The sequence below is a fragment of the Diadema antillarum genome, unplaced genomic scaffold (assembly GCF_040938485.1).
Source record: "Diadema antillarum isolate AM-2024a unplaced genomic scaffold, OU_Dant_1.0 seq00000950_RagTag, whole genome shotgun sequence".
NCBI classification, from domain to species: domain Eukaryota; kingdom Metazoa; phylum Echinodermata; class Echinoidea; order Diadematoida; family Diadematidae; genus Diadema; species Diadema antillarum.
Window position 1 is genome coordinate 330,600 of NW_027271798.1, and position 57,086 is coordinate 387,685.

The 57,086-nt window shown below is 40.6% G+C and overlaps 1 protein-coding gene across 1 annotated transcript; it reads right to left on the minus strand.

Annotated features, from left to right (window-relative positions):
* Positions 1 to 965: 965 nt before the first annotated feature.
* LOC139741747 (mutS protein homolog 4-like) lies at positions 966 to 52,795 on the minus strand. Its single transcript, XM_071652331.1, has 27 exons — positions 52,690 to 52,795; positions 52,282 to 52,392; positions 35,379 to 35,604; positions 34,469 to 34,560; positions 33,722 to 33,807; positions 21,012 to 21,074; positions 20,330 to 20,453; positions 19,932 to 19,998; positions 19,188 to 19,309; positions 18,803 to 18,907; positions 18,342 to 18,380; positions 17,906 to 17,986; positions 15,285 to 15,475; positions 13,071 to 13,203; positions 12,507 to 12,560; positions 11,275 to 11,459; positions 10,583 to 10,595; positions 9,137 to 9,182; positions 7,937 to 8,061; positions 6,076 to 6,170; positions 5,695 to 5,742; positions 4,978 to 5,145; positions 3,915 to 3,987; positions 3,392 to 3,527; positions 2,774 to 2,874; positions 1,916 to 2,004; positions 966 to 1,139 (listed from the first exon to the last, which is right to left on the minus strand). Exons 1-27 carry the CDS (start codon positions 52,793 to 52,795, stop codon positions 966 to 968), a joined length of 2,853 nt encoding a protein of 950 aa, XP_071508432.1.
* Between the last annotated feature and the right edge of the window lie 4,291 nt (positions 52,796 to 57,086).

Consider the following 57,086-nt stretch of genomic DNA (forward strand, 5'->3'; position numbering starts at 1 on the left):
GAAGAAGAAAATCTGTGAAAATTTATTTACTTCTAGGCCTTTTTGACCACACCCACCTTGTCTTTGGAAAAGGGGAAAGGAAAGCTAACCCATTATTCCACAGATTGATGAATCACCTTCAACTTTGAGCTATTAAAGGAGAGCTCTTATTTATGTCATTGCAACTGACAGGATATGCCAAAAAGTATATCTGTGGGAATCTATTACATTTAGGACTAGTGTATTGTACAGCAAATCTTGAATTCATAAATGTATGAGATATGTCATTTTTAAAAATCTTCCTAGTTTTTTGATGAATAGTCAATCAGCAATGCTACTTGGAAAAAAAGTTTAGTGAGATTTAGATTCACTTGTAGTTAGCATGACACAAACACACTTGAACATTTCAAAAACTGGAATCATACATCATGCCTTGGTTTCTATTCAGAAGTGGTCAGTCTTTCTTTTCCCGTGTGCACATAATGCACGAAATACAGGAAGCAATGCCCACTTTGGTGAGGTAGATTGTTGTGAAAGCCTTACAGTATTCTTTCATGTGTTTCCGTTTAATATTCCTGTAGCCTGGTGTGCATTACATCACTGAAATCTGAAGCTAGTAGACTTGTCCTGTCCGAAATAGTTTCATACTGTGAATGACAATTTCATGTTAGAGTACTGTCTCTTGCTCAAAGTACCGGTAGTTACCCTCCTTGTTTGGCTCAAGTGTCATACATTACAACATTTGAGATATATGACTACAGTATACATACAACCTTGCCTGAGAGAACCTCACAAAAGTCTACAAATGTTCTCTAAAGTCGAAGAAAAATTTTACCCTGAACAGAGGTAAAACATGTTCATTCTAATGTGTAAGTTGACATTAACATGAGTAGAAGGATCCCTTTGGATATGACTAAGGCAAGGATGACCGTATTTAGCGTTTCTGTGCAAACACCTCACATCTCTGTGTATGACATCTACCACCATTACTCTTCTGCTCCTGAGCCGATCTCCTTGAAGTAGTTGGCACGAAGATTCTGCAGATAGTCCCTGAGCCCAGCCTGGTCCAGCTTGGAACTCCTGGCAGCCTGTATCAATCTATTAGCCAATCTGTAGACAGGTCTCAGTTTGGTGTCTTCCTGTCGAGCTGATTCCTTGGTCTAATAAAAGAAATAAAAGTACACAGACACAGATTGATATCATACCTGGTACATATCCTCATTCACTCGCACCATGCACTTTATAATTCCGATGTGAGCCTGCACACATAAGCACATGCATACATCACACGCACTTACACACACAAATACAACACACCATCCGACATGTACTGTTTGCATATTGCTACACTACGATGAAAGTACTTGAGCATTGTCTTAACGAGTTTGGTGTCGTGCACAAAGTTTTTAAATATTCTAAGTGTCTTCAGTTTCATAACATGTTTATGGGTAAGAAATTGGCTGAAACATTTGCTTACAATTCTCGAGAATAAACTCTTACTCTATTTATGAAATATTTGTAAATGCTAATGTGGTGAAGGCAAAAATAGTTGTTGCTCTGAAGACAAAAGTCGAAATAAGTATAACCCCTAAAACTCCTATCCCAGGATACTAGAAAAAGGCTGGAGAAAATAATATTTATTACCACCCAACTTTGTGATCAAGCTTGTTTGCATCAAGATTTGAGTTTTACGTGTAAATTCTTACTTTGAATGAATGTTAAAGGGAGAAAGTCATCAGATGATTATGTTATCATACATGGACTCATTTAATCTTCACCGGTAACTGTCTTTTAGATTTGATGCACATCTGAAATAGACTGAATTTAACCCGTTGAGGAGGGACTGATTTTGCTATAACACGCATTTCCCAAAGACACCTGCCCAAGTATTCTTGGGACTTGTTTTCAACAGTTTAAGAGAATTTTGGGGGTTTACCTTCCTTTGTTGAGCCAACTTCTCAGATAAGTGCTTAGCCTCCTTCACAATGGACTGTGGTAGAGTGGATATTTCTGCCAGCCTGATGCCTGAAATTTATTATAGACATTACATGTTAGTGGAATATCTAAGGAAATCTGAAGAAATAAATGACAAGGCACACACCCATGTTCACGTCATATTTTGTATAAACACTTCATGAATTTCCCATTTAGGGTGTTGGCATTTTTAAGCTGAACTTGTTTATTCATTTGTCATGAAATTTATACTCAATGGAGGTCAGACACTTACCACCTGCATAGATGCTGTAGAAACCAGGTAAATGAGAAGAGGGAATATTTGGAGTAAATCCAAATACAATCAAAATAGACAAATACTGTCATGTCAAACTACAGTCCAATATCAACTCTCCTGAATGAGTTTTCTGCATGGCCAGAAATACTTGCGATACACAGGAGTCGTATTTCTCATATTTCTGATCATAAAGTATGTGATTCCCCTCTGATGCTGCTGTCTCGGGTAGAAATTGTCATACTTTGGTGTGGTTTTGGTATGAAAGCTGAATTTGACTCAAGTATATGATTTAATTACTGGATATTTGCACTGCCAAATATCATTTTATATCATCAATTATAATGTCAGTCATGCAGCTATGAATGATAATACAGTTCACACAAGTACAATTTTTATCAAAGAAACACATGGTGGAGTACTGCACATACCATCTCAGTTGATACGCACTGAAGACATACATTGTACAGTGAATGTACTGATACAAGACACCAAATACACAAGACAAATACACAAGACACCCAAAATTTATGTCTCGCATCATGTTTCAGTAAAGCTACTACATACCATAGTGCTGATCCTTGGTTCTTCCTCTGGACAGGACGTGTGTATAGACCAGGTTGTCATGCTGACCATCGTTAGCTGACTGTTCAACTTGGAAGTGGTAGCTTTTCACCACACATAGGAAAGGGAAAGGTGATAGAGGTAAAGACAAATTATCCACTCACAAATGTTGGATCCTGCTTTCAATCATGGCTTGCAGATTGGTGTATGTCTCCTTTTTTTTCTTTGCTCAACTATGTAATCCAGCGAGATCAGCCAGATAGGACAGAGAAAAGTGTAAATCTTTAAAAACAGTGCTTGTCATATGTTGCTGAATGTCACTTTTGACTTTCAATATGAAAGAAACATATTCACTCCTTTATTGCATGATCAATCTGACTTCTATGACTTACACATTAATTTGATAAATTTGAAGGTAATTTCATGTGCTCGCAACAATGAAATGATAAATCTATGGTTCAGAAAACGCAAGGAAAATGGTATCTGCAATGTAATGATATAAATGTTTTTCCGTGGGGGGGGGGGGGGGGCAGAAATATGCACACACATGACGGTTTCTCTCTTTTCTAATATTCCCATAATGTGCTTAATATTGTGTATAGAACGCATGATGTAGCTTACTTTTCCACATTCGGGTAGAGAGCATCAAGGTTGGTGATTTCCCCAAAATGTGTTGCGAAGAAAGTAAATGCTCTCAAACTGAGAAGATATTCACACACAGAATGACAGATTCCCACACCCTCATCACTGCTGGTACCTGTATTAAAAATGACAAATTAACAAAAATCAAAATAAGAACCCCTCTCCACGCATATTCAATCCAGTACATCTACAGGAACACATATCACATAATGTGCAATAATCTAGGTGTACAAACATACCAAAATCAATGTATCAACCGATAGAGCATAGGGCCCTCATCACATTTTAGCTCGCTTTAAATAGTAACTAATGTACTTACAGTCATTTAAAGTATTTAAAGTATATTACACACATCTTAACATACAAGACAAAGATATAAACACATTTGTATCTTATTCCATTTTTAAATAAATATGTGACGGTCTTTTGATACAAAATAAATTCAGATTCCCAGGGAACATAATTCATGAACATGACAGAAAGTTTCAGACTTTCAACTGACCTCGACCTAGTTCATCTATGATGACCATTGAGTTGTGAGCGCAGTTCTGAACGATGTAATTGGCTTCCCGCATCTGCCATCCTCACGTGAGATACAAATTACATATTGTAGGTAGGTAGGTAGGTAGGTAGGTAGGTAGGTATGTAGATAGGTAGGTAGATAGGTAGATAGGCCGCAGAGGGGGGGGGGGGAGGGGGGCGGTGAGCAAGCATAATTGACTTCTTGGTATAGGCAAATATAGAGCAAACGTATGTGAATCTCACGTTAGACACATTTTTAGGATGACAACGATATATTTTCAAAGTGCACTTTTTTCCCCATTAGATACAAATTGCTTTCAGAAGTAATCCCTGGTTTAGCACTAGAGTCAAAGTATGATGTACAAACTACCAGGCAGTGACAGTGCAGGTTAAATGAGGACATTTGGTTCACAAAAGATATAATGTCTTCAAACAGTTGTAATTTTTTTTCCCCAACTCTTGGTGAAGATTTCAGATGAAGCGGAAGTTTATTTTGTTGTTAGTTTTCTAAAAATGAAAGTGTGAAATGATGTGAGTGAAATGACATACTGTGATATTGTTATGGAACAAAAGATGTTAGTCACATATATATAATTTTTTTTATTAGTTTGGTTATACTCGATTTTATTTCAGTTCATTAATTTCCATTTAAATGCAAAACACAACACAATTTCCAACAGAAAATTTACTTTTACAATAACTATGATGGATGTACTGTGAGTCTATTAGAAGTGATCCCTTACTAAACAATAACATCACTTTACAGTAACAAGAACATTTTTAACATACAGAAATATTAAAATTAACATATTTTACATAAAAGATATTCTGTCAACACAGATCAGTAAACAGATCATACAAATATGAGTTCAGTTAAATCAAATATGTAACTATGATAGCAATCAATGTAAGAGTACAGATTGATAATATAAACAAAGACATAAACAAACTTCAGTGAGCATGTGAGATGTGATGTGTAAAGCTACAAAGTCTGGCATGCATTAGATTAATGTTGACTACTGAACAGGCTGCAAGACACACACCTCAAGCATGAAGGTAGAGGCATTAGTCTCTATGTCGTCATCACAGCCAATTCTTGAGAAGATCTGATCACAGATTCTAAAAGAGGCATACTCAGCTGGAACATAGCACCCAGCTTGGGCCATTATCTGCAGGAGGGCTATCTGCTTCAAGTAGGTAGACTTTCCACTCTAGATATGCAGCAGTGACCAAGAAATAGAACAGAAAACTTTAAAGAGATCCGGAAGCTTCTTTTGCAGAAAAGGACAACAAAAACAAGCCTACATTCTCTCTATGTTGGTGACATCAAGAATGACACATGTCCCATTTAGGTTTTAAAGGTCAAGGAAAGAATAAGAGAAAAAGTAGCGACACTATGCATGGGATCTCGAAAAATTACACATCTTTTCACAGTATTTGTAAGCTATGCAAAAAGCAAGGAACTGTTAACTGGTAGGTAATTATGTCCAATGAAACTGCTTGCAAGTTTGACAATATTGTTAAAAAACAGAACAAAACAACTATGGATGCATGCAATGATTGGAATTAATTGAGCAGCATTTTGATACAAATGAGTTGTAACTAATCACTTTTAAAATGTCCAATACACATTCCAGGACCATACATCAGTCAATTATGAATCCATATTAAAACTGCAGTTACATATTTCTCAATACCTTATGCCTTTGTATGCATCAGTAATTTGTGTTTTCACTACTTTTATACATCTTTTTGTTTACCATATTTGGACCAGTGATGACAAGGAAGTTGCTGTCCTCTGAGGCATACTGCAGATGCAAAACAAGCAAAGTAAATATTTTTTTTTTAAAGTGCACTCTTCTGATGTTCATCTGATCACATATGACCAGCCAAGAATCAAATGTTAGCGGCTTCAATTTACAACTTTCCTTGGGGGACATTGTGCATCGATCTCAACTCATTAGCTTCGATCCCATTTTGAGACATTTTCAACAATGAGGTCTTAAGCTATAGACATGTCATTTAGTCAAAGTACCAAGTAGTATGCTTCATGTATGAGTACAAACAGCACTGTTTAGTAGAAAGTATGAGCATCTTAATATATTACTTGTCAATTAAATCTTACAACTATGAAATCTTACTATGTTGTTGGGCACAGGCGGGTCATAGGAAATCTTGTCCAAGATTGGATGCTTGCCCTGCTTGATCGCCAGTGTGTCTGTGAAATCTGGTCTCACTGGGGATAGGAATGAGTGTTTATCATACAACATTGCAACCCAAGAAGCTGAAAATATGTGAAACAGGTCCCCGTGACAAAGTATTTGTTTTAAAGAAAGCCATGAAACTTCAATGATTCTAACTACTCTTTTGACAGCTTCACATCCACACTGGGAATCCAATGAGCAATTTTACACTCCTCTATACACCCAAGACTTGCTTCTCACTTATAAGGAAATATTGCTGTTCAGTTGGTAGGACTGACAGATTCCTGCAAAATCTTACAGGCCACTGTCATTCATACGGAGCAATCATTCCTTTCCTGTCAATACCTATAATCTATGGGAAATTCTTGCACATAATGATGAGAGTACATATAAACCCAACTCATGTAAAGATCAATGACAAGACAGCACCATTCCATAGCCATAATCATCTTTAAAGGGGGTGTACAGTTCTGGTTGAGGTGAGGATTTAGCTTTTAACGTTTCGCGAGATATTCAGAAATCACTCTATGAGATGTCAAAGAGCATGCAGTTCTAAGGGGTATCAAAAGTTTATTTGATGAAAATCGGTTTTGAAATGGCTGAGATATCCAAAAACAATGTGAAACAAAGAGATCCTAATAAAAGGCGTGGCCTGTCGCCTTTTATTATTATCACTTTTTTGGATATCTCGGCCATTTGAAAACCAATTTTCATCAAATAAACATTGCACCATTCCATAGCCATAATCATCTTTAAAACCCAACATCAAGTACAGTGGAAATCTGCAGCAGAAATAATCATCATGCCATCATCATACTGGCAACTCTTAACTGCATATCCTGTATCATAGAATGACATCATGGAACATGCTGAATCAATGAAATCTGCACAAAATCAGGAATAATACATATATCCACCAATTTTACAAAAAAGTGTAACTTCAATCTTCTGAAATGTGTTGCCAATTTAAGAATCAGTTATAACTTCAGCAAATTTAGAGGCTTCCAGAATAAACAATGTTACACAACCATGATAAAGCGCTTTTTAAAAGCAATGCTTTGGTCTGCTTTATGCAATACTAATGTTGAATTGTAATATTAAAGTAGAAACAATACCATCACATTGGAAATGTGTTTTATGAGACCTGATGAGCTAAAGAGTGTAACATAATGGCACACTGTAGACATCTAACTACTGTATACGCTATAATTTTCGCATACATAAGTTTTCGCGAATTGCCGCTGTCACACATTTTCGCGAGTGGTTAAATTCACGATTGGGGGACAAGAGAAAATATGAAGTGGCAAAGAAAGTGTGAATTTTCAACTTACTAGCAAATAAGAATGATACTAGTTATACACTGCATGAAAAAAACTTACCAAACTCTGTGAACTAGTAAGCTAGAATTCAACATTTTTGAAGTGGTTAAGTCCATCGCGCTAGATTTCTGACGAGTGGTCCCCTTGCGATAATGGATCGGCTCTCTACAGTATTCGTAAGTAGACGTGAACGTGCGTAAACAAGCTTAGCCAGTATGGTCCGTTCGGTAAGCCGTGACATGGTATACTAGTACTGAAATGTTCATATCATCAAGGCATGGGATTCATTTTGGAAGGTAATATTTTCGCGTGTTGTTAATTTCGCGAATAGCTCCCGACTTGCGAAATTCGCGAAAATAAAACCCCCGCGAAATATATAGCGTATACAGTATTTCAGTGTTTCAATGTTATGTATGATAACTTTCATCTGAAAAGCTTTCTTCAGATCCTTTCACAAAAAAGGGGGAAAAATTACTCACCATAATCAGACAGTGTGCAGACATGTGCAAATGAGACTAACATGTCAATGACAGAGACACATTCTGCAAGTTTGTAGAGACAGCCCACATGTTCCCTGATGTCATTCAGTAACTTGCTCACCACGCTGTTGCAAAAACAGGTAAAAGAATCTTATGTAATTGATAAAGGCAAAACTGCACGGACCAATGTTGACAGTGTCTCACGTAAGGATGAAGCACGCAGCCATTACCTTTGAGAACACAGCCAAAACTGTGGTAGGGTACTGTTGAATCCTTACTGGAATTGTACGTAATATGTATAAATGTGTGTGTTATATGACCTGAAAGCCAATGAGACTGAAAATGCCAAGGTTTAATACATTTGTTGCAATGTCCAGTTTGTGCAAGTGCCAGAAAACGAGTATTATCGGAAATGTCCAAGTGTTTGTAAAATGGACCAAGTAAAAGAGTTCTTTTCATATTCATAATGTTTCTGTAAAGAGATTGTATATCTGATTTTGAATAATTACCTTTTATTTGATTTTTTTTTTTTTTTGTTCTTTTGATGTAACTCTTATTTCACTGCAGACATCGCCTGTCATCAATCATTCTTTGTTTGTTTGGTTTTTTTTTTCTCAGAGTATGATACATGTTTGTATCTAGTCTGGCACCTTGCTATTACAAGTGTATTCTCTCACCACTTATGTACATATGTCTCTGTTATACCCTGTGTTTTTGAACTTGCATACCCACAGAGGTGACTGGGTTGATAAACTAAAACTGAATTAAACCATAGAGAAATGTATAAGTGAAAGTAACACACTACATACAGATACTTCAGATTTAAGGCCACATATATGGAGTAAACATTAGAAGTCTACAGCATGAGGCACATGCTATGAACTGCCGCACAAGGATCAGTCTGTGTCATAAAATGTTGACACTGATATTCAGATTATCAAGAAATGTTTGAAGAACAAACTTTCAAATGATAGTATCAAAATATGAAGAACTGAATCACCTACTAACGTAAAACAAAAAAACTTTCATATGAAACTTTCGCTTAATTCGTTAGGGGCCAAAATCTGCAAAACTGAAATGCTCACAAAAGTTTTCTTTACATTAATAATGCATTGAATGCCAGTGGCAATTTGCCAATGTTTCATGCCGTGAATGTTTCTGGTTTTACAGTACTTAGAAGGTACAGCAAATTTAACTTACATGTTGGTCATCAGGTAGATCTCATTGAGGGATTCTGTCACTCTGTCTATAAAAGGAGTACAGAGTTTATGATTATTGCAGCTTGCTAATTAGTATGTATTTGGAAATACAAGACACCATCACAGCAAATATCAAATCTGGGTTAACTTGCACAGCATTTTGATACTGCTCTGTGGAACAGTCATCAGTGCTATAAAACGATTTCTTCAATTTCTATCATAAAGAAAAGGATTTTAAAAAGTTTATTCATATTCTCCATAAATATATTCTGATATTAAATGTTCAAACACTGCAAATAGCACCTTGAGCACTGATTCTGCAGAGCAGGAAGGATTTTGTAAGTTACTGGTATAGGGATATATAGCTGTCTGTTAAGAGTTACATGTAATTATTTCCAACAAGATTTTAACATCACAACTTGTTGATGAAGTAGTTATTTTCTGGCGACTGCAAATCCATATGAAAATTATTAAAGTAGACAGTCAAAAAGATGATATAAGCCAGAGAATTACATCAGACAGATAGGAGGTCCTACACCCATTTACACACAAAAGTTATTGATTTTTGCATTGCACTGCAAAAAATAAATTTAGGAAAACTCTTAATTTTGGGCGTGTGTAAATGGGACTTGAAATAACCCACAATACCCTTGAAGACCTCACAGTACCTTTCATCGTTAATGAGGAATTAGGGAGAAAGCATCATGGACTCACATTTGAATATTTTCATATTTTGAACATTTTGAAATTCATAATAATCTCTAAAATGACTTCATTATGATTTGATTGGAGTTCTTTCAGAGAATTAGAATACAGATGTGAGCACATAAATGTTAAAGGACAAGTTCACCTTCATAAACATAAGGATTGAGAGAATGTAGCAATATTAGTAGAACACATCATTGAAAGTTTGAGGAAAATCAGACAATCCGTTCAAAAGTTATGAATTTTTGAAGTTTTTGTGCAGTAACCGCTGGATGAGAAGACTACTGCAGTGTATGAATAACTTAGATGTCACATGCGTACAACAATATAAGGAAAATATAAAGAGAATTTCACAAAATTCCATCTTTTGAAAAAAGTACACATTCCCCTGACTCGTTACCGACAAATGTTATTGGTAATATTATTCCCCCTGCCTTTAGAAAGAGGCAAGTCAAGGGCTCTTTTATTATGCGAAAAAAAGTGAAAATATGTTGAATTTTCTTTTACATTTTCTTTATACTGTTGTACGCATATGACTCACAAGCTGTAGTAGTCTCCTCATCCAGCGGTTCCAACACAAAAATTTTAAAAATTCATAACTTTTGCATCGATTGTCCAATTTTCCTCATTTAATTACGATTACTTCACAGGTCCTGGATCATTATGTATGAAAGAGGCAGACTATTAACATATGTTGGCCATGTTTAATTCAGTATGCCGTTTTGAGAGAAATTCCACTTACCATTCATCTTGATCTAAAAAAAGACAAAAGAAAAGAAAGAGAGACATAGATCAACGATTTAGCTGGCGAATCTACGGACACATACTTCTCTTTATAGAAGAGTTCTGTTTTCAGTTTCATTCACAGATCTTGCACATGTTATATACAAGAAGGTCATATATACATGGTAGCTAAGAAAAAAGTTTGTACATAATATTAACTCAAACTCCTATTTCTTTCCATTTCTTTTATTTTTTTGTTCATACACCAGGTATTCCAAGCCTATGCATTCAAAGTGAAAGACTGTCAGTGCATATTCCGAAAGTATATATTAAAATAAAAACTTTAACAGATATACACACACACAAAACTAGGTTTACACTCAATGAAACAAGCCTACAGCTTGTATCTGAATTACTGACATCCATTCACTTTGATTGTTCAATCTTTTTTAAGCATTACTTGGCCAATATACCAAGTATTTTGGAGCAAAATTTGATGACTGCTTTGAAAATGAACTGGTGAGTATATTTAATACATTTCATGATAAAATTTAAAGTCAGTCAACTCTATGTACACAATCACAATTTGAAATAATAAAGCCATAATTCATTTGTCTGTGTGCAGCTTTAATAAGAAAGAGCGAGGACATAAGTTGCGACCCTTTCAGAGTGATGAAACAATCAGTTGTCCTACAAAAAACCAACTCCTACCAGATCGACAGTGGTGAAGCTTAGCATATTCTTAGCTCTGACAACTTTCATGAAGACTGACGGCAGTGACTCTATGTCCAAGCTGTGTGTGCCTCCACAGTACAGCTGCATGAAGAAGCCTCTGGCGCTGCTGTAACTGGTCTTCAGGGGAAGGCTATACTCTTCTGAAAGCTGTTTGACCATTTCTAGCACACACACAAAAAAAATGCACAGTACATAGCAAAGTAGTAGAAAATGCTTCTGCCTGCTGAACTATGGCTTATATAAAGTCGCTGCAGCTTCTTTGCTTATCCACACTGTATGCAAGCTTTGATAATCAGCCTATACAATATCAGAGGTGGGGCCAGATGTTTTCTCAATAGTTTGCCTATCTAGGAGCTAGGGTTGGTTATACAGAGTTTATTCTTACATTCATTGTTTTGTAGTAAACTAATGGCAAAATGGGCATCATCATTCAGTACCTGACGTCTAAAGACAGTCAACATTGCTATATATCTTGATGGAAGAGAAGGGCATTCTCTCCTTACTACCAGTCCCTGTCTTTCTCCCTCCCTAGTGAAGATGATAACATGTACTGCCAGTGCACTGCAGCATTCTTTCACTTTCACAACTCCACATCCTAACCCCTTCAATCCTCATCCATTTTTATAACAGACCAAAAATGCTCACTTTCTTTGCAAATCTAAATAAGCTTCTGACATACAGTATCCCACCTGTTATACACACCCATTTATTCATGACAGTCATATTTCCACAGAGTTTTGACCAATCAGAGTTGAATATGTACCAAAGAGAAGTGAGATTCAAATATAATGATGCAATGAATTTGGACCAAAACTGCTGGAAGAAGAGAATCATCCAAGCCAACAGCAAATGCAGTCTTGCTTCTTGATTCTTCTCTGTGCACATTTCAACTACTGCATGTACTTCAATATGTGAACTAGGTGAACTGCTGCAGTAAAAATAACTTTTTTTTTTTGCAGAAACTACGACTACCGCGGTATAGTTTTCTTCTTTGGAGTATTTAAAGCAAAAATCCTGGGTGGCTGCAACATCCACCAATACAGGATTAACATTTTCAGAAAATTATACATTGCTCCCTTTTGCTTTGAAAGGTCAAGTTTGACATCTCAATTTTCACCATAGTGGCTCACAGTGACTCTGGTATTTCATATTTTAGGATAAATTCCACAAATTGAAATAAAAAAACTTTAGCAGGTGTGTCTCCTCACCTGAGATGTCATCCACGAGTTCTGTGTATGTCTTCCTAGCCACGTCAAGAAGTCCTTTAAAAAAAAACAGATACACACATTTTCTAGCCTTCAACAAGATACTAATTGTCGTTTGAAAATTTTCTGTCATCTGCAGTTATCTAATGACAACCGACTATAAAAGGGGTTGTATAATACCTAATTTTTATAGTATTACGGGTGACTCGTGTTATAACAAAGTCCTCCTGACTGGTAGTTTCCTTTATTCCTATCAAAATTTTGTAATAACCCAATGGTAAAGTATATAAAGATATAATATTAGATGTTAATTTTAGGACCTGGATTTTTATTTTGCTGTAACAAGCATTTCATTATAACCGTGTTTGTTATAACGGGAGTGTGCTGTACGTGGGATGCTTTTATCCCCAAGGGGTTCATTGTTCAATGCTATCACCACTCATATCTTAGACACAGTAATCTCAAGTATAGACAAGAAATAGGACATGTCACTGATGTCATGAATGCAAACAAATCACATCAGCAAGAAATTTATGAATGACGCATACTGCCGCCTGGTCTTCTTACCATTTATCTCTGGCTTGACGGCAAAACACTTTTGAGTACGCATGTTTAATGTTCCCTTCTGGTATCTTGTCTCATCATTGATGACAGTGCCAATCTTTCCCAAGATTTCAGGAAATCTGTCATCTTGCAAAGACTAATGAGTGAATAAAGATACACATGGTTAATAGGTGCTTGCCCCAAGGATCTTCATACATGTAGTCATCTCACAATCCTTTCATTTCCATGGTCTTTCTCCTGGTTTATGACATATATCTATCAATTTTTCTGGGGATATATATCTCCATATCTTTGTCTCATTTGAGAGACCATGGTTCTTCTTTTGGTGTATTTAAGTTAAAACAAGAGACCTATGGGTCTAACGCTCACTTGAGCTGCACATTTTCCCTTCATGACAAGTGCTCCACTATAGGGAAACAGTTTCCAAAGTATTGGGATTTAACTCTTAACGTGCCATGGTCGCCGAACGGCGACCTTAGTCCTGACGTGCCATGGTCGCCGATCGGCGACTAAGAACAGCGAGAAAAGCATTGATCATTTAAGTTCTTGTGGTACCGTAATGTGTTACACCAAGAAACTGCCAATGATATGTACTGGTGGCTGATTAGGATAGCCATCGTTTCCACTAAAAATATGAGCATGCTTACATTGGAAAATTTTGAGTAAATACACGATTTTTCAGCTAGATGTATTTTTTTCACATCGGGAAAATCCGCAGTGGGCGCACCCTCTGCGAGATGTGTATGGGTCAAAAGTCTCATAAGTAAACCACACGTATGTATGCTATTGACTCTGCGTGTATTGTCTATGCGGTTCCACTCGCATTGTTTCGCTTGGACGCTGTCCTGCGGGAAGCTGCTTTGATTTTGTCCCTCAAAGAGGATCAGCTTTCGTTCGTCGGTCAAGTCTTTCATCCTTTTGTTTTGGTGAACGTCACTAATCGTCCCACGCTAGCATAGGAATTGCGCGTGGACAAAGGTCTGCCGATTTCAATAGAGTACGCCCGCCCGCGGTCCGCGTAGACAATAGGAGGATTAGCAGGTTCTTCCTTCTCAGGTGGACAAAAGACACTATTCCAGGGCCCGGGACAATTACTTTAGTTTCAAATACAGGATCTGGGACTAAAGGACTCAGATTTGGGAATGAATTACTGAGGCAGAAAGAGAAATTGCTACGACAAAATAAACTGCTAGTATCTTTGGAATCATACAATTCTAGAAGGCAATTTTGTTATCATTTGAAAGAGGAAATGTTGCTCTAAACCTTTCTCACAGAGTCAAGGGAGCGTTCCATTGAAGAAAAAACAAGACTGACTCTTTTTTTCCATACTACACAAAAATTTCTAATAATTTTTTTGATGTATCAAATATTTCTACAACATTTCAGATTCAGATAGATATTGTGGCAAACTGACTGCATGACACGAAAGAGCAAACATTTCTTCATATATGTTGTGTAGAACTCAATTCAAAACAATCAATAGTTTCAGAGATATGGCAGTTTCAAATTTCATTGTCAGTCCAGTTTCGAAACGTTCTGGCGTTAGGTAAAAACCTCTGGCACGTTAGGGGTTTTGGGCCTGGCACATTAAGAGTTAAGGATTGCTGTGGGCCCCTTTGGAAACACACACCTAACTTTGGATAATTTGGACCTGCCCTAGGGCCCCCTGGGGGCATCACGACCATGTTATAGAAACTACAAGCTCCATCCCCATGGAGGGGGGGGGGGGGGGACATCCATCATTTGTTCAAGCTATAATTCCTCCCCCCCCAAAAAAAAAAAAAAAAAAAAAAAAAAAATATATATATATATATATATATATATATATATAATAATAATAATAATAATAATAATAATAATTAATCAATTAATTGAAAAAAAAAAGTTTATGCATAATACATGATGAACCAACTGCCTCAGGTGAGCTATTAAATGTTTATTTATTGAGGTGTATTTTGTTTTGTTTTGGTTTTCAACATACAGTGGACTCCCGGTATAACGAAATCCTCTGGACCGGCAGTTTTCTTTTGTTATATCGAAATTTCGTTATAACCCAACAAATAAACAATAGAGTGGATAATGGTGCGGCCTGAATTTTTACTTCGTTGCAACCGAAATTTAGTTATAACCATGTTCGTTATAACGGGAGTGCACTGTATACATGATTAAGTGATGGTCAAGTTAGTCCCCATGAAAATCAAAACAGAAAAATCACACCTTGTGGTATGCCTGCAGAAGCTTGGTCTGCGCTGAATCTAGTGCAGTCTGCAGAGGCTCTACAAGCTCTAGGGTGTGCTTCAGGTAGATGATGTTGGTAATCTTCTGTTCGGCTGACTTGACCGATTCTTGCTTTGGTATTTGAATGCACAGTGAGAGCAGGTGGTCCACATCAAGAAATCTAGACAAGACTGGGATCAAGGTAGGGAGATCAAAGAGGGTGTAAAGCATTATAGCAAACATACATATGAAATATATCCTTTATATCTTACCATAGCAATGACTTACTGAGGTAATCATGGCGACAAAACTTCAAAACCCAGAACTACTTTACTAAATAAATATGTCAAATGTATAGAGAAGGAAATAAGAATGTCCCATTGAAATGAAGATAAATGGCTCTGACATGTAAGCTGCCAACTGAAGGAGGTATGTCTTGTACACAGATGTCCACTGAGAGAAAAAGATGGAGGCAATATTAACTAGAAATGTCGCTACAGCGACTAGTTATACCCCCGCCAAACAACATTTCATAAGCTTTGGTCAAAACAACATTTGATAAGCTTTGGTCAAAAAAACTGAGGAAGTAGTTAAATCCGCAAGATCTTTCCTTGATCTTCTGCCATTAATATGCCGTTACCATGGCAACGTACTTTCGGGTACTGTCGAAAAATGCGTCTTGCACATCTACAACCAAAGGCACACATCTGTACCAAGTTTCATGGAAATTGGGCAAAAACTGAGGAAGTAGTTTGCAACACAAAATTTTCCATCATTTTGGCTCATAATATGTGAGCTGTTACCATGGCAACATACTTTTTGTCACTGTCAAGAAATGTGTCATGCTGACCTATATCCTAAGACAAACATTCAATATGAATTCCATGAGAATTGGAAGAACACTGATGAAGCAGTTTTGCCATGAAGCATTTTGCCCTATATTTTACCAATAACATGCCGTTACCATGGCAACGCACTTTTTGCCACTGCGGAAATATGTGTCTTGCACATTAACATATTCAGATGAACATCTGTACCTAATTTCATAAAAATTGATCAAAAACTGTGGGAGGAGTTCGCGACGCAAGATTTGTACCCATTTTTGCCCATAATATGCCGTTACCATGGCAACATACTTTTGGGTACTGTCAAAAAATACGTCTTGCACATCTACAACCCAAGGCACACATCTGTGCCAAGTTTTATGGGAATCGGTTGAAAACTGAGGAAGTAGTTCGCGACGCAAGATTTGTACCCTTTTTTGCCCATAATATGCCGTTACCATGGCAACGTACTTCTGGGTACTGTCAAAAAATACGTCTTGCACATCTACAACCCAAGGCACACATCTGTGCCAAGTTTTATGGGAATCGGTTGAAAACTGAGGAAGTAGTTCGCGACGCAAGATTTGTACCCATTTTTGCCCATAATATGCCGTTACCATGGCAACGTACTTTTGGGTACTGTCAAAAAATACGTCTTGCACATCTACAACCCAAGGCACACATCTGTGCCAAGTTTTATGGGAATCGGTTGAAAACTGAGGAAGTAGTTCGCGACGCAAGATTTGCAACGGACCGACCGCCCGACCGACCGCCCGACCGCCCGACCGCCCGACCGCCCGACCGCCCGCCCGACCGCCCGACCGACCGCCCGACCGACCGTCCGCTGATTCCTATATACCCCCTTCAAACTTCGTTTGGCGGGGTTATAAATATTTGGTGCAGGATCCCCATCTGGAATTAGTAACCATAATTATCACAATTCATGCATTACATGCACACATGCACCTGTAAACAGCTTTCTCTTTCATTGACAAATATTTGGCACAGTATCCCCATCTGGAATTCATGACCAATAACTATGACAATTCATGCACTACATGCACAGAGGCATTTGTGAACAGCTGTCTTTCTTATTGACAAAAGAAGGATATATAGTCCGACCTTTCCTATCTGGCCTCCCTTTATCCAGATCTCTCTATTATCTGGATGTGATCTCCGTGTTTTTTGTTTGTTTGTTTGTTTGTTTGTTTGTTTGTTGTTGGTTTTTTTTTTCAAGCTAATAACTACAGGGAAAAGGGGGATGTCAAACATAAATAAAATTCCTACACAAACTCACATGAAGTACATATTATTCCCAACATAATTAGCATACATTCACATCTAATTTTCATCTAAATAGCATGCATTCAGACATTCACTACCCCCAAATAACTGCACAAACATGGACAGAAAACATTTCATTAACTCACTGCATGATACAGGTGAGCATTCTTCGGCAGCTACATGTATCAAACAGTGAGTCTCCCATATCTGGCCAAATCCATTATTCGGATGAGCGCTGGTCGCGGCATGTCTGGAAAGAAGAGGTTGGACTGTATTTTGATTTTAATTTTGATTTTCGGGTTTGTTTGTTATTATTTTTGCTTAGATTTTCTCACTAGACCATGACTTGCAGTTTTGGGTGGATTTTGCCCATCAGAATCTGCTCAACCTCATGATCACAGTGACTGTCATCAATACCATCATTATGGGAAAATTTCTCTGAACTCCATTATTCAGTGATATTTTAATTATCCAGCTGAACCAAGACAACCCTGCCCACACGTCAATAATTACCTGACTGCAGATTATAGAACAGCTCTTCATTTTCTGTCAGCTCTGCGACCACGTCAAGACGTAGCTTGATAGTTTCCTCATCTACAAAGAATAAATATCATATCATTTGCAGAATTCTTTTAGCTGCGGAAATATAAAGGTCAGCAGGTACTTTACAAGAAAGAAATATACGCCACACAACTATTATGATTGCAGTGTAACACATGCAGAAATTCTTCATAATGAAAGTCATAGGAGTGTGATGGCTCTACAGGCATGAAGAAAAGAAAAAGTGAAAATAGTTCTCTCTATTTGGTGGTATCTGGAGATGATCAACGTTCGGTTGTGGGTATACTGATCCATCCAAACATGCATTATCTATTATCTCACTCTGTCAAGGATTCTGCACATGACATATTTCACAATTACAAACAATTCAAAGAATGTGCACACTTACCCAAAGGAGGCTGCAATATGTTGGCCCTCATAAGACGAGCTGTTTCATAAAAGTACAATAAAAAAACAATAAAAATAAAATAAAAAAACAGAGACAAAAGCCAGAGGAAGAGTAATAGTAAGCATTACACTCTTTCTCAATAACTATTTGTACCAAGACATTATGTAGAACACATTTACGGACTTGATTCAGAGTGATCAATTTAAAATGTAGCAAACCTATGACAAGCATATAAAGAGAGTTGTTGCTTCAGTGCATCTCAACCTGACTACTAGCATATTAACAAGTGACAGCTGCTGATTAACAACACTGTCCCTCACTGGTGAGAGGAGATAGAATTTTGCTAGTATATATGCAGTCACTCATTTTATAAATATTTATTTTGATTTTGCTATACTATGACAAATTCTGGTTTCTGGAGACAGTTATCTATAGTAGATTTCTGAAATCATCTGCCTCACCACCTCCCATGGTCTTTGTGTAGTTGAGAACACCAAACAATGTGTGGTCACTCTTTGGATCCTTCCTGTTCTGCACCAATTCAAGATTCCTTGCAGTCACAGCATCTTGGGTGAAAATATCATTTGAATAAAGACAGAAATGCCATCCAAAGGGAAAATTAAAAAAATTGATTCTAGAATATAAGGCATAAGTGTGACATAGCCAATATGTCAGTCCTGAGAAACACAGAATTTTTTACATGATAGCATGATCTAAATGGTGTGTACAAATCACAAGTCAATGAATGTTATATTATGTCAATACTGAGAGTTGTGTATGACATTTTGTACTCCAAAATAAAGTTTGTCAAAAATATAAAGTACTGATGTTTGTTTGAAATCTTACCAATAACTGTTGACTGCTCACTACCCCTGAAGACAACCTTTAGGGAGTTGGGGGCATACACAGTGTTCTGTATGAACTCTACATACTTCAGCAGAGCAGCACCTGCTGCTAGGCAGTAGTATCTGAAATAAACATCAATCACAATAAACCAGCCAGACGCCTTTAGAGACACATTTTAAAACTTTGTACATTAATGTCACACCAACGATCTATTAAATGTCTCTAAGATTAGCGAACACTTGTCCACCATGTTGATGAACTTTAATAGAATCCGTACGCTGCAACATTTCAACATTTATAGATCCCTGAGGGGCACACAGAAACAAGTCATCTTGTCACAAAGTCATTTGTGTTGTGTGCGTGTGTGTGGGTTTGCGTGTCAGTGTGTGTATTTAGCCAGAAAATCACTGCTCTTGAAGCTAGTTTCTTATAAAAGGCTTAGGAACCTGTTATATTTCTTTTCTTCTTTTTCTTTCACCCCAAATCTGAATCCATTGACAAAGAATCAAAAGAAATGACACCTATTAGGTTCTTTCTTCCCCTACGAATCATCTCCTTTGGCACACACAATATCTCGAAAGCTGTGCCCAGAGACTCCCAGGAACGTTGGTATCTATCTAATATCCTGGTATCGTTATGAATCAATGAATCATCTGCCTTAATTAGCATGCTATAAGATTGTAATATGAAATGACTGCAACTCCAAAAATGGAAGGTTAATTTTATCTAAAAATCTGGACTTACTTTGATGTTATCTCCATTTCAACTGCCCCAAACTCAGCAACACATAACTGTTTGACCATTGCAAGTCCTAGAAGCAAAAACAGATAAATGTAAAACTCAATGTTAAAACACTTAACTCACTAGTTTTGCAAGTAGATGGCAGCAGGCTCACACTCTGCAAGCAGTGTTAGCTGATATCATATTGCAAATAATTAGTAAGGGCACATACATATCTTTGTGATTTTTTAACATATGTGGATTATGGGCTAAATATATTTGCTTAATGGGTCACCAAGGAACATTGTGATCAGTCAGATGCCTGAAATGCTTGTGCCTCTTTTTCTTTGCTACTGAAAAGCAACAACAATACAAATAAATAGAAAATTGCTGTTCTACCCAGCTAAAGCAATGTCCTGTACCTTTTGTTTCATTGAAGTACTTCCTCTGAACAGTTGTGACTTCCAGATTTTGGAAGTTATCAGTCACAAGTTTGAACAGTTTTGTCATGGCTCCTCCCTCACATGCTGTATGGGGCATGATGATCTGGACATAGGGAGAAAAGGTTACAAAAACAAAAACAAAGAACCCTTGGATGGAAAATAAGTGAGAAAGAAAATATACAGCAGTTAGCTACTGACTAGATGTTTTAGATTGTATGAATCTTAGTACTTTACGTAAGTTGGGAAATTATTCTCTATCATAATGCACTGAATTGTCTCACATTATCTCTCACTTCAACATTTGCATACAATACATACTTGCTGGCTTGCAAGGACCAAAAACAAATAAATCACTGGTAACATGTCACTGATAGGTAAATATGACTGTGTATAATGAATACATATTCAACTTAGTCACATCTTGTATCAGGTGCATCATCAACACATGGTTTCTTTCAGTTATATGTGATATTTGGTTTGAATGATAAAGGATGTGGACTAAAGTTACAAGTATCATATCAATGCCATTGTGTTAAGGTGTTCACTATAATGGACTTGATTAACAGTTGCTACTATGCATAGGTGCCCCACACAGCAATACATCAAGCAATTGCATAATGGAAATTTAATTGATGGACAGAAACAGACAGTAAGTCCTTACCTCAACAGGTTGTAGGACTTGCAGCTTTGTTGTTACTTTCACATAGGTTTGGCTGTCGGAAAACTAGGGATATTGAAATCAAATATATTCTTGAGATCACTGAGCAGGATGTCAGTTTCCTACCTATAGGCCTACTTCATAATAATTATGTCAAACTGTATCAGTAATAAAGTTAGGATTACAACTAATGAGCAAACTCATCTGTCCTAACTACATTTTATTCAAATCAATTCAAAATTTATGTCATTGTTCAAGAAAACATACCCTAACAAGTTATATGAATGAGGTGATGATACAGTACACCCAACTGGCAATGATTTTTCTTTTGAAACAGGCTTGCCATAATGATGAAAGGTAGTTTGAAATGTGTTCAGCAAAAAAGTAGGGACCCTCTATAAAGCAGTGCTTGCAATGTTTGGGTCCTTTGAAGAAAATCCAAATAAATGGGATGAGGAATATTTTTACATTGTTATATATAATAACCCACAATTCGAAGAGACAAACTTGGGACATGACATAGGACAATATAATAACATTTGACATAAACAGTGACAGGACCTTACAAAGACAAGACAAAGAAATAGAGGACAGCATTTAAGCCAATGCCTACAGAGAGGATAATGAGAAGTAAGGATAGGCAGGGATCAGACAGAGATCTGAAACATAGGCCTATAACTTCTTGGAGTGGCTTAACTTATATTTGTGAGATGTGTATGCATGAGACATATAAATAATGTCTCATATAAATAATGTCTCATTAAAAAAGCCATATAATGTCAGGAAAACATATATGGGTCTGAATTTTGAACGATGTACAACTGAGCCAAAACAAGGCAAAATTTAAAAAGTAGGAAATTCTCAAAATCATTCATCTTACCTGAAAGAGTATAACTCAAGCTTTAATATGAACCCAATTATACTAGGATTTTCCCAGAGGAACAAGTTTTTATTCACCGCTGAAGTTTACCATGTCCAGAGCAGCGAACGTCCGTGAGGAATAGTACTGCACATACATTTGAATACCATTTAACATAGTTTCCAAAGATCTGATTCAGTTCAAAATCCTAACGAAATATCTTAAGGGACATGTGTACGTGATTGCAGAATATTAAGCTTGTACTCCTAACCTGTTCGTAATGGTAGACAACTGATGATTTAACTAAATTCGTCATTTCTGTGGAAATATTGCTCTTCCGCTAAACACTTTAACTTTACGCGCATTTTACAGAAACTCAATATTTTCACCTCTTATTTCACTATCCCATACTTTAATCCTCACTCCCAAATAATAATATACCCTTTTAAGATGTATCTCATCTGGGCAGTCTCTATAACCCAACAAACATAGCATAGTTTTCATCATGGAGGTTCGCATGTAGCTCACGGACGTTCGGAACAAACAAGATATTGAACAATGCAGCTCTCTTGAGTTGGAAACGCATTCTACTCTCAACAAACAGCATTTTCATGTCGAGAACAAACTCCTCTGCAAAATCCTGAATAGATATTACCAATTCTCAATTATATAAGCTTGTTTATCTTCTCATACTGGGGAATCAAAGAAAACAATTTTTTCCATCTCTCGTAAATGAACGTACAAACGTACGTGTAATCTCAGTGACGTAGTCCATCCTTGAGAACAAATATATTTATCAAAATTTCGTTTTCATGAAGGAGAATATTCAGGTCCTAAAGTTGTTATGATTATAAAGTCTACAATGCAAAATTTGCTTTTTATGGTCACGAACATGGTCACAGCTAAAATTGTGACAAAGAATATAGAAAAACAACAGAAATGTGCTCCGTTATAGAAATACGAAGTTTAGCTGGGGAGGGCAAACGAATACGTTAGGAAGAAATCCCTCTGTGTTTGCTCCTTGTGTTACACACTGTTATCGAGGAGAATTTGTGTTATTATATTAGTCAGAAGTGATAATTGGTTCGATACTGCGAAGTTTCGTCATAACAAGTCCATAATAAGTCCATATAACTTGGATGGATGTTTGTGACTTCGATATTATACAATATGGTTTGTTATAACAAACCTTTTGTAGCGCGTCATTTCGGAGGCTCGTTATTCATACAGTTTGTCAATACAAAAATTGATAGAGTTCGTATAATTATGAAGCTTTTTTTTTTTGGTAAATGATAGGATCTCCGAAGGTTAACCGAAAGGCTTATTAATTGGAACATGAAAAATTATATTCGCTTATCCAAATGTGGAGAAACAAGTTAACAACTAAAATCCTCCAATTTCAAAACCTCATAATAACCGTTTTCACCTAAACGAATATTAGGCCCATTCCACTTTTAGAAGAACGGACCTAAAAACAATGATCCTTAATATCTATTTTTCGAAGAACATTTCTAATGACAAACCTCCTGAATTAACTACAATTTTTGTTTTTCATTTTGGAATAACAAACCTTTGGACATCGGAGTAACGAATCTTTGGAAGAGCGAACGTATCAAAGTGCAACCTTAAACCTATTCTTAATCATTACTTTTTTTAACATGTGTTTTCAAAGTAAGCACAAATGCACAAACAAATTGACGATCTCTCTGTCTCTTAAATGTAAAATGAAAAAAAAAAATCTTGGAAAAAATTACAAATGAATATTGCTTTTCAATGATGAGTATAAAACAACATCATGCAATGATAAGCGGAGGATTTGTGTTTTCATCAATCAATAATTGTATACTGCATGATTTTTGTTCGCTTGTGACGGCATTTCGATGAATAAAAAACATAAACAAACAAACAAAAACTTCTCCAGAAGAATTTGGTATAACGGGAGTGCACTGGCAATTCTTTTCTCTGTGTGTTGGAGCTCGATTCCCTTCTCTGTTTCTCAGTCATTTTCATTCAACTGCTTCCACGTCCTTTTGAAACTTTTCCGTTTCTTATTCAACACATGCTCATTACAGACTTCTTTCGTCATTATCCTGAATGTGATTGCGTAGCACTTTTCGGATTTGTTTTGGTTTGTTTTGTTTTGTTTTTTGTTTTCTATTTGGTCGCAGCATGTTCAGGCTATTGAGGGAATGAGAGAAAAATTGTCATGAAGAGAAAAATAAGAATAAATTAAGGCATTTAATATCATGACAATTACAGCGAACGTCCGTTATGGAGACTGTCAAAATGAATCTGACATTGGTGATAGAGTATAGGTTGTTTTGGTGTCAATAGAGGGAGCTGGTGATCTGGAGACAAATATTTTGGAATAACAATTTAAATACGATTTGAATAGTATGTGACAGGAATGTATGGTTAGGGTGTGAGTGTGAAGTGAGTGAGCAGTGAGAGGGAACAGTGGCATTTGAGGCTTGCTGGCGAGAAGGTGCGCAGACGGGTTGACAAGCCAAGAACAGGGCCTGAGCATCATTGCATTTAATTCGGCTGCGTCGCTTGGTGCATTCCCCGTAGACACCGCTGGCCGTCACTCAAAAAGGAAAAGGAACCGAGAAGCTCCGTCCGTATCCAGGCACTGAGTATCCGGACTTGTCCGAGGACGTATCCGGAGTCGGATACCGCCCAGTCTTTGAGTCTTCGAGTAATCCCACGCCCCGCTGTGGACAGAACCAGGCAGACACACGCGAACCGGACAATACCCACGCCCATCGACCGTGTGTATCCGGCCACGCCGTGCTGCCACACCCGTATACGCTTCACGCCGCGACGGACTGCAGGAACAGGCGTCAGCCCTCGCGTGAACCGCGTATCCGACGCCAGGATCCGGCTTCGCATGAGCAACCCTGTACAGGCATCGCGCGGTTATCGACAACGGGAAAGTGCCATGGATAATGTAGGGACTTTATTCATAGGGGGGTTTTCATACGTAGAAATGCATGCGCTTATATAGGGACTTAGCAGAAAGGAGGATAATATAACAATTTGTTTATATACAAAAAAAAAATTGTTTTGTATTTTTCTTCCTTTTTCTTCCTTTTCGTACTTTGGTTGAATAAAAGAGTCGGATGACCCACTTGAGTTGAAACGATAATTCACTGTATTCGGTTTATTATTGCGGTCGTCTTCTGAGAAACCCTTTGACCACGAAGGGACCTATCGAAATAATTCTAAATTGTTAGAGGGGGTATCGGATAGGTGATACTATTGTCTCGATAGTTGTAATTAATCGCTCCTAGTTGATAGTAATTTAATTACTGTTGTGAGGATATATTTGTAATTGTAGCCTGATAATCCAGTGTATAATTTTGTGGATATTTTGATTGTGTTTCAGCTTCCACTTAGTTCTTCTTCCGGCCTGTGCCCACGGGGAAAGCACCGTCATTCACGCGCTCGTCTGCTTTGGAAGTGCCGGGTATATGTTCTGCCGGTGAGGCTCTGTTGGTAAGTCAACCCTGTGCGAGAGTAAAAGAGTGATTGTGATGGATCTAGAAAAGTTAGCCAAGGTAGGGCAGACCTTAGGGTTAGAGGGGACAGAGTTGCAAGAGTTTATTAAGGCGGAACAGGACAAGGCGAGAGAGGCACGAACGGAAGAGCGACAGAGGATGAAGGAAGAGAAGGAACTGACTGAACTGAAACTTAAGTTAGAACAGGCTAGGTTAGAAGAGGGAGGTAGTAACCGAGTTCAAATAAATACAGTTAGGGCTCCAAAACTTCCAGCATTTCAGTGTGGGAAAGATAATCTAGATGTGTATTTACACAGGTTTGAACGGTACGCTAATGCTCAGCACTGGCCACGTGATGTGTGGGCCGTTCATTTGAGTGCTCTTTTGACAGGTAAAGCATTAGACACATACTCGAGACTGGATGACGACGAGGCACAAGACTACGACCGAGTAAAGGCCGCAGTACTCAAGCGCTACTCTCTCACTAGCGACGGCTTCAGACGGAAATTCCGTGGGGCAAAGCCGGAAACGGGAGAGACAGCAGCGCAGTTCGTGATACGGATACGGAGCTATCTCGAGAAATGGTTGGAGCTATCCGGCCACAAGCCAACCTTCGAGGAGATGGCGCAACTGGTGCTCATCGAGCAGTTCTACAACGTCTGCTCCCAGGATATGGAGACGTTCATTAAAGAGAGACAGCCGACTGACATTGACGACTTCGTGGATATCGCCGACAGGTTCATTGAGGCCCGCTCGGGATGGCATCTCGGAGGGCAGACGGGTGGTAAGTCCCGAGGTCACATTAAACCTGAATCTCGTACTAACACTTCCACAGGTGATGCTCGACCCCAACCGGGAGGAGCAACGACTCCCCGCCCGGACGGATGCTTCATCTGCGGAAAGAAGGGGCATATCGCCAGGTATTGCAGAAGCCGAGAGACCAGGAAAGAAAAGGCTGCAGTCGGAATCCAGGGTGGACAGAAACCGGATCCGAACCGGAAAGCTGACAAGAAGCCCAACAACCGCACTCCGGAAATGCGAACCGGAGCAAAAGCTGGTCGACCGGATGAGACAGATGTTAGCCCGGTATCGACTCGTAGCAGCGGTTCAGAGGGTAAGCGTCAAATGTCAGAGCACGGTAACGCATGCCTCGTAATCGATTCATGTTTTTCTTGTGCAGAGCCAAGTCCCGATATCCGGATAGCGGATTCGGATCTGCCTCTGATGAGTGTTGCGTGTGGAGAGCAGCCAGTTAGAGCTATGCCTGTGAGGAAAGGCATAGTAAACGGAACGCACGTGGACGTACTACGTGACAGCGGTTGTTCGACCGCGGTGGTGCGCACGGAATTGGTGAGAGCGGATCAGATGACCGGATCGCAACGGACATGCATCCTGATCGACGGCTCCGAGAAGCAGTTCCCAGTCGCCACAGTCATGATCGATTCTCCCTTCTTCGTTGGTGAGTTAGAAGTACTGTGCATGAATAACCCTGTGTACGATGTTATTCTGGGCAATGTTGCAGGTGTTCGTGAGCCTAACGACCCGGATAGCAGCTGGCAGGCGGATAGTGGGCTAGCCGTGGAGACTAGGGCACAGCGCAGGGAGGCAGCCAAACCTCAACGAGCGATGAAAGTGCCACGGCAGGCAGACATCGCAACAGCCGACGAGTTTCGTCGTGAGCAGAGCAACGATGAATCGTTGGAGAAAATTCGACAACAAGCGGAGAGTAGTGAGGTGAAGACGAGCCGAAATGGGAATCAGTCACGCTTCATTGCGAAAAAGGGCTTGCTGTATCGCGAGTTCAGAGCAGGATGCGGCGAGCGGCAGGAAGTCTCGAACCAACTGGTGGTTCCTCGCAAATATCGACGTCAGATTCTGAGTCTAGCACACGAGTCGATACTCGGAGGCCATCTCGGCGCACACAAGACAACGGAGCGGATTTTGCAAAACTTCTTCTGGCCCGGCATTGGAGCAGACACAGTCAGGTACTGCAGATCCTGCGATGTGTGTCAGCGTTCTCTGCAGAAAGGGAAGGTGAGCAAAGTCCCCCTCGGAACCACGCCTTTGATAGACGAACCATTTCATCGCGTGGCGGTAGACCTTGTGGGTCCGATAGTGCCGGTGACGTCACGCGGGAACAGATACATACTGACACTCATGGACTACGCCACTCGTTATCCTGAAGCAGTACCCCTTAGAAACATCGACACCACGTCAGTCGCGGAAGCATTGTTCACGATTTTCTCACGAGTAGGCTTCCCACATGAGATGTTAACGGATCGCGGAACGCAGTTCATGTCCGACGTAATGAAGGAGGTGAGCAGACTGATGTCCATCCGCCACATCACCACTACTCCGTACCACCCGGCCTGTAATGGTCTGGTGGAAAAGTTCAACGGGACCATGAAACAGATGTTGAAGAAAATGTGCGAAGAGCGTCCCCAGGATTGGGATCGGTACATTGACGCGTTGTTGTTTGCCTACAGAGAGGCTCCACAGGCGAGTACGGGATTTGCGCCATTTGAACTCCTGTACGGACGAGCCGTACGCGGACCTCTGATGATTGTGAAGGAGCTATGGACCGACGACAACGCAGAGCCGGAAACAAAATCGACATATCAGTATGTCATGGATCTCAGGGAGAAACTGGAGGACACATGCAAAATGGTGCATGAACATCTGAAACAGTCCCATGACAGGTACAGAGAGCAGTACAACAGGAAGGCGAGACCCAGGTCATTCAAAGTCGGAGATGAGGTACTATTGCTGCTACCAACCGACCACAACAAGCTCTTAATGCACTGGAAGGGCCCCTTTAAGGTAGTAGGCAAGATTGGAAAGCTCGACTACCGGATCGACCTCGGGACGAGGACGACGACGTTTCATGCCAACCTGCTCAAGCAGTATCATCGCCGCCACGACGAAGATGCAGCAGGACTGGTAAGCCACGACGTCGCTGGCGTATCCGTCATCGAGGAAGACGAGAAAGACGAAGACGTCGACGACCTCGGCCCCGAGCCCACGTCGAATGAGCACCTCATCCAGACGCCAACACTCAAGCAGACGCAAACGGTAGCCGACGTAAAGTTAGGCAGCACTCTGTCTGACGAACAGAGCCGACAGTTGAGGAGACTGATCGGAAACTTTCCCGATGTCCTGACTGATCTGCCTGGCGTGACGAATCTAGGCTGCCACGACATCGAGTTAACTGATCCACGACCGATCAAGTCCCGGCCGTACCCGCTTCCGCATGCTCTCCGTAGAGTAGTCGACGACGAGGTAAAGGAAATGCTCGATCTCGGAGTGATCGAAGCATCATCGTCGCCTTACGCTTCACCGATAGTATTGGTGAAAAAATCGGACGGTACAAACCGATTTTGTTGCGATTTTCGCAAACTCAACTTGGTCACGGTACCAGATGCCGAGCCTATTCCCGACCAAGATGAGATCTTCGCCCAACTGGCGAACGACAATTATTTCAGTAAGCTAGACCTGACCAAAGGCTACTGGCAGGTTCCGCTTACAGAGAGGGCTAAGCCCCTCACGGCGTTCGTGACGCCAAACGGCTTATACCAATTCCGAACCATGCCGTTCGGGTTGATAAACGCCCCTGCTAGTTTTAGCCGAATCATGCGACAGCTTCTTCGAGGGATGGAGTGCGTGCACAATTTCATTGACGACATCTTAGTGCACACCATCACATGGGAAAAACACCTAAAGGTTCTGCGAGAGCTCTTCAAGCGTCTTCGCCAGGCAGGTCTGAAGGCAAAACCGTCGAAGTGTTTGCTTGGGCAAGAGAGCCTGGAGTTTCTTGGGCATCAACTCGGCAGAGGCAAGATCCAGCCGCGGACCGAGAAGGTAGAGGCCATCAAGCAGGCAGAACGACCGCGAACCAAGAGGCAACTCCGCTCATTCCTTGGCCTAGCGAACTATTACAGAAAGTTTGTGCCGAACTTCGCGGCCCTCGCGGTACCCCTCACCGATCTGACTCGGAAGGGGGAACCAAACCAGGTGAGATGGGGGGAAGCGCAAGAAAATGCGTTCAAGTGTCTAAAGGGGAAGATTGCAAATGCGCCCATTTTGCATCTCCCAGACGTCGATGGCACCTTCTTCCTCCGAACTGACGCTTCGGAGAACGGAATCGGTGCTGTGCTACTTCAGGAATTTGACGACGAAAAGTTCCCAGTAGCGTTTGCCAGCAAGAAGTTGCTCGATCGAGAGCGAAGATACTCGACGATTGAGAGAGAGTGTCTTGCTGTCATATGGGCAGTGCAAAAGTTCGAGCCGTATCTCTACGGGAAGGAGTTCGTCCTCGAAGTCGACCACGAGCCCCTCCTTGCTATGCGGCGAGGCAAGCTCGCCAACGGACGAGTGATGCGGTGGGCTCTCGCTCTGCAGCCGTTCCGTTATCGGATCGAAGCTATCAAGGGGAAGGAGAACGTTGGAGCCGACTACATGAGTCGCATCCAGCAGTAGCACTGATCAGTAAGGAGTCAGGTAAACAGTGACAAGGATGAAAAGGTGTAACAGAGAAATGTCCAAACCAGCGTTTTTCTGTTTATACACAGAGTACGTAGAATGATAATGTCACACGGGCAATCTAATTTCACCAAAATATTTTCTGAAAAAGGGGGTAAATTGTCAAAATGAATCTGACATTGGTGATAGAGTATAGGTTGTTTTGGTGTCAATAGAGGGAGCTGGTGATCTGGAGACAAATATTTTGGAATAACAATTTAAATACGATTTGAATAGTATGTGACAGGAATGTATGGTTAGGGTGTGAGTGTGAAGTGAGTGAGCAGTGAGAGGGAACAGTGGCATTTGAGGCTTGCTGGCGAGAAGGTGCGCAGACGGGTTGACAAGCCAAGAACAGGGCCTGAGCATCATTGCATTTAATTCGGCTGCGTCGCTTGGTGCATTCCCCGTAGACACCGCTGGCCGTCACCCAAAAAGGAAAAGGAACCGAGAAGCTCCGTCCGTATCCAGGCACTGAGTATCCGGACTTGTCCGAGGACGTATCCGGAGTCGGATACCGCCCAGTCTTTGAGTCTTCGAGTAATCCCACGCCCCGCTGTGGACAGAACCAGGCAGACACACGCGAACCGGACAATACCCACGCCCATCGACCGTGTGTATCCGGCCACGCCGTGCTGCCACACCCGTATACGCTTCACGCCGCGACGGACTGCAGGAACAGGCGTCAGCCCTCGCGTGAACCGCGTATCCGACGCCAGGATCCGGCTTCGCATGAGCAACCCTGTACAGGCATCGCGCGGTTATCGACAACGGGAAAGTGCCATGGATAATGTAGGGACTTTATTCATAGGGGGGTTTTCATACGTAGAAATGCATGCGCTTATATAGGGACTTAGCAGAAAGGAGGATAATATAACAATCTGTTTATATACAAAAAAAAAATTGTTTTGTATTTTTCTTCCTTTTTCTTCCTTTTCGTACTTTGGTTGAATAAAAGAGTCGGATGACCCACTTGAGTTGAAACGATAATTCACTGTATTCGGTTTATTATTGCGGTCGTCTTCTGAGAAACCCTTTGACAGAGACCAAAACTGGATGTGTTCTGTTTGAGACGGCAACTACCATACTCAAAAGATAAACACTCAGAGCACCTGTCACTAAAAAGTGGCACTGATCCTCTTTCTCCTACTATGTAATCCACTGACTTATCCAACCAACGGACATCCGTGAAAACAACGTTTTCCGTTTGTTATTACAGGTAAATTGAGTACTGAACGCTATTCTCTTTCGGGTATGAGCGGCTCGGTGATTTGGTAATATTTTCAACTAACATTAATCTTATGTGCAGTGATATGTTTGTAATTGTCAGGAATTTCCTTTCTCGGACAGAACGTCCGTGAGCGAAACTTTCAGAACCTGTAACAGTACAAATTGTCGCCAGAACCTCATTAGAAAGAAATTTAAATGCACAGAAATTATAGATTACGCAAAATTCCATTTTCCTATCACTTTGTTTTAAGTGTTTAGCTGTTTTTTGTATAATTAGAGGGAAAACAAGCATAAAATTGTGAGTAAATTTTCAATTGTTTGTTCATCATGATCACATAACGCCTTAAAAAATCTGAAACTACTGCTCTAAACTCATTTTCTACTTTGTAAAACTTTATTTGTCGCTATTCGAGCCAAAAGTTTTAAATACAGGACACTTTATCCCCAAGTTATCCCTATCGGAGGGATTGCATACGTCACGGACGTTCTCTGGAATTATCACGGACGTTCGTTCTACTACTAGGGTCATGTTCCAGGACGGATAACTAATCGGCAGAGAGTACCTAGCCTTCCTAACTCTTTCAAAAATTTGAAAAGGTATTGTCAATGCAAATTATAAGAAATTTGACATCCTTACAACATATGTATTGCTCAGAGGGGGTTCAGGAGGTGAATTTTCAGAAAAAATATTAATCATATGCTTGGTTTTTGGTGAATTGCATGGTCCAAAAACTGCGGACGAACCTCAGTCCGCTCCAAAAATGGCATGCAGCTCCTCGGCTAGAGAGCCAAAGGTAAAATGCACCTTCGCCATCGAAGCAAGATGGTGTCCCACTCGAAAATGTTTTAATCATCACGGACGTTCTTTTTTTCTTGGAGGTTCGTCTAAAAATATAATTTCGGTTCCTATTTGACAAAGGATGGACAGAAACTCAAAACAAACATATTATCGTGTTGCTAGATCTTAGTTGATTACGACTCAGAACAATATCGCCAATAACGTTTCATGGGCTACGATCTTTATTAGAAAATAGCGGAAGCACGTCCGTGACGAAAACTGAGTATAATTTTGCATAAAAGAATATTACGTCCCATGTACAGCCAGCAGACGTACAATTTTTGCAGGATATGTTCATTAGGTGGAACACCAAATTTTCGTATACGTTACAGTTGGGACAACAAAGTAGAATTTGCAGCAGCGATAGAAATAAAAGCACCACGGACGTTCGTCTGTTTAGGACTTTGATATTTTAATTGTTCTCTGTAATTTTATACGTGCTCATAAAGTTCTTATAATTTTGTGGTACATACTCATGATATGTCAGATCCAGAACATGGTCAGATATTAGATGCCACGTACCATTAAAAATGCACATCATTAGTTTTTACCGTATTTTTACGCTTTAAGTCCTTGTGAAATGAAAAATATCAGGCAAAAGTCAACCAAACCATATATTTCCTGAAAGGAAATTTCCCAATCTTTGAGATGACATGAAAAAATCTGGTTTCTTAGATCATCCTGGCGTGTTCTAAGGGAAAGAATGTCATAACATACGAAAATTGGCAATTGTACATCGTTCAAAATTCTCACCCATATATGTATATATATATTTTTTTTTCTTTTTTTTTTGGGGGGGGGGGAGGTTGTCAGATCTGAAATCCTTACATGCTAAGCTTTAAATTGATACACAATTTGCCCTACTTCATCATATGGAAAATATCTTTAAATAAAATATTAGTTAGAAAACTGTAGAGGTTATATTGGCAAAGTTGGCTATATATGCGCATTTTTCTTCCTTTTTTTGATATCCAACTTCACACAAATAACATGACGCACCTGGGGGTGTTTCATCAATGTTTGTCAGTGCTGACAACTTGAATCACCACAGTCACAGTCAGTGACCAGAGCATCTCAGCCAATCAAAACCAAGGATTTTGCTGAAATTGTCAGCGCTGACAAACGTTGATGAAACACCCCCCCCCATATGCATTATGAGACTACAAATATACTTTATCCGCCATATATTTCGCGAGTCTAAATTTTCGCAAATTGAGACTTCCCAACGATTTCGCGAGTGGTTAAATTATGGAGTCCTGTACTGAACAGAAAATGTGTACGCGTACGTCACATTCATATTAGGATCAGAGTCAATATATTTGCATGTTTTAAATTTCGCAAATAGCAGCTGACTCGCGAAATTCGCGAAAATAAAAACCTCGCGAAATATTCGGCGTATACAGTATGCAATTTGCAATGCACCAACAAAAATTTTCAGAAAAGATAACATCGTCCTCATTCAGCTTTACCAACACCATACCTCTGGTTGTTCATGCATGTGTCCATATCTACTTAAGATAGCAATTGAAACAAGAATGAACAGTGTGATGGGGGGGGGGGGGGGAGGGGGAATATTACATTTCTTGAGGTAGCCCTATCAGATTTAATCCTTTTAATACAAATAGCTGTTGGTAAATATTAGTTAATAGACAAAACACATTTGCAGAATTTTGCTATTTTTGCAGCAATTACAATCATGTACAATGTAAGTGCTGATGCATGTGAGAGTCTTCTCTAAAATCATAATAAAGTAGTATTGATAACGTACCTGAGACAAGATCAGCATAGGTTGTTTCAGATCAATGCTGGCCATACCAATTTCACCCTGTGCTATACCCCTCCCTTCAACAATAGCTGGAGGATTAATTAAAACACAGAGCAACACATTAATCGTATTTAGGGTTAAAGTTCAAATTACCTTTTGTTTTGCAATGTTTACATTGCAAGTCACAAAGTGACAAGCACCAAAGCCTTTTTTACAATATCAGATTAAGATATTCAATGAATATCTACATTCCAACTGTGTTTCCAATCATTACTATCATTACTTTATCTGATAATGTAGAAATATTTTTTTGCATAGTGGATGCACCAGAATAGGGTCCTTGGGTAAAAAGAAAGAAAGAAAGAAAAGTGAGCTAAATAATGTGATTTATGATTCCTCAAATGTCGAAGACAACTTTTTTGTTCTCCCAGTGGTATTTCAAAGGATACTGACATCCATTAAAATTATCGTTCAACACTCTGTAAACAGGTAATATGCATTGAAGTACATACTCTTCACATTTTAACTTTTTCTTTTACTCTCTGATGGGCACACATCCTTCTAAAGATTACTGTAGGCCATGAATTTTGTACTTTTAAAAACTCAAGTGTGCATTTGGTAGTCAAATTCACTTTTGTCAGACTCTCAAAACACTGACGTTATTCTTGATTGAAGGTAAAACAAACATGATCCTGCTGCATGTTGAGATTTTAAAGCACTTGCATACAAAATATGTGAAGCAGTAGTTACCAACAAGGACGGAGGACTGTGGTACCACTCCCATGCTGGTGCTAGTGCTGCCTAGAGTGGTCACTCTGGACCCAGGCGTCCTTTGACGAGTACTACCAGACATCATGGGGGTGTAGCTCAAGGTCCTTTTTTAAAAGCACATTACTCTTCCAAGTATCACATCAAACTTGTTTCATGGATTACATAGATATGTTGAGAACAAATACTTGGCCCCAAAACACTACAAGGTTGATAGACAAACTGTCATACCACATCACAGTATAACGGAAAGATTAATAGCAATACTAAGCTATCAAAACGATGCCAGATAACTAAAAATGGATGCTTGATCCATCATGGATGTTTTTTATTCTCGTCACTTATATTCACGGTATGATAAAGTTGCATATATTTTCCTCATAGTTATACTAGCCTAAAATAAAGTTACAAATCCTCAGGTACACAATTCAATACAATGAATTGATTATACTTTCCTCTAGCCAATTGGAAGATAAAACATATTTCTTACAGAAAATAAGTATTGCTGTAACATGCAATAATTTTCCTGGTACTGCATCACAATTTGCTATGCATTCTTATGTGTAGCAGTTTTGTTCAGTAGAAGTGTAGGCCTTCAGGACACCATTTGAATTGTTATTCATCAGCTATACTTGGCAAATTAAATTTGAGTTGGGAAATTATTCTCTATCATAATGCACTGAATTGTCTCACATTATCTCTCACTTTGCATTTCACTTTGCAATCCATACTAAATTTGTTTGATTTGGTGTTGCATTTTTTTTTTTTTTTTTTTTTGCATATATCTGATTTGGTTCCAGTAAAGAGGCATTGACTCTGATCTTTGACTCTTGACCTTACTCCAGAATGTCCTCGATTATAAGTTGAACAACACTAGGGAATTTAAATCTACCTTGATGCACTGTTCACTCTAGAATGCCTCCAATATGAACTTGATGACGTTTCTCCCAAAAGAGATGACGCAGAAGTGCCAGATGATCTTCCAAGGCCTCCAGATGTACTGACTGTTGTGTTTCTTGTAACTGAGGTGGACGGTCCCACAGTGCTCCAGCCAGAGCCTTGCCCACTCCATGATCTGGGCAATGGAGTCTTTATTCCAGTACCATATATATCAAAATCTGCTGGGAATAAACAGTTTGTTTTTGAAAATTTATATCTATTGCAATACTACGTTGTACCTAGGAACCTGTATCAGACACAAAGTCATGAGACTCTAGTCTTAGTCTGTCTTATTGAACTATCACTTTCAGCTGTCATGATACATGTATGCAGAAAGTTTAGGATACAGCATGATATTGTTTAGATACTGTATTTTGAAGACAGTATCTGTAACTTTGGGTTCTTCTGTGATACCAAGTGAGTAGCATCTAAATCCTACACGTTCCTAGAATTGATACTGTTGAATGTTAACGCTATATACCTTGTAGCAGCAGCAGTGTCTTAAATAAAAATTGAATTTAGCTACACTATCTAGATATCCAAGTTACTGGATTGTTAGATCAAGTAAAATCTATGATACTCAGACAACATTTCCTCCAACTCAAAGACCTAGATTCTATTATGTCGTTAGGCCATGTAATAGAACCACCTAGCTTCTAGACCTACTCTAGATCTTACATTACTGTACGCTTACAGATGGATGTTTAGTAGCCCGACCAGACGCTGTTAGTACGCTGTTGCTACTTACAGCGACTGGGCTGTGTACAGTTAGATGTTTAGATACCTGGTACTCTACTGAATGCACGCTTTAAAGGTAGGGAATCCCATTTGCATGCCTTAAATGAAGAGTTGTATGAATACAGTGGTATGTTGAAGAGAGTATCATTTTAGGAACTCCCATAAAGTATTGAAAGTGGAAGGTAACATTTAGTACATTTTTATTGACCGTTAGATTTTGAATTGAATTTTTTTTCGGGGCTCACCGTAAATTCCACTACATTACTAGGCTAGCTTTGCAGACCCATGCACTGCATGTGTGTCCATCATGTATATTTTGTGAAGAAAGTTCATCAAAACTTACAAACATTCTTGTCACACACTCTATATGTTACCACATCAGCTCTTATACTTTTAGATTTGTGTTTATAGATAAAAATACAGAAGACTGCAACAAAAAGGCTTAAGTGTGTCTGACACACAGAACTACCTAGTGTAGTTGAGTTTTGTGCATTATTCATATTGTAGATAACTGTTGACTTCCAAATTTCTCAGCAGTGGCCTAAACAAGTCCCCTGAGGTTCATATATAATGTTTTGCCGCATTTTGGGGCAAGGTCTGTAAAAGATATCCCCTACCTTTAAGTTCAAAAGCCTCTCACTTCTGCATTTAGCTTAGGGTCTAGTTCCAGATTCTGTTGATGTTTCACTTCCTTCTTTTTCTGGTTCGATCAGTCTGCCTCCTTCAAAGTTCAATCAAGTGCATGGTGTAAACTATAGAGGAGTTGGGCTAACTGCTACACAGTCAGTGCAAGTAAAAATCATGGGTGCATGCAAGGGGGGGGGGGGTCAGGAGGGTCGTACGTACGACCCCCTCCCCCAAATTTTCAAAAGGTCCACTTTTTGTAAAAGACATTTTTGTTTTTTTGAGGGCTTTTTACCCTATATACAACAGGAAAAAAAGTGACCAGGTGGTGTTTCAGCAAACTGTCAAAAACCTTGTAAATTTCATAACCTAGTTTTAATGCCATACCTGGTACCTTATTTCTAAGCTGCACTACCATAACCATACCGAAAAGTCACTTTTGTATGCACCAAATGCCCCATTTTAAGATATAAGATTCAAAAACTCCCTACCGTGGGAGGGGGGAACACCCTCCCCCGCTTGGTCGCTCCGCTCCCTCGCAAATGTAAAAAAAAAAGGTCCAAAAATTTTGATTACGCCCCCCCCCCCAAGAAAAAATCCTGGATACACCCCTGAAAACAGTCCATGAAGGACTGATCCACTGCCTCTACTCTAACTTAATGTTATATATTTTTCTAAATCAACAGTCAGAACATACACTACATAGGGCATGTGGGGCGCCTATGGTGGGGACTATATAACGATTATAGGGCATAATCATGATTAGTCCCCACCGCAGTGCGCGTGCACCCGCGGACTAGGGTTAGGGTATAGGGTTAGGTAGGGTTGTATTTAATACGGACACGCAGCGGTGGGGACTATATCACGATTATACTTCTCTCATTCAAGAGTCATTGCCATTCCTTCGACAATTTTTGACTAGGGTCCTAATTGACCTTGTTCCAGACCAGCTAGAATCTAACGTTAGACAACTGTTAACAGGTATTAAACCTTTTTAGAAGATAGGGCGTTCATGTGTTAGATCCATTTACTGTTACTGTATACTAGTGTTAAGTGTTAGAATTTTATTCACTTTTTCTGACTATCTTGACACCACTATTACTGGAATCACTAGGATCTACTGACTATGATTGCAACTTTATTGGCGCACGTATGACGTAATGCCAACAATCGAGCGTCTAGACCCTGTTCTGGTGCAAGTCTAACGTTAACAAGTTAGAAGTTCTCATTTCATCGTGCCCGTCATCGACGATCCCATCCTTACTGTACTTCGAATTCTTCATTGTCGTCCTGATCCTCTCTCCTCCGTCTGTTCTGATATACTCGCTGTAGGGCGAGTAGGAACAATATATTGTGACTTCAGTGATTTGCAATAGCAGTTCAGCTGTTCCTGGTAGTGGTGGTCTGGATGGAGAGCTAAAAAAAGAGGTGTCTAAAAATACGATCCATCCTTTCACGTATTTAGGCGGTGCACCGATTATCAGGTACCGGTATATCGTCCGTCCGGTGGCGGCAGTAGTGTGGTACTAGTATACAGACTGTTGCGATGCGGTAACCCCTCCCTTTCACCAGCTCAGGAAGCTTCGAGGAAGCAGCGAGCGGAGGGACACCTCCCTACTTTGCTCACACGTCCACGCACCACAACGCACAGGCACACCTAGTACCTCGAGTAGTAACTACAAAAATGTACACTGTACTACACCGCTTGTTGCGCTAGGATACTAATTACATGTACACGTGTACTCAACGTTAGCTCTCGGCGTCGCGAAGGTTTTATACTAGTGGTACCAGTGGGTCCTACTAATTGACGCAAACTAATGCGAACTAATGCAAACTCAATGTAAACTCAATGCTAACTACTAATTAATGCAAACTAACGCAAAATACTAATAAATGCGTACTAATACAAACCGTTAGCGGTGAAAATTAGGGTGAATTACAGCACCTGGACCTGGCTCTTTGTAGGCCACTTAGTCGTCTCGAAACAGATATATCGATCAAGTAAATCCATCCTATCGAAGAATGACTAACGTCACGTTTACAATGTATACTTCAGTATATCACACATCTCACCTCAACAGTCAACAAAAACTCGGAAAACCATTTTATAGAAATATCATCGAATTCATATTTTTTTGACCAAACTGATGTCGTTTAAATGTTATTTTGCTTTCAAAATTCAGAAAATGTAGAACAGAATGAGGCACAAAAATACAAAGTTAATATAAGGAAATATGTTTAGATGACCAATATTTTTTCGACCTTTTCTTAATTCCTACATAACCCTTTTTACAACCTGTGCCTTATCTGCAACATGTATCACACTCTCCCCTCATTCTCTTCCTTTCTCTTCTCGCTCTTGTGTCCATATTTCATGTAATTATTCGACCAAGTAAAGGTTACATATCATAAACATTTCAAACATGAAACAAAACCAGAATGAACATTACAAAGGAATGCACTGTATATGTCACACAAAATAAAAATGAAATAAATGGAGCCAAAATGAGGGTCAGGGGACACAGAAGTTATTTACTATTGCCCGTAGACATGTGAACTCACACATGTTGCCCCTAAGAAACATTTAACATTCTTTATTCATCGTATGAATATATTTCTGTACGTTTTTACGTTCTTTAATTTTCTTTGTTGTTGTTTTTTTTTTATTATTATTATTATTATGTTACTCATATTTCTTTCGTTAATTTGTCCAAGGAATTTGTCATCAGCTTTGTGTCCTTCTTACTGTTTCCTCTTACTCTTTGTTTATCCTCTCTCTCTCTCCCCCCTCTCTCATCTGTCGTCATTATTTTCCTTCCTTTTTTGTTCACTATATCGTTTATGTAAAGCATGTGTTTCTGTACATTCTTCTTTGTTTCTTTTCATCAATCGTATTTCACTCTTATTTACTTATCATAGTAGTTTGTATAAACTTAAAGTTACGTGCAACTCTGTATTATTGAAGTAATAACATGAAATATGATTTTAAATTGGACTCCGATAGCCAGAATATGGGCTGTTGAGTAAAATGAACTTTCAACTTTCGACTATACAGTCCCGCAAACACGTCATGAAAGGAAGGTGTCGATCGAATTACAGATCGTGCAACGAAAACTCCCGAGCGCATTAGATCGATTTTCTTTATAATACTGTATGACGGTGATTCCTCCAAATTGCTGCCAATTACTGTGCCGAAACGATGGAATAATATAGGTACAGTGATATCAAAACTGATAATTGACTTATATTTGTATATTAATACCTTCACGAATGCTTGTTCACAACAATAGGTAAAACAGAATGCACCGTCTAGGAGATTGATTGATTGATTGATTGATTGATTGATTGATTGATTGATTGATTGATTGTATGAATGATTGATTAGTTCTATGCGATTTGAAATTATTTCCACTTTGTGTTCGCTAGCACAAAAACAAACGTAATTGACTTATATATACAATAATTATACAATAGCATTTTTGTACCTCCCTGTCCTTTATTGAAAAAAACCCCACACTTTTATTAGATTTTTTTTTAATGAACAAACAAGTCAGATATCAATTGTGATGCAATGACAATGTCCTCGTCACATATTACTAATGTGCTTGAGACGGCCATTGCAGTTTTGGAAAATGCAATAAACTTCGATAGTCATAAGCTTTCCATTCTTTAATTTCTGGATTCAACTTCTACCAATTTCTGCTTGTTTGGCCTTACTGTTCTGCCTAACAATACCACATTATTCGTAACAGATAGTTTATAGCGATGTTAGCACTCCCGAGGGCAAGCCGCCTCACATGGTAATAGTATAGATAAATCTGACTTCAGAGCACTGTCGTTTAAATGGCAGCCGTAACTGGGGGCTTCCAAAGAAGAACAAAAGCACTTTCAATGGGTTGTGAGATGAGTCAGGTGCGTTGCATGTCAGTGCATGAATTATCTTTTGTCAGGCATACTTGAAGCCCCCGGTTAGAAATTACCAGAAAAACAGTACCCAAACCGAATTGGTCTATACGAGTGCCTCACATACTGGTAACCGAGAATTAGATAGTGAGCATTGATTTCGCATGATATCAAAGAATCTATTCTCCGTATAGAATCTTTTATGACATTCGACATTGCAAGGGTTTATCTGACAGGGAGTTATACCATATACGTACAGTTTAGGCTGAGTAATGGAAAATCTAACGGAATCGCTGATTCGTTAACTTTTTGAACGAAGCAAGTACAGTAATTAGTCACTTATTATGCTGTGGAACGATTTATTCCAAACCCTTATACACTGTAGAATAAATGAACGAATAGCAAATGGAAATAAATGGACGAGTAGCAAAATGGACAATTAGAAATTGTGCGTTTGATTCAAATGTTTATTGCAGAGTCTTTATGTCTGGAAAAGTACCAAACATAGCATGTTTGTTAGGCATTATAGATTCAGGAATTCATGCATGAACAGGTATGTTTATAATAAGACTGGTAGTAGCGCAGATAGTAGCTGTAAAGATTGGTCGAGTTGCTTGCATCGGCGGAGAATATGAAATTTTGTTTCTAGAGGTATTTTGGGGGCGCTGATTTAAAGGCAAAAAAATTGCCGGATCCAAAAGACATGACCACTGGGTCGGCCCCCATCCTGAATTCCAATATCATGGCCGCCATGAAGAAACAATTAGGGCTTAAAAAATTTTGTCTTGGCTTCTAAATGACTTGTGGCAAAAATATTTCATGCACAAGGGCTTTTGGACATGCTAACTTCAAATTCATGTGACGGAGGGATTTGAAATGTCTGACAAACATATCGAAAGGCAGCCATTTTGAATTTCAGTGTGCATGCCGCCTTGACGAACAGTTGAAAATCCCTATTAGTCCATGGGCCAAGACCCGAAAAATGGGTTGTTGGTACCATCTGAGGTGGCACAACCTTTTTGGTGTCATTTTGTTTGTCGGGCATAGATATGCTTATCAAGCTATGATAGCATTTCCAAATGAGTAGCTTAGTCATAATAAATGAATTTTTAACCAATTTGGTCTCGTATTTATACCCCTATACTTCTGAATCGAAACTAAACCGCTATACAAAGAAGAGCACTGCCTTCTGTATGTCCACAGGTGTTCTGTTGTTAACGCGGTGCGCTTAGTCTTTATTCAAGGCAGCGAAGGGAATATCCAATGGTTATGATGTCCACAGCTGTCACGCGGTGCGCTTAGTTCTTTATCTAGACCAACGTACCGTTATCATATCTTAAGTTCCTCATAAAAGGGATTATCTATACTGTTTTTTATACTACCCTATCAACAAATACATCAGTTTTAAACATAAATCACTCTGTTCATTTACAATATCATTCATTATAATGTATCGTAGTGTATCGGTACATTGTTTTTGCATTATCTTATATTGTTGGAGGGAAAGCGACATCGGCGTGGTATCAGCGTTTTCACCGTAGCGTTTTCACCGGAAAATGATAAAAATTGAAAAATACGGTAAAATTCATTAGGAATTGCTTTTGTTGTTGTTGTTGTTTTTAGATAAAAGGATATACACTGTATCATACGCTTTGGATATTCCCTTCGCCGTCTAGAATAAAGACTAAGCGCTGTGGACATCATAACCTTTGGATATTCCCTTCGCTGCCTTGAACAAAGACTAAGCGCACCGCGTTTACAACAGAACACCTGTGAACATACCACAGAGCTGCATTTTACAGCTCTATGGAACATACAGAAGACAGTGCTCTTCTTTGTATGGCGGTTAGTTTCGATTCAGAAGTATAGGGATGTAACAACGAGACCAAATTGGTTAAAAATTCATTTACTATGACTATAAAGCTACTCATTTGGAAATGCTATCATAGCCTGATAAGCATATCTATGCCCGACAAACAAAATGACACCAAAGGTTTTGCCACCTCAGATGGTACCAATATCTGGCCTGGCCCATGGACTATATCTTAAGTTCTATTTGACGAATGTCGCTCCGTGCAGGGAAGAATTAATGGGTGCGTTTATCAACTCCTTTTCTCGGCAGAAACAGGTTATCCAAACAGCTTTCAAGGAATTTTTACGAGTTGATAAACGCAAAGCTGTTTTGATAGCCCTTTAGGAAAGCCTTTTACGAAAGGGTGCGTTTATCAACTCTCCTTTCTCGGCAGAAACAGGTTATCCAAACAGCTTTCAAGGAATTTTCACGAGTTGATAAACGCAAAGCTGTTTTGAAAGCCCTTTAGGAAAGCCTTTTCGAAAGCCCGAAATTATTGGCTGCGTTTATCAACTTTCCCCAGTTTAAACGACTTTCGAAAGCCCTTTCGATAGCCCTTTCCATAGCCCTTTCGAAAGCCCTTTCCATAGCCCTTTCGAAAGCCCTGTCCACTCCCTGTACCATTAAAGGACAAGTTCACCTTCATAAACATAAGGATTGAGAGAATGTAGCAATATTAGTAGAACACATCAGTGAAAGTTTGAGGAAAATCAGACAATCCGTTCAAAAGTTATGAATTTTTGAAGTTTTTGTGCAGTAACCGCTGGATGAGAAGACTACTGCAGTGTATGAATAACTTAGATGTCACATGCGTACAACAATATAAGGAAAATATAAAGAGAATTTCATAAAATTCCATCTTTTGAAAAAAAATACACATTCCCCTGACTCGTTACCGACAAATGTTATGGGTAATATTATTCCCCCTGCCTTTAGAAAGAGGCAAGTCAAGAGCTCCTTTATTATGCGAGAAAAGTGAAAATATGTTGAATTTTCTTTTACATTTTCTTTATACTGTTGTACGCATATGACTCACAAGCTGTAGTAGTCTCCTCATCCAGCGGTTCCAACACAAAAATTTAAAAAATTCATAACTTTTGCATCGATTGTCCATTTTTCGTCAAACTTTCACTGATGTGTTCTACTATTATTGTTGCATTCTCTCAATCCTTATGTTTATGAAGGTGAACTTGTCCTTTAATGTGCCGCTTGTTTTCGTCGGCTGCGTTTATCAACTTTCCATAGCCCTTTCCATAGCCCTTTCCATAACCCTTTCGAGAGCTCTTTCCAAAGCCCTGACTGCCTGTACTATTAATGTGCCGCTTGTTTTCTAAGAAGGGACGGCGAAAAGCAATTACCATCATAAAGACATATCTTCCTTAAGTGAGGAGTCATGACACAATGCCACATGAATCAATTGTCTTCCTATCGGTGAGGCAGCTCCAGTTTAGCACATACTTCAAATATTTCTGAGTAGCGGCATGAGACATGGTATCAAAGGGAATGAGACTGTTGTTACTTTATTTCTCAAACCTTGATGGTGAGAGAAACATCTCCTTGTTCCAAGCATATGCGTGCATTACACACAGCTGTATGTATACACCTGTGTACACGTACTCGTGTGCACTTTACGTAGTAGGGCAGATATGTAGCAAAAATTGGTCGAAATGCTCACATCCGGCGGAAAGTATGAAATTTTGGATATAGGGGTATTTTGGGGCGCTGATTTCAAATATTGCCGGATCCAAGAGATCTGATCACGCGGTCGGCCGCCATTTTGAATTCCAATACGGCCGCCATTACAAAACAAATTCAAAGATCCCTATCTTCAGTTCTGAATGACCTGTGGCACCGAAATTTGGTACACATGAGCGTTTTGACACATTGAATGTGATGACAGATTGATTTGGAGGGTCTGACAAACATCGAATGGCCGCCATTTTGAATTCCAATATGGCCGCCTCGACGAAATATTCAAAATCCCAATTTCGATTTCTCAGTGTTGAGTGACCCTGAAATTAGGGGTAAACAAGTATTTTAACATACTGAGTTCAAATATTAACTGATGTGATGTGTCAGACAAACGCAATGCCTGCTATTTTGAATTCCAATGTGACTACGAAGACAAACATCATGACTAACATTCACGGGCATGTCAAAAAGTGCAGCAAAAAGGAAGCATAATGCACCTTTCACTGACGTCACAATGTAAATACAGCAGCGCGCACTCTATCAGTTACAAAAGCGCGCTCAATCAGGTAGCCTAATTTACAAACCCGAGAAAGAGATTTTCAACACTCCAAAATGGCAAATATGTATAAAAATTCAAATTGGCTGCCGTGCAGCTTGTCAGACAAATCAAATAAGTCTGTTATTGAAGTCATCATATCACCATGCTTTAATATATCAAATTCCAATGGCTATTGTCAGTCAGAACTGAAGATAGGGATATTTGACGGCGGCCATATTGGAATTCAAAATGGCGGCCGACCCCGTTGTCGGACCTCTTGGATCCGGCAATTATTGAAATCAGCGCCTCAAAATACCCCTTTACGCAAAATTTCATACTTTCCGCCGGATGTGAGCATCTTTTTCACATATCTGCCCCACTAACGTGGCGCGCGTCTTTTCAGAAACTGGAAACGCATGGTTGCGCAACCGCAGTATAGGGCAACCTAAAGGGCTTTCAAAACAGCTTTGCGTTTATCAACTTCGAAAGGCTTTTACAAACAGGTTTCTGATAACCTGTTTAGGAAACCTGTTTGGATCGTCACAAATTTCGGGCTTTCGAAAAGGCTTTCCTAAAGGGCTTTCAAAACAGCTTTGCGTTTATCAACTCGTGAAAATTCCTTGAAAGCTGTTTGGATAACCTGTTTCTGCCGAGAAAGGAGAGTTGATAAACGCACCCTTTCGTAAAAGGCTTCCCTAAAGGGCTATCAAAACAGCTTTGCGTTTATCAACTCGTAAAAATTCCTTGAAAGCTGTTTGGATAACCTGTTTCTGCCGAGAAAAGGAGTTGATAAACGCACTCTGTGACGATCCAAACAGGATTCCTAAACAGGTTATCAGAAACCTGTTTGTAAAAGCCTTTCGAAGTTGATAAACGCAAAGCTGTTTTGAAAGCCCTTTAGGTCGCCCTATACTGCGGTTGCGCAACCATGCGTTTCCAGTTTCTGAAAAGACGCGCGCCACGTAAAGTGCACACGAGTACGTGTACACAGGTGTATACATACAGCTGTGTGTAATGCACGCATATGCTTGGAACAAGGAGATGTTTCTCTCACCAACAAGGTTTGAGAAATAAAGTAAACAGTCTCATTCCCTTTGATCCCATGTCTCATGCCGCTACTCAGAAATATTTGAAAGTATGTGCTAAACTGGAGCTGCCTCACAGATAGGAAGACAATTGATTCATGTGGCATTGTATCATGACTCCTCACTCTCAAAGGAAGATATGTCTTTATGATGGTAATTGCTTTTCGCCGTCCCTTCTTAGAAAACAAGCGGCACATTAATAGTACAGGCAGTCAGGGCTTTGGAAAGAGCTCTCGAAAGGGCTATGGAAAGGGCTATGGAAAGGGCTATGGAAAGTTGATAAACGCAGCCGACGAAAACAAGCGGCATATTAATGGTACAGGGAGTGGACAGGGCTTTCGAAAGGGCTATGGAAAGGGCTTTCGAAAGGGCTATGGAAAGGGCTATCAAAAGGGCTATCGAAAGGGCTTTCGAAAGTCGTTTAAATTGGGGAAAGTTGATAAACGCAGCCAATGAGATCTATCGCAGGTGTTGATGATTTGCTTCGACGAAACACAGCAGCTCACAGCGTTCCTGTTTAAATATGCATAGTTCCTCAATCACAGCAAACCGAACGAGCAGCAGTTCGAAGCCCCTTTCAATACCTTCGGAAGCAATGTGGATAGAGAACAGGACACGTGAACAAAAATCAGTTTAAAAAATTTAGGCATACTTAGGATTGTTAACTGTAACATGATACTTAAGTATACACATAAATCGGGTCATGCTTTAGCCAATTACATTTCATAATCAGAAAGATTTCACATTCACGTTATAAACTTCCCAAACGAAGCCATTTTGTGCGCAAGGTATATAGTTGATTGATTTTTTATGAAGAAAAACTGAAGGGATTTGTTCCCTACCATATTACCCCAAGTCCCACACAGGATTTCCACATTTCTTTCGAACGGAGGTCTCCATGATATATTCAAACTCTGTAAAAGAGCGGCTTAGAGCACAGTCAAAGACAGTGGAATGTCTGTAAGCATTCAAGAATTGGCATGCAATGAATCTACGAAAAAATTGCACAAAGTGCGAAGAGATTTCGCTCCTTCTCTAAGGCTGCGATCACATAGAAGTATTCGGTATTCGGTATTCGCTATTCGCTATTCGCTATTCGCTATTCGAGCACCGAATACACCATCACTCGCACCGTCAACTCACCATCCCATGTAGTGAGGATTTCTTCCTCCTACATCGCAGCAAATCTTATTAACAATTTCTAAACTGCATCAGAATGTCAGTCTACAAGCTTATTTTTGCTAAAGGGCAAATCCAGACCAAAATTGTCATTATTTCATAAACGAGAGACGGTATACGCTGCAAGAAAATCGAACAAGCTCGATTCTCACTTTGCTACACTTTTCGCAGCTATTCGGTACTTTCGAATAGTGCCCTCTTATAATATTATGTGAACCGGTGTGTGGAAATCCTATCGTTCGATTCAAGCTATTCGCGTGCCCTCGAAAAACGAGCCCGAATACCCGAATAGTATACTTCTATGTGAACGCAGCCTAAAGGCATATCGAGATAACGAATGCCCAAACGAATTAAAAAAAAAATGGAGATGCGTTCGGATCCGTTGCTAATGCTTAAGAATGGTTCATAACAATAAACCAAGTTTGACGTTCTTTATTTCCAGTAGCTATTTCGCAGAGATAAGCTGGAGCAGGTGTTGTTTGTTGTTGTTGTTGTTGTTGTTGTTTGTTGTTGCTGTTGTTGTTGTTGTTGTTGTTGTTGTTGTTGTTGTTGTTGTTATTGTTGTTGTTGTTGTTGTATCTCTGCGAATCCCTGTACAGCAGAGCAACAGCCCCGAGCTTTACATGCATTATTTGCAAGATATTTGACGGTCGAAAGGCTTCATTTTGAATAAAGAAACGTTACCCGCTTTGGCAAATTACGCATTTACGAGCCGGGATTACCTGTCATTGACAGTAGCATGGGGGTGTCAGAGGAGAAGAAACGAGAATCTTTTCTTTTGCCCATGCTCCATGCCGCCGAGAAGTTATGCACTCTACCGCAGGTGTTGATAAATTGCTTGCACCTAAGACAGCACTTCTGTTTAAGTATGCATCTGTTTAAGTATGCATCATTCCTAAAATACAACATCCTAGCCAGTAGCAATGCGCTGCCCCTCCAATATTTTCAGCACCAATTGTACAATGTGCAAAGAATATAGATCTATATAGGACAAACGAAGGAATGTAGCAAAATATGTACTTCTTTATCTGTAAAATGCGACTAAACAGGCAGAAACACGCAATTGCCAAATACTAAATTCGAAAGATTTGATAATTCAGTGTTAAACCCGGCAAACAATATTATGCACTAAATATACGCAAGATTGTTAAATATTACCTTTTTTTTGAGATATTAATATTCAGTCCGGAGGTATTAATAACAAGGAGATTTGAAGAAGAAAAAGAAATATTATTCCATACACGATTACCACCAAGTTGCATACAAGATTTCAAAATGTCCTCTGAAATACAGTTCAAAATTCCTTAATCAAGAACCTCTTCTTTGGTCTCTATATCCAAACACTAGGGAAGAGCGGCGTGGAGCATGGAACATCAAAGCCAGTGAAATGCTAAGGGTAGCGATAGGGTTTGTTTTGCTATAGAACCCATATGCTATTCGCACAAATTGCCAAGAGACTCCACTCCTTCTCCGACACTTTTTTTTTTTTGGAGGGGGGGGGGGGAGGGGGTATAGTAGTGGAGAGCATTAGCTGTTATTTTAGACGCGATCGCCATAACAGAGTGACGTTTTGATTACGAAACTGTTGTATACAGTACATAAATGTATACCTCTATTTTCTCAGCCCCTCTGACATTCACAACGCGCCCAAATTCAGGAACTACTTGATTAACAAAAGACATTGGAATGCATCTGCACAGTATAGTGGACATAACTTGGGTGTTCAACTGCAATGTCTTTTGAACATGGAAGCATGACAGTTAGGCTAGGGAAAGCTGCATTCCAATTTCTTTCATTAATCATTAGTACCTAATTGACTGACTAAGGCCACTGGTAGGATCTTGGTTTTGCAGTGGGCTTTATTTTTATGGGCGTATAAGAAAAATAATAGAAGATTATATAATGAAACATATGACATGTATTTAGACATTCATTTGGTCATTGCACATGCCGTCGAGGGTATCATGAATCAACGCAAAGTCCACATGCATTTGCATTGTAGGCCCTATAGTTCATTTACAGGAAAATCGAGTCTTTGTTCAACATGACTTTTGATAAGTAAAATAATGACATCAACCAAACACGTTACCGATGTATGTTTTTTTAATTATGGAAAATTTGGAAATCAGGGCTTTTTTAATGATTTCCCAGCAAAGTCATAATGAACAACCACAGACAAATCAGATGAGATGATGAATCCGTAAAAGCTCATATTCCTCTCCTGCATAAATGTTCGCTGTTTTTATTTCTTCGTTGATATGAATAGACAGGTAATGTATTAAAATATCATGCATGCTTATGATTGACAAAAGTTGCAAAGCTTGCCGGAGGCTGGCCCTACCATGGACCTAATATGCATGGACTGTTCACTGCAGTCTTTCTTTGATGTATATGATCGTCGCCGACACCTGATTATGTGCATCTTAATGAGTACATTTTGTTTCTAGAGGTATTTTGGGGGCGCTGATTTAAAAAAATGCAGGATCAAAGAGACATGACCACTGGGTCGGCCCCCATCCTGAATTCCAATATCATGGCCGCCATGAAGAAACAATTAGGGCTTAAAAAATTTTGTCTTGGCTTCTAAATGACTTGTGGCAATAATATTTCATGCACAAGGGCTTTTGGACATGCTAACTTCAAATTCATGTGACGGATGGATTTGAAATGTCTGACAAACATATCGAAAGGCAGCCATTTTGAATTTCAGTGTGCATGCCGCCTCGACGAAAAGTTGAAAATCCCTATCTTAAGTTCTATTTGACGAATGTCGCTCCGTGCAGGGAAGAATTAATGAGATCTATCGCAGGTGTTGATGATTTGCTTCGACGAAACACAGCGTTCCTGTTTAAATATGCATAGTTCCTCAATCACAGCAAACCGAACGAGCAGCAGTTCGAAGCCCCTTTCAATACCTTCGGAAGCAATGTGGATAGAGAACAGGACACGTGAACAAAACTCAGTTAAAAAAATTTAGGCACACTTCGGATTGTTAACTGTAACATGATACTTAAGTATACACATAAATCGGGTCATGCTTTAGCCAATTACATTTCATAATCAGAAAGATTTCACATTCAAGTTCTAAACTTCCGAAACGAAGCCATTTTATGCGCAAGGTTCAAATTCATGTGACGGATGGACTTGAAATGTCTGACAAACATATCGAATGGCCGCCATTTTGAATTTCAGTATGCCGCCTCGACCAAAATGTTGAAAATCCCTCTAAATGACGAATTTCGCTGAAATTGGTTGCACATAAATATTATAACACGCTTGGTTAGGAAATGGAATAATGTGATCTGTCTGACGAACGGTTTGCCCGCCATTTTGAATTCCAATATGGCTGCTAAGACCAGTATTACGACTAATTACATAAAAAAATATAATAGGAGCTCGGGGGGGGGGGGACTGCTGATTCAATTTGCAATGGTGAAAAAAAGGATTTCGTCATGAGGGCAGAGAGTAGGTCTACACATCTTGCTCCTTTGGTTATGTCTACAGAAGTTGGTCTCAAAGGCAACAGGCGCCGATAATTGCTTGAGTAATCCTAGAATTCAATTTCTCACAGTTTGCAGGATTCATATGACAGGCCCCATGTAAAGCACAAGCTGTTTTGGTTGCGTAATATAGCAGGGGCCGCGGAACGTTTTTCAGGTTTTTTTTTTTTTGGGGGGGGGGGGGGCTGCGCAGCCGGGGGGGGGGGTGGATATCAAGGTCTACGGAGCTTTTGCGTTTTTGAAATCAAGCACACTTTTTGTGAGAAATTCGGGTAGTGTGACTTTTCCCCCGATTTTTCCCCTTTCTTTCTTTTTATTTCTTATCTTTGTTTTCACGATCAAAAAGTGTGGGGGCTGCAGCCCCCAGCCCCCAGCCCCCCCCCCCCCCCCCCGCTTCCGCGGCCCCTGTATAGTGTATGAAATCTGCTGAATCTCTGGTTGTTAGCACTGGAGACGACAAGGAATTTGTCTTCAAGGAAGAGACTTGTTTGCTTGTTTTCCTCCTTTGTAATGCTCACCGTTGCTTGCCTCACATAGCAACAGGCAGTCAGAGTTTGCATGCATTTGAATAGAATTCAGCTTTTGAAAGCATTCACTTAACTAGAAAATGTTATCTGCACTCAGTTTGGTGGCGCAGGCAGGTGGTTTCTAGAAAAGAAGTGACATCTCTTCGCGACTTTGCAAATTTATGCGTAGGCCCTATATGTGTAGGATGACAATTGAAAAAGTAGCATTTTTCTGGCTTTGGTGTTTCATGTTCCAAGCCACTCTATAACGCCTCCCTGTTTTCCTTCAGTTAGGCTGTCGGCGGTTATGATGGGATCCAAGTAGGAAAGCATGTTTAAAATATTATTGTAACACTTTTGACAGAAACTGTAATTAACGGGTGATGAATGTCCATGGTCAAAGCAATTCAGTATGAAACCTGCGATAGAGCGTGTAATGTTTTGTAATGTTAGTAGTAGCTTGCCTCACATAGCACCAGGTGGTGGGAGTTTGCATGCATTTGAATACGATTCAGGTTTTGAAAGGAATCAACTGACTAAGAATGTTAACCGTACCAAGTTTAGGTCGTGTGATAGGCTACGCCTACTTTGAGAAACTGCTGACTTTGTTGGCACCAATGAAAGCACGGCATTTTCTCGATAAGGCATCAATCGAGTGGTCAGGTTGCCTATTTTGCGATGTGGAGTTTGCCTCACACAGCATCAGTTAGCGAGAATTCGCATGCATTCGAATATATTTCAGCTTTTGAAAGGAATCATTTGACTAAGAATGTTAACCGCACCCAGTTTGGTTCGTGTGATGGGCCAGGCCTACCCTAAGAAACAGCTGATTTTGTTCGTAGCACCAATGAAGACACGGTATTTTGTCAATGGCCATTTTGCCCCTTTTGTATTGTTTCTAGTATAGTCTGCCCCACATAACATCAGTTGGCGGGAATTCGCATGCATTTGAATAAAATTAGACTTATGATTGGAATCCCTTGACTAGGAATGTTAACCGCACCCACTTTGGGTCGCGTGACAGGATATATTAAGAAACTGCTGATTTTGTGAGCACCAATGAAAACGAGGGATTTTCTCATTTGGGCGTTGAAGAGAGTTTTTACTCCTGTCATTGGCTAGGGGGTAGAGTCAGTAGAAAGTATTAAAGGGGACAGCGTGGATAGAGACCAGCCTGTATCACCGCTGGAGGAGAGTCTATGCTACATGGAGGAGTCGTGCATGCTGAGGAACGAGTACTTCCCTGCAGCAAGGCATCCAACATCATACCGGTGAGGAGCGGGGAGGACCACACGGCGGTTTCGTGGACATCATCTCTCCCAGGAGTTGGGTAGCTGTCTACTTTGGCTCCTTTGTACCGGCATTCAAAGCAAATATAAGTAAAACACATTTAGCACTCTATTTCTTTATTTATTTGCTTGACGAAATATCTGTAGACTATATAGATCTATATGGTCTTAGTGAGGAAAAAAAACTACACACAATGTGTGCATCCAATGCTTTTTTATGTTTAGAAGTTATGTTATGTAACATTGTTTGTGTGGAAACTGTACTGGTTACTTATACTTTTTATACCTGTCGTATCAAAGGTGAATGCTAGTCGACAAGCCCACCATGCCGAGTATCCCAACAGCCTTTATGGGGGACGTGCAGCCAATGAGACGAATCCAAGCTCGGACACCTGCTGGACCGACCACGGAGCAATCTCTGGCAGCAGACACCAGTCCACCTGTACCCGCCACGAATGGGCCATTAGCAGTTTAGTCTGTGTCTTTTAAATCTATGCTTGCAATATATTGTGTCACTTGTGTTACGGTATAGGGCGTGTCCAATATACCACTTTATCTCTTTTATCTCTTGTACAGGTTCCGTAACCATTTATAGAATCTAGCAGTTAGCTCAAGTGGACATCATTTTAGCAGAATACGGTTTTAAGCGGTGATAATGTTTTGGTTGTAAGCTCTCATTGCCTTTGGTTTTTGAATTCCATATTTGGGACAGAAATTATAGAAAATTGCTATGCTACTATAGGCCCTATGCCATGTGCCACCGTATCATCTATATCCTCGACTTCCGTTTGGTTTCTTTTTATTTGAAAAAGTAAAACTAAAAAAAGTGAAAATTGATACCGATTCTGATCAGTGTAGTGAGATGTAGATTGCGGAAAAGTTTATGATATCATGTTTTTATGTCTCTAGTTAATAATAATTCTACAGGTTACTTGTCTAGTCTACGACCCAGAATGCCGAGCATCCCATTGCCTTAATAGGGCATACAACCAACGAGACTAATCCACGCTCAAAACAACCCATTACAAGAGCTGACCATAGAGCCATCTTCGACGGCCGGGGCGTCCCTTCCCGTACTTCACATTGGTCAGCACGGTAGGGATGACTTTTACGATCCCGGGTAATGCATCTAAAGTTTTTAGTAAGTGACTTGGCTGTCTTTTTGGGGACTGGCTGTTTCTTTGCTTCATCCCAGATAATTTTATTCCTTTACGAGAGAATCTGATGATCAGAAGGCAAATGACTGCGAACAAGTTTCGCTTTTAATTGTCGGGTGGAACTGCTGTTAAAACCATTTGTACATCAAGTAAGGTTGGATAATATTTAGATCCACAATCCATTTTGGCATTTCCTGGCTCTCCTATAAATGAATTTAGACCCTATATTCTTTTGGTTTTAAGTCTCTTCCCAAGAAACCAACAAAATAGCTGGCGACGTGCTTTGTGGTGCATGTCCTATAACGATATTCACCATTGCCTCGAGACATTTAGCTGAATAACGTGACTTACGCTCTAATAACGAGAGCTTCATCTTAAGACTTGAAAATCGCTCATCTCAAAGACCTGCTCAAGCATCAAATCTTTAGTGGAAATGCAGATTGCTTCATGGACTTCTTGTAGATATCTTGTACAGTTGATTGCAATAAAGATGAAATAAACCTTACGAAATTAAAATTTAAAAGAATATTTTCAGAACCTGTTTGTCTTTATTTTCAGAGTGCCCAGACTGAAATGTGACATCCATCTCATTTTGTATGCAGAGTATATCAGATGAAATATGTCAAAAGTGCAGTGTACACAGACCCCAGAGGGTGTGGTTGTCACAGTGCCTATCCAGTCGGCACTGTGACAGCACACCCCCTGGGGTCTGTACACTCTGCACTTTTGACATATTTATCTTATATACTCTGGCATACAAAATGAAATGGAAAATAAAATTCATTTATTCAGGCTTGTAATTTCGGAAGTGTTGTGAAGGTGTGAAATGTGACATCCACTTCACTTTGTATACATCACAGTATACAAAATGATTTCAAAATAAAGTGTGTGTTGATGTGACTGTGTGGCGTGTCCCATATCACGTAGTAAACAAGACTATACAAAAAGATATAGAAAAATGTCAATTTCTTAAGACACACACACTCGACCAGACAAGACCATGTGCCATGTGCCACATCAAGGGAGTGAGGTTTAAACAAGATAAACTCTTGTTCAAAACCCATCCACTAAGTGTGGCACATATCTTTGATACTGGGTCTCATGTCAGGTCGAGTGTTTCTGTTTCTTAAGAAATAAATATTTTCTATATCATTTTGTACGACAGGGGAAGAGTACACAGACCCAGGGGGTGGGGGTTTCAGGGGAAGAGTACACAGACCCAGGGGGTGGGGGTTTCAGGGGAAGAGTACACAGACCCAGGGGGGTGGGGGTTTCAGGGGAAGAGTACACAGACCCAGGGGGTGGGGGTTTCAGGGGAAGAGTACACAGACCCAGGGGGTGGGGGTTTCAGGGGAAGAGTACACAGACCCAGGGGGGTGGGGGTTTCAGGGGAAGAGTACACAGACCCAGGGGGTGGGGGTTTCAGGGGAAGAGTACACAGACCCAGGGGGTGGGGGTTTCAGGGGAAGAGTACACAGACCCAGGGGGTGGGGGTTTCAGGGGAAGAGTACACAGACCCAGGGGGTGGGGGTTTCAGGGGAAAGAGTACACAGACCCAGGGGGTGGGGGTTTCAGGGGAAGAGTACACAGACCCAGGGGGTGGGGGTTTCAGGGGAAGAGTACACAGACCCAGGGGGTGGGGGTTTCAGGGGAAGAGTACACAGACCCAGGGGGTGGGGGTTTCAGGGGAAGAGTACACAGACCCAGGGGGTGGGGGTTTCAGGGGAAGAGTACACAGACCCAGGGGGTGGGGGTTTCAGGGGAAGAGTACACAGACCCAGGGGGTGGGGGTTTCAGGGGAAGAGTACACAGACCCAGGGGGTGGGGGTTTCAGGGGAAGAGTACACAGACCCAGGGGGTGGGGGTTTCAGGGGAAGAGTACACAGACCCAGGGGGTGGGGGTTTCAGGGGAAGAGTACACAGACCCAGGGGGTGGGGGTTTCAGGGGAAGAGTACACAGACCCAGGGGGTGGGGGTTTCAGGGGAAGAGTACACAGACCCAGGGGGTGGGGGTTTCAGGGGAAGAGTACACAGACCCAGGGGGTGGGGGTTTCAGGGGAAGAGTACACAGACCCAGGGGGTGGGGGTTTCAGGGGAAGAGTACACAGACCCAGGGGGTGGGGGTTTCAGGGGAAGAGTACACAGACCCAGGGGGTGGGGGTTTCAGGGGAAGAGTACACAGACCCAGGGGGTGGGGGTTTCAGGGGAAGAGTACACAGACCCAGGGGGTGGGGGTTTCAGGGGAAGAGTACACAGACCCAGGGGGTGGGGGTTTCAGGGGAAGAGTACACAGACCCAGGGGGTGGGGGTTTCAGGGGAAGAGTACACAGACCCAGGGGGTGGGGGTTTCAGGGGAAGAGTACACAGACCCAGGGGGTGGGGGTTTCAGGGGAAGAGTACACAGACCCAGGGGGTGGGGGTTTCAGGGGAAGAGTACACAGACCCAGGGGGTGGGGGTTTCAGGGGAAGAGTACACAGACCCAGGGGGTGGGGGTTTCAGGGGAAGAGTACACAGACCCAGGGGGTGGGGGTTTCAGGGGAAGAGTACACAGACCCAGGGGGTGGGGGTTTCAGGGGAAGAGTACACAGACCCAGGGGGTGGGGGTTTCAGGGGAAGAGTACACAGACCCAGGGGGTGGGGGTTTCAGGGGAAGAGTACACAGACCCAGGGGGTGGGGGTTTCAGGGGAAGAGTACACAGACCCAGGGGGTGGGGGTTTCAGGGGAAGAGTACACAGACCCAGGGGGTGGGGGTTTCAGGGGAAGAGTACACAGACCCAGGGGGTGGGGGTTTCAGGGGAAGAGTACACAGACCCAGGGGGTGGGGGTTTCAGGGGAAGAGTACACAGACCCAGGGGGTGGGGGTTTCAGGGGAAGAGTACACAGACCCAGGGGGTGGGGGTTTCAGGGGAAGAGTACACAGACCCAGGGGGTGGGGGTTTCAGGGGAAGAGTACACAGACCCAGGGGGTGGGGGTTTCAGGGGAAGAGTACACAGACCCAGGGGGTGGGGGTTTCAGGGGAAGAGTACACAGACCCAGGGGGTGGGGGTTTCAGGGGAAGAGTACACAGACCCAGGGGGTGGGGGTTTCAGGGGAAGAGTACACAGACCCAGGGGGTGGGGGTTTCAGGGGAAGAGTACACAGACCCAGGGGGTGGGGGTTTCAGGGGAAGAGTACACAGACCCAGGGGGTGGGGGTTTCAGGGGAAGAGTACACAGACCCAGGGGGTGGGGGTTTCAGGGGAAGAGTACACAGACCCAGGGGGTGGGGGTTTCAGGGGAAGAGTACACAGACCCAGGGGGTGGGGGTTTCAGGGGAAGAGTACACAGACCCAGGGGGTGGGGGTTTCAGGGGAAGAGTACACAGACCCAGGGGGTGGGGGTTTCAGGGGAAGAGTACACAGACCCAGGGGGTGGGGGTTTCAGGGGAAGAGTACACAGACCCAGGGGGTGGGGGTTTCAGGGGAAGAGTACACAGACCCAGGGGGTGGGGGTTTCAGGGGAAGAGTACACAGACCCAGGGGGTGGGGGTTTCAGGGGAAGAGTACACAGACCCAGGGGGTGGGGGTTTCAGGGGAAGAGTACACAGACCCAGGGGG

Excerpts from the sequence above, each read along its gene's own strand:
- LOC139741747 (XM_071652331.1), bottom strand. The coding sequence starts at position 52,795 with ATGGCCCATTCGTGGCGGGTACAGGTGGACTGGTGTCTGCTGCCAGAG. Across the intron at positions 33,808-34,468 it reads ACAGTCCTCCGTCCTTGTTG|CTATTGTTGAAGGGAGGGGT; the intron begins GTAACTACTGCT and ends TTAATCCTCCAG. Across the intron at positions 13,204-15,284 it reads TTCTGCAGGCATACCACAAG|TCTTTGCAAGATGACAGATT; the intron begins GTGTGATTTTTC and ends TTCACTCATTAG.